This window comes from Halichoerus grypus, chromosome 12 (genome assembly GCF_964656455.1).
Source record: "Halichoerus grypus chromosome 12, mHalGry1.hap1.1, whole genome shotgun sequence".
Taxonomy (NCBI): domain Eukaryota; kingdom Metazoa; phylum Chordata; class Mammalia; order Carnivora; family Phocidae; genus Halichoerus; species Halichoerus grypus.
The window spans coordinates 8,594,004-8,666,092 of NC_135723.1; the positions used below are offsets into that span (position 1 = coordinate 8,594,004).

A 72,089-nucleotide genomic window follows, 5' to 3' on the forward strand; every position below is an offset into this window, starting at 1 on the left:
ACCTAGGAATAAACCTAACAAAAGAGGTAAGGATCTGTACTCAGAAAACTACAGAAACTACAGAACACTTATGGAAGAAATTGAGGAGGACACGAAGAAATGGAAAAACATTCCATGCTCATGGATTGAAGAACAAATATTGTGAAAATGTCTGTGATGCCCAGAGCAATCTACACATTCAATGCAATCTCTATCAAAATATCATCGACATTTTTCACAGAGCTGGAACAAACAATCCTAAAATTTGTATGGAACCAGAAAAGACCCCAAATCACCAGGGCAATGTTGAAAAAGAAAACCAAAGCTGAGGGCATCACAATGCTGGACTTCAAGCTATATTACAAAGCTGTGATCATCAAGACAGCATGGTACTGTAAAAAAAACAAACACATAGATCAATGGAACAGAATAGCGAGCCCAGAACTGGACCCTCAACTCTATGGTCAACTAATTGTTGACAAAGCAGGAAAGAATGTCCAATGGCAAAAAGACAGTCTCTTCAATAAATGGTGCTGGGAAAATTGGACAGCCACATGCAGAAGAATGAGACTGGACCATTCTCTTACACTGTACACAAAGATAAACTCAAAATGGATGAAAGACCTAAATGTGAGACAGGAATCCATCAAAATCCTAAAGAACACAGGCAACAACCTCTTCGACCTCGGCCACAGCAACTTCTTGCAAAACATGTCTCCAGAGGCGAGGGAAACAAAAGCAAAAATGAACTATTGGGACCTCATCAAGATAAAAAGCTTCTGCACAGCCAAGGAGACAGTCAACAAAACTAAAAGACAACCTATGGAATGGGAGAAGATATTTGCAAATGACATACAGATAAAGGGCTGGTATCCAAGATCTATAAAGAATTTATCAAACTGAACACCCAAAAACAGATAATCCAGTCAAGAAATGGGCATCAGACATGAACAGACACTTCTCCAAAGAAGACATACATAAATGGCCAACAAACACATGAAAAAATGCTCCACATCACTCACTTGTCATCAGGGAAATACAAATCAAAACCACAATGAGATACCACCTTACACCAGTCAGAGTGGCTATAATTAACAAGATAGGGAACAAGAAATGTTGGAGAGTTTGTGGAGAAAGGGGAACCCTCTTACACTGTTGGTGGGAATGCAAGCTGGCACAGCCACTCTGGAAAACAGTATGGAGCTTCCTCAAAAAGTTGATAAGAGAGCTACCCTATGACCCAGCAATTGCACTACTGGGTATTTGCCCCAAAGATACAGATGTAGTGAAAAGAAGGGGCACCTGCACCCCAATGTTCATAGCAGCAATGTCCACAATAGCCAAACTGTGGAAGGAGTCGAGATGTCCTTCAACAGATGAATGGATAAAGAAGATGTTGTTCATATATACAATGTAATATGACTCGCCATCAGAAAGGATGAGTACCTATCATTTACATCAACATGGATGGAACTGGAGGGTATTATGCTAAGTGAAACAAGTCAATCAGAGAAAGACAATTATCATATGGTTTCACTCATATATGGAATATAAGAAATAGTAATGTATGGTGATTAACGTAACATAAAAAAAAAAAAGAAATAGTGCAGCGGATGATAGAGGAAGGGAGGGAAAACTGAATGGGAAGAAATCAGAGAGGGAGCCAAACTGTGAGAGGCTCCTGACTCCAGGAAACAAACTGAGTGTTGTGGAAAGGGAGGTGGGTGGAAAGATGCTGTAACTGGGTGATGGGCATTAAGGAGGGCACGTGATGTGATGAATACTGATTGTTATACACAACTAATGAATTATTGAACACTACACCAAAAATGAATGATGTACTATATGATGGATAATTGAATATAAATTTAAAAAAAAAGAAAGAGAACAAACTGAGGGTTGCTGGAGGAGGTGGGTGGGGGGATGGGGTAACTGGGTGATGGGCATTAAGGAGGGCACTTGATGTAGTGAGCACTGGGTTTTATATGCAACTGATGAATCACTAAATTCTACCTTGAAATTAATAATATACTACATGTTAACTAACTTGAATTTAAATAAAACCAAAAACCAAAAACTAAACAAAAAACAAAAAATAATAACAAAACTCATCAACAAAGAATGTGAATTGCACTAGAAGTAAATTTCTTGGCAGCACTATATTATCAAAGGCAATTAATTATAAATATCTTCAAAGTTCTGAGGGAAAACATTTAAGTTGTTTAGAACCAAGTTTTTCATATGCAATAAAACTATCAATCAAGTGTGAGATTAGACTAAAGATATTTTGATCTCTTACACATTTTACTTAGGAAGTTTTTGGTGATAAATTACAGCAAAATAAAAGAACAAACCAAGCAAGTGAAAGATTTAGAATCTGGGAAACATTATCACTAATTCAGGGAAACCAAAGGAAGAAAGATGTCAGGACGATGCAGTGTGTCAGGTCAAGAAAATACTTTGTCTGTACTGGAGTGAAAGGACCAAGGGCTCCAGAGGGAGGTGGGAAGGCATGCAGAGAAGGGAAAATGCCATACATGTGATACTCCTTGAAACACAGTGATAAAGGCAGAAAATGTTAAGGAAAATCGAAATAAAAACATAAACACACAATATACAGAAAGCTGATCAAAAAAGAAACGTAACTGTAATACATTACTTGGCTGGGACCTTAGCAATATTTATTTTGTTACGGTAATGTAAACACCATTTATTAATTTTTTAAGTTTTAGAATCTACATATTTACAAAGCAAAAAATGACAAGAGTAAGTGCTATCAAGTCTGAAAATGTAGAAGTTCAAAGGGTGAGAGCTGAGAGGTGATGGAAAGCAGCCGCCAAATAAAGAGAGACAAGTCCACAAATATCCTCATCCTCAAGGTGGGGAGTTAAAAAAAAGATACTGCCCACATTGTTAGAACAAAAAATAGAGGTGTAAATATACTGTTCAAAGGCACAAAGGTAGTCAGGGCAATTAAGAATAGTTTATACTAGGAAGATGGAGAAGGAAATCAGCAGGCATGTAAGTGAGCTAAAGCATCATCTATCCTAACAGAGAAGCAATAGTATATCTAAGTAGGTGAACCTAGAAATAAGTCCTATGATTTTTGAGATTAAGAGAATTACCAGAAGAAACAGCTAAAATACAAGTTAGGCTTCTAGACAGTGGGACTGGCACGTCGAAGGGTTGAAGCTGAAGGTTGATACTATTTACAAGCCTCGGCACCACTTGACTAAAAACCTTGCTCCTTAATCAGTTTGATAAAATGTATGTGTGTGAAAGGTGCAAAGGTTTATAGCTACAGAATATGGCAGGTACAGACCACAAAACTAGGATATGAGAAATTCACATTGTCTTTTTTGACTAATAAAAGTCAAACTATTCCAAAGCCCCATCCTATAAGTTGTCAGAAATTCAACCTCAGCTGTTTACAAAGATTGCCCCACCAGGCCCTGAGTCATGCAAAGGCTCTGAGGGCTTATATAGTCTTGAACATTCAGAGAACCTCAGGTCTTCAGTCTATGGCTGGTTGTTAATGATGAGTTCATTATCTGACTCTTCTGTCCTTTTATTTATTTATTTATTTATTTATTTATTTATTTATTTATTTATTTTTATTATGTTATGTTAGTCAACATACATCATTAGTTTTTGATGTGGTGATCCACGATCCATTGTTTTCATATAACACCCAGTGTTCCATGCAGTACGTGCCCTCCTTAATACCCATCACCGGGCTAACCCATCCCCCCACCCCTCTCCCCTCTAAAACCCTGTTTATTTCTTAGAGTCCATAGTCTCATGGTTTGTCTCTCCCTCCGATTTCCCCCCCTTCATTTTTCCCTTCCTTCTCCTAATGTCCTCCATGCTATTCCTTATGTTCCACAAATAAGTGAAACCATATAATTGACTTTCTCTGCTTGACTTATTTCACTTAGCATAATCTCCTCCAGTCCCATCCATGTTGATGTAAAATTTGGGTATTCATCCTTTCTGATGGATGAGTAATATTCCATTGTATATATGGACCACATCTTCTTTATCCATTCATCTGTTGAAGGGCTCCTCTGTCCTTTAGAGGCTGAAAGCAGTAACCCTCTGCCCCTTCCACTTCATGAGTACAAGCCTTTTTTTTTTAATAAAATAGAATACAATTAATAGAAAATAAAAGAATGCACAGCATGTAGTTTGAGTAAGGCTAAGTATTATTACCTGAAACTTGTTTCACATATTATGTATTTTTGTTTTACACATTATGTATTTTTTATTGACCCTAAACATTACCCCTTATTGACATTTATTCTATATGTCTTACTGCTATAGAAAATTCAGATATTCAGTCTAGTTTACAAGTATAGTTTTGCAACTGCTGGTTCTGACTATGGCTTAGTCTAGGTCTGGTCATGTCAACATTAAGACCCATAATATTGCCAGAGGGCATTTAGAATAGGTGAAAAAACTTTGTACTCTTAATAACCTTATTTGTGCAGAAACTAATTCAGACAAGCCAGGTCAGGTAAAGGAAACAACTGAGCAAAACCCTGAAAAAGAAATACTTAGCAAGTGATGAGTGTTTGGTATTTATTACTTTTGTTTTTAATATAAGTTTTAATAATGACAAATTTGACAGAAATTAATTATAAACCATTAAAAAATGAGTCCATATTGATAATAGATTAGTAAGTTAAATAAGTAAATACATACATACATACATACATAGATGGAGAATGGAGTTCTACTTACGGTAGAATTCTGAAGGCCAATCATAAATGAGATGGGAGTGCTGGAATGTCCTCATTTGTAAAAGGAGAATAGATTTGAGGATCTTGTATGCTTCTTCAAATGCTAACACTTTTTTTCCAAGTTTAGCTGCTCAAGTTTGTCTGTGAAGACTCTTATATTACCATGTTATTACTGAACAATAATACATTGGGGAAAGACTAATATGTAATAAATATTGGGAATGGCCAGCATATATCTCTTTAAATATAGAGCATATAAATACACTTGTATATGTACACACACCCTCACACACTACACATTCATATATATATACTCTTGAATCCCCCCTCTTTTTTTCATTAAGGACCATAAGGACCATGTGGTATAATAAAAAAATATATATGTTTGGTTCTTGTTCCTGGTTCCTGGCACAGAGCTCCTAAAACTCTTGGAATTTCTTGTGATAGGGGTGTCTTTTGTTAATTATAAGGAGCCTCTTTTGACTACATTTGAATTTAGGCTAATGAGGTGACTCTTGGAAGGTCCCCAAGTGGCTTCAGGATGGGGGCTGATGACTGAAAGCCAACCAGAATTAGATAGAGGATTCCTCTGGGTCAAAAGAGGCTGGAAATTAAATCTAATCATCAATAGCTACGAATTTAATCAACTCTACCTACATAAATGATGCCTCAATAAAAACCCCTACATGATGGGGTTCAGGGAGTCTCCCTGTTGGTGAGCACATCAATGTGTTAGAAGAGTGACACATCCAGAGAGGACACAGAAACTCTGCATCCTCTTTCCCCTCTCCCCCACTCATATCTTGCCCTATACATCCTTTCCATTTAGCTGTTGCTGAGTTGTATCTTTTCTAATAAAGATAAAAGTAGAGCACTCTCCTGACTTGTGAGTCATTTCTAGGGAATTATCAAATCTGAAGGGGGTAGATTGTGAGAACCCCCACATTTGTGGTCAGCTGGGCAGTAGTGTGGGCTGTCTGGGGACCCCATTTGCAACTGGCATCTGAAGTGAGGGCATCTTGTGGGACTGAGTCCTTTAACTTGTTTGCGCTGATGCTAACTCTAGGGAGACAGTGTCAGAATTGAAATGAATAGTTGGATATTCAGATGGTTTCATAGAATTGGAGAATTGGTATGGAGACATGACACATACTTGGTGTCAGAAGAAAACACTGCAGACCCAGTGAGTGCTCTTGAACTGAAGGTCGGTTTTGGTGGGGTATGGACCTTTACAGATACCTTAGAGTCCTCTCTGAATAAACTAGATCACAGAAAAGCACTTTAGAAATCATCTTCCCCAATTTCTTCAGAGACTAAACAGGTAAAATGTGCAATTTTTATTTTTTATTTTTAAAATTATTCGTTATCTCTACACCCAACGTGGGGCTCAAACTTACAACCCCGAGATCAAGAGTCGCATGCTCTATTAAGCCAGCCACCCCCCCCCCCAAGTGCACCATTGAGATTGCGACTTCACAGCTTACTACAAGGACCGACCATGCCATTTTCTGTTGTCTGCAGCGCTTGTACTTCTTTCTACCCTACGATGACTAGGGAAGTGGTCAAAATAAATTGTTACCAACAGGACTTTTTGCACCCTCTTTACACGGCCAGGGTCGAGGTTACACACTTTCTTCTTGCTTCTTAAGAAAGCACACCTTCTGGGGCACCTGGATGGCTCAGTCGTTAAGCATCTGCCTTCAGGTCTTGTCACGATCCCAGGCTCCCTGCTCCATGGGGAGCCTGCTTCTCCCTCGCCCTTTGCCTCCCATTCCCCCTGCTTGTGCTCGCTCACTCTCTGTCAAATAAATAAATAAATAAAATCTTTTAAAAAGAAAGAAAGAGAGAGAGAAAAAAAAAGAAAGAAAAGAAAAAGAGAGAAAAAGAAAGAAAAAGAAAAGAGAAAGAAAGAAGAAAGAAAGAAAAAGAAAGAAAAGGAAAGAAGAAAGAAAGAAAGAAAGAAGAAAGAAAGAAAGAAAGAAAGAAAGAAAGAAAGAAAGAAAGAAAGAAAGAAAGAAAGAAAAGAAAGAAAGAAAGAAAAAGAAAGAGAAAAAAAAGAAAAGCAAGCAAGCCCACCTTCTTATTGTTAGTTCCTAGCCAACTTCTTAGCTTATAGTAGGGAATCAGTTCACTGAATTCAACCTAAATTCCCCCAGGCCTTTGGTAAATGTGAGTTCCTTGCACTTTGGGTTAGGAAACAGACCATGTGAGAAATTATTTTAACATCACTGTGGGCAAGCTGTCTGGACAAGGAACAATGCCATATGAAGATAATTTGAGCTCCAGCCTATACCAATTGGAGGAAGAAGGCCAGCTAACTACAGCTTCAGTGAACACTGCCTCTGAGGAGGTGGAAGGATCAGAGAAATAAAACAAGATTTAACATTAAAATACCTATGTTCTTGGCACTGTGCCCACTTTATTCACCCATATTTTCTGACCTAAGGGAATTCAACCCTGAAAGCTGGGCATTAATACCCCCATTCTGAAGATCAGGAGACTGCAGTTCAAAAAGGTTAGGGAAACTTAACCTAAGGTGACACGTTCTAGGGCTCTGCCCTAGGCAGTCGGTGCAACCAACTGCTGTTCTTCCCAGCGAGGACGATGACCTTGCTTTGTTACTGACTCAGTTTATTGTGACTTACTGTGACAAGTGGCCTGACATATTTTCACTTGGTTCTGCGTTCCTGACCTTCCAAAAACACATAATCTCTTTCATGTCTATACAGTTTAGCCTTCAAAGTCCTTTCACATCTATAGGGATAATATTCTTCTTACTATGGGGAAGGGCAGGGCCTTTTATGCCTGTTATGCTTAGAGAGAATAATGCCAGAAGAGTTTTTTAGGATCATCTGCTCCAAGTGTAAGTCCTTTCTTTCAAGGCTGGCTAGTCCACAGTCAAGACTGCAGGTGGCCCCCAGAATGTCAGGTGTGGCTCTGAAAGCAGGGGAACGAACCTTATAAATTGTACTGATACTAAAAGTAATCACATCTTTAAAAATAAAATAAAATAAAATAAATTACATTGCCATATGGAGATACAAGAGGGAATCCTAAATCATTAATGGAGAAGGAAATGATTTCCTATATAGGCCATTGGCAGGGAGGGGAAAGGAGGCACAGCAGGTTAAAAACCCAGAATTGCTACTGTTCCAAGTTGAAAAGCTAAGGAGTATGAAGTTTAAGACCACGGTGCAGGCCTATATAAAGAAAACTAATATACACACACATATATGTGTATGTGTTCTTATATCAAAAAACCAACAACGCACACATACACATATGTGTATATTAATTTTCTGATACTAGGTTGCTGGATCCAGAAAAGTTGAGGATTTGCTTTGGGCACTGTACTAGCCCAGTGATTTAAATTATCATGATCTATGTTGCCCTTTTACAAGCAAGAAATGATTAAATCTGCAATGTATACACTTGTTTCCTTCATTTAATAAGCAGTGGCTACTACATGCAGACATTGCCCTATGCACTTGGGATTTGGCAATAAATTAGACAAAATGTCTCTCTCCTGGAACTTCTATTTTAGTGGGGCAGACAACAAAGAAAAAATACCCAGGTGTGATGATGTGGTGGCAGTGGAGGGCTAAGAAGTAAATTGTATACATTATTTTGGAGAATACAGTATCAACATTGTCACAGGGCTATTGTGAGGATCAACTGAGAAGGAATAGTCTGAAAACTGTAAGGCCTTATATAAGTACTAATCCTATAAAGCATACGCTCCAACCTCTACTAGTCTGTCAACATGTGTGGTAATATTCATTTAGAAATTCAACAAGTGTTTGGTAGGAGGATGCAGATACATTTTGAATAATTTGTAATTAGTGAATCAACTGATGTCCTATTTCAATGAGCCATTTCATGATAGCAAGACATTCCAGGAGCCCACAAACCACACTATAAGCAAAGTTGATTAGGAGCTGAAAACGCATGAGACAAGCAAATACATGACTGTAAGAGTGGCTGTGGAGTGAGAAGGGGATAGGTTGAATAAGCATCAGAAAATGAGACAACTGCATCCAAAGAATCTTGAAATCTACCCAGAAAAGACCTTCTCTAGCAAAATTATGACCAGTGTGTAACTTAAGAGGTAGAATTCGGCTCATTTTAAACACTTTCAGCTCATTTAAACTTTGACATAAGGTGCTCCTTCAAGCACAAAACACAATGGTGCCTCCTGCACTCAGTTTAAATTAAATATCATTCATTCCAAGTAGAACCTTCCTAACAAGTGAGAGACAAATGGCCCAAGAACAGATTTGGGAGTAAAACACTGCTTTTAAGCAGTAACAAAGTAACTGGAATTGGAACCAGGCCTTATTTCCTACGCTTCTGTCAGGGCTCTGCCATGCTGTCTGGACTATTACTGTCTCCCTCCTTGATGTGTATTTTTCTGTTGACTTTTTGTGGTTATAGTCTAGTGGACTAGGTGGCCAAGCGCTTGCTTTAAGGCATAGGGGTTCATGGAAATGGCAGAACTACCATAAAAAGGGCATTCTTTTACTTTGGTATAGGTGTTTAAACAACACAAAACCATCAGCAGCTGTTGGGGGCACCTGGCTGGCTCAGTCGGTAGAGCATGTGACTCTTGATCTTGGGGTTATAAGCACAAGTCCCACATTGGGTGTACAGATTACTTAAAAATAAGATCTTTAAAAAAAAAAAGTATTAAGAACTTTAAAACCTTGCTACTCAAAGCGTGGTCCACATACCAGCAGCCATCAGCAGGGAAAAAGAAATGCATATTGTCAGACCCACCCAGACCTACTGAATCAATCTCTAGGGGTAGAACCCAAGGAGCCACATCCTAAAGAAACTCTCACAGATGATTCTTATACTTGCTAAAGTTTAAGAAGTACTGTTTTATAACACAAATGCACTAGCTCTTAGATACACTAGTATGGTTAATAAGAAAAATCTGTTTTATTTTTCCTACCTAAGATTCAACTGAGTGTGAAGGTTATTCTGTTCTATCACCAGTTATTGGTCAGCCTTCATTTTACATGTATAAATATAAAATATGTAATACCTTGTGTCAAGAACCAGCAAGTCAGCAAAATAAAAAATGAACAGCCAAAATACATGCTATCAATAGGGATTCATAATTACTTTTTATCAAAATACTATCCAATAAGAAGAGAAACACATTTGCCAGAGGCAAAGCACGTCTACATTTTAGAATAATTTCTAGCAAACTTTGTATGTGTATATTATGTGCATGTGTGTATGTACATATATACACGTTTGTGCATATATACACATATGCACGTACATGTGCGTGCACACGCACACATTTATATACACATATGCACGTACATGTGTGCACACACATTTATATACACATATGCACGTACATGTGCACACACATGCACATTTATATACACATATGCACGTACCCGTGTGCGCACACAAAATTTATATACACATATGCACGTACGTGTGCACACACGCACACACATTTATATACACATATGCACGTACATGTGTGCGCACAATTTATATACACATGCACGTACATGTGTGCGCACACACGCACATTTATATACACATATGTACGTACATGTGTGCGCACACACGCATTTATATACACATATGCACGTACATGTGTGCACACACACGATTTATATAACATGCACGTACATGTGTGCACACACAATTTATATAACATGCACGTACATGTGTGCACACACACAAATTTATATACACATGCACGTACATGTGTGCGCACACACAAATTTATATCCACATATGCACATACATGTGTGCGCACACACGCACGCACAATTTATATACACATGCACGTACATGTGTGCACAATTTACACATATGCACGTACATGTGTGCACACATTTATATACACATGCACGTACATGTGCACACACATTTATATACACATATGCACGTACATATGCAATTTATATACACATATGCACATACATGTGTGCACACCCACAATTTATATACACATATGCACGTACATGTGTGCACACACGCATTTATATACACATATGCACGTACATGTGCGCACACACGCACACAATTTATAAAAACACGCACGTACATGTGTGCACACACATTTATATACACATATGCACGTACATGTGTACACACACATTTATATACACATATGCACGTACGTGTGTGCACACACACGCACGCACACACACACATTCTGGCTTTAAGGAGCTTAGTATCTGTAAAATGTGGCCATATGGACTCCCTATGATTATAGATCCAAGGCTATTATTTTATTTCTTTGAAAGCAACCATTCTTTTAAAACTGAAGTACTTAGCATTTAAAAAATAGGCAGAAAATCAGTTACTATCACTGAGAACAGACTGCTCTCTGCACCATGGATTCCAAAACTGAGGAACACTGCCCAACCATACCAGTTAGACTCCTGCCTACCTTATTCATGAAGAATCAGAGGACATTCATCAATGTGCTACTAACCAATTAAAAAACATTTTTATTCAAGTATAATTAACATAGTTATATTAGTTTCAGATGTAGGATATACTAATTCAATAATTCTCAGTGCTGCTAACCAATTTATTATAAACATATTAGAACTTGGGAAATAAAGTTCGGTAATTAAACACTGAATAAACAGGCTAAAAAAACTGTTGTTTTTTTCTTCCAAAGGGGAATAAACTCTCTTACTACGTTTTTTTAAAAGGGGAAAGAAGCGCCTGGGTGGCTCAGTTGGTTAAAAGGGGAAAGAAGGCCATTTTTCATGACATTCAATTATCAGTTAATTCTTCACCTAATTCAGGACTCTAATGTTTATGACAGTGTGACTAGTTTGTCTGAAGAAGTTTTAACAGCTATTTTCAAGAAGCTATTTCAGGTAGCACCTAAACTTCTACAGGAGCTCCACCTGCTTGTGTTTTGACTGCTTACGGACAAAACTCCTACCCTACCCTCAAACTGTTTCATTACCTTTACCATCCTTTACTTGCTCTTTCTTCTTCCATGATAGGAAAATGTTTATCCAAGAGAGGTGCACTCAGAAAGTGCAGTATTTCATTTTAATTTCTCCTATAAAGTAAAATATGAAGGACAGAAGGAAGGAGAGTAAGAAGGGAAGGAGGGAAAATAACCCATTATTTCCTATCAAATTTGATAAATATCTATGATGAAAAAAAGATAAGTTTGTTTATTTTGAAATTGTTTTAATTTACAAATACAAAACACCTTGGAAGACAAAAAAATGAAAGAAAAACACAAAACATATAGGCAAATTTTTACTCCATGACCTTCTCAAATCCTCACTTATTCACCAATCCCCAAGATGAAAAACTCTTCTAAAAAGGTATTCAGCCGCCACTGTAAAAGAAAGAAAAATGGTCCATTTCAGTGTATAGAACATTTTAATAACAATAATTATTTGAATTGCAATACGCTACAATTTTATGGAACTAAAATCAGTTATTTGAGAACCCCAAGAGAGCATAAAGGAGAAGAAACTGTACTTTGAAATCTTGGAACGGAAAAGATCCTTAGAGATGATGTGGCTTCTGCACAGGCTTATTTTAAAAACTCACAATCCTCTTTTGGGAAATGTGTTTAACAGTCTGAGTCCTGTTTAAGTCTTGTCTTTCTGAACAAGACGGAAAATATGAATTACATACAGGACAGTTAGTTGGTTAAGTTTTTCAATTTGATATACAATCAGCCAGTTGAAAATAAAGAATAAAACTAGCTCAACCATTCCCAACTACAATCACTAAAAAACAGGGGTTTAATCATACTAAAAACAAAAATCACCTTTTCTACAAAAGAACTTCTAAATTTCAAAAGCCTAAACATTGTAACAGTATGTGCAGATATACATTTCAGTATTGTTTAATAATTTTTCTTAAGTAGGCTCCACACCCAATATGGGGCTTGAACTCACCACCCTTGAGATCAAGGGTGGCACGCTCTACCAACTGAGCCAGCCAGGCGCCCCTAGTATTGTTTAGTAATGTTAAAAAAAGAAAAGTAATTGTATTACTAGATGAAAGTAATACGCCTGAAAGAAATACTCCTGAATATATGCTTTAATGTTAAGTATTTTTAATGTTTATGTTATTAAATTGTATTGCTGTAACTAAAATATCCACAACCATGTAAGTCCTTTAAATTATCATACTACGGCCATTACTTTTGACTGCTGTAATTGTATAGAAGAGGAAAAACTTTTATCATGAGGAAAATAAAAAGTGGTAATGCAGCCTAATGAAAGAGAAGCTTGTGATTATATTTCATTTGCTATCATCCCAAAATAACTAGAACAGTGACTTATGCTCTTTTCAAGAGGGGAAAAAAAGATCTTTTGGTTTTACAGATGTCAAAGAATACCATGAGAAGAGTAAGTTTTGGTAGCTTTTCTCACAGAATGTCTTATTTGGTCTTCATGTTAATGTAAAAACTATCTGAAGGTAGATTTTTAACTCCTTAAACTCTGAAAGAATTTTGTTACTAGAAGACAAGTTTTCTAAGTAACTAGCTGTTGAACAATCTCTGACTGGTAAGATTGGTAAAAGATATTGTGTGTTTGCCACGGAAAGAATTAAGAGAAAGGAAACCAAATACTTGTTTCAAAACCCTCTTGGGAACAATCCGACTAATCTCAATCCAAAAGGGGGCGCTAAGAGTGCCTGTCCTAAACAGTAAGGCCACAATTTAGACAATGAAATAAAAGATTTTCTAGTACAAAACTAGGATAAATAACAATGTTGGATAGATTAAAAACTCCAAAGCCTTCCCTAAGGGAATCTAGGAAAAAGGAATTTAACAAGGATAATGTTCCATTCTTAAGCGCAGAGGGATAGGGAGAGAGAATCTCCAGCAGACTCCCCAAGAGGAGCCTGACGCGGGGCTCGATCTCACAACCCTGAGATCATGACCTGAGCCAAAATCAAGAGTCAGACACTTAACCAACTGAGCCACCCAGGTGCCCTTCAATTGGTATTCTATCCTCGACATTGTCTATTTCAAAAAGTTTACTTACACAATGATGTTATTAATAGGGATATGGATCAACTTCACAAAAAAGCCAATGAATCCCATTATAGCAAATCCTATTGCTGTTGCCATGGCAATCTTCTGGAATTCTGGATTTAAAAACACAAAATTTAGATTATTTTTTGCATTGTCATTCCAAGTATAGGAGAGAAAACTAACAGTGACATAAACAAACATACTAGTGTACATTTCTCCTCATAGTAAATATATAATTTTAAATTAAACAAAACATGATATTAAGAAATAAATTGCTTGACAGATTTTTAAATTTTCGAATTTTATTGATATTTAAGTACAAAGAAATAAAGTGGCTACCCATGCTAGTGAATCCACCAACAAGCAACAAAATATTCTACCTTCTTGGGGGGAAATCGGAGGGGTAGACGAACCATGAGAGATGATGGACTCTGAGAAACAAACTGAGGGTTCTAGAGGGGAGGGGGGTGGGGGGATGGGTTAGCCTGGTGATGGATATTGAGGAGGGCACGTTCTGCATGGAGCACTGGGTGTTACGCACAAACAATGAATCATGGAACACTACATCTAAAACTAATGATGTAATGTATGGGGATTAACATAACATAAAAAAATTTAAAAAAAAAAGAAAACCATAAAATGATCACCATAAAAAAAAAAAATTCTACCTTCTTAGCAAATGAACAGAATACCAAAAAGAAATGAAACATGAATAAAATATACAGAATATGTTTTAAAAGTTGTTATACTGTTAAAAGTATTAATTATAGAAACACAGAACATGACTTTTTTTTTATAAATAGGTCTGTTGTCTTTGGTATCACAATGAAGCCAGAAATAAAGCTTGAGAGATCAAACTGGGCTGGGCACAATCTTATGTAAATGCTTCCATTTAATGTCATTTCCTCAGGGCGCTCCCCCTGCCCTCCTGACTTGGTTAGTCCTATTACGTGCTGTCCAAACTCCTACTTCTCTTCTGTAGTAATTACCACAGCTGTAATTAAAGTGATAATTGCCATTCATGACTGTCTTCCCTGAAAGATTCTAAACTACCCCAGAGCAAGGACTATTCTCTATTACATGGTTTTATGTATTATACTACATATATACTACAATGTAATATATTCTCTATTACATTCCCAGCTCCTAACTTCGGGCAGCACTCAAATGAATAAAGGTAAACAAATTCTGGTGCACCTTTTAACAGATGAATTACGATAAGTAAGAATTTAACTTCCTCGGTTGGACACAACAATACTGTTGATTTCATGTTAAGGTTCTGCTCAGGGGAGGAAGGGGAGGGGGCAGCGGCGGAGCAGGGAGGACTCCAGAAGATTTCCCAGAGTGGACATGCGGAAGATACTAAAAACTCTGAAGTCATTAACTATGACTGAGGCAAACCTAACATGGAAAATAAGACTGTGATAATATTTCACCATTTGAAAATACATAAACAGAAAAATCTGTATAGTGTAGAAAAGTGTATAAAATTTAGGAAGAAGTGACAGGATTAAAAAGCAATAAAGCAAAATTAATCACTACAAATGTTGATGGAAATAACGCATGAGTTATTAAACAGGAAGATTTTAATCAAAGAAAAGACGTAGGAAAATGCAAAGATTTAACCTTCCCCCCCATTTTAAAGCTATTACCTTTTCTATCAGGTTTAGTGCATCTTTTAACCAGCCGAATTGAGTCCTTCACAAACTGCCGACTTGGCTCAACAAACTGCATTACCTGATCCATGATGCCTGTGGAGTAAAAGGATACTCACTGGTATTCCTCATCAGAAAGTACTGCTCAGGTATCAAAATGTAAAGGAGACCAGCCATGAATTCATGTCTGAGATGAGTCAATTCCATCTCATAAAATAAAACAAAAAAAAAAATACAGATTCCAAGCCTAAACTGACATTATTTTTATACACTCCAGTGAAACATCAGATCAAAGGCAATAAAAAAATCACAGGTCTTACCTCCGTTTTTACGCTCCTAACGTAACAGGCTAAGTAATTAACCCATCCTCTCCTTACCCACTCTGCGGTCTTCTCATTGTTCCTGCTAAGGAACCAGCAACGTTGGGATCCAACAAATATTTTCTATATTTTATCTCAGACGCTCAGAAACCGGTGTCAAGTGCAGTGAGGGCCAACGACGGTGCTGCAAGAGTCTAGACTAGGGCAACGTGGATCTCAATCTGATTGTTCTGAACTATGGCCACACAACACTTTTAGGAAAGAGTCTATTTGTGTGGAATACATCTATAAAATTTTCAGAAGATTAACTAAACCAAGATCCGGATTCTGAGCAGCTCTTACCTATACTCCAAACCTTTAGTCTGCACACACCTGTTAGGAAAACACCACTTATATTTCATCACATAGGTTCTTCTGAGACCTGCATCGCCCAAGAGAGAAACATCATCCAACCCCAGCTTTGAGAGCCACTGGTTATGAAAGACTGAGGCCAATTTACTCCCTGCATCCTACTTTCTCTCTCGTGTTTAGACGAGTGGCCGGGCACATGAACACTCAATAAATTTCTGTTAAATCAATGAATGAGTCCCACTCTAAGAGCAGCTGGCGGTTCAAATCCCGGTCTATGGAATATAAGCTCTCCGAGCTCCACTTTGCTCACCTAGGGCGGGCAGGCGGTTTAAAATTCTATAAACATTCTGAGCCAAGCACGTCGGGTCTGCCTGTTTTCCTAGGAGTTCACTTAACTTAGTTCTTCAAATCCAGTGGCTAAACCTTACAGACGTCCCGAAGAAAGCTAAGGGCTATTTCTTCGGGGTGGGGGGCAGCACAAGGCACAACACTGCACTCACTTCCAGCGGAGGGGATCCGGTAACACACCATGATCTCTCGATCCAGAATCTAGACCAATCCTCCCCCTATAGCCCACAGAAAGGGTGGCAGGGCCAGGGCTGAATACAGCTCTTCCGAGACAGGACGCTACCCACAAATCCCCAGAGCCAACCCCGAGGGGGCTCCGGCGGCCGGCCGCTAACTCTTGACTAGAGCACAGAACACACCAACAGCCCCCAACACAGTACGAGCTGCACACAGAGGAGGCCGAGGGCAAACAGCCAGAGAGCCGAAGCCTGGGCCAGGACTTTAAGCGCTGAAGGACCAGAGGCCATCAGAGCCACTCTCCTTCGGGATCTCGGGAGGCCGCGGCCCTGGGACTTTGCTTCCACAGAAGGCCGTGCGAGTAGGTGTGCGGGCAGCTGGAAGCGCCGGACCTCGGTCTCAGACCCTTCTTACCGCCCGCCCAGAGCCTCCCGGCAACACCCACCGGCTCGCCCACGCCCGCCGCCGACAGTCACAAAGGGTTCATCCCCAAGCCCACCACGACACAGAGCCTCACCTGCCAGCCAACGACTCAGACGCCAGCGACACGTAGCACAAGAACGAACTGACCTAGGGCCACCGGAACCGGAAACCGGTTATCTGGCCTCTAGCCCGCCCACCCTTTCGTTCATTGGTCCTTTACGCGGAGACATCAGTGCGCAGGCGCAGCTCGAAGTACGGCTCGGACACGCATCCCGGAAGAGGTCCGCTGCGGCGCTTGGCATAAATAGAGATCAATCAGAACTCTTATTGTTGGTAGGAGTGTAAGATGGTGCGATCTTTTTGGAAAAGGTTTGGCAGTTTGTTATAAAACTAAGCACACATCACCCTATTACCTCATAATTCCAATTTTAGGCATTTACTGAAGATACATGAAAATATATCCACCTAAAGACTTGTGCAAGAATATAGCACGTTTATTTGTAATAGTCAAAAAAAAGTGAAGTGATTCAGGGGTCCATCAAAAGAAGAATAGACAGGATGATGTATAGAAATGTTGAATTACTGTATTGTATAACTAACACTAACACTGTATGTTAACTGGAATTAAAAACTTTTTAAAAAGAACATATAAACAAAAAGGTACATTTCCACAATTAAATGCTATTACACAATTGAGAGAGAAAAAAAATGTATCTATGCAACAATACTGATGAATATCAAAAACCTGGTGAGTGAAATAGGTCTCTGAGAAAGAGTGCATACTTTGCAATTCTGTTTTTAAGGAGTTCTAGGCAAGGTAGAATTAATGTATGGTGAAAACAGTGTTTGGAAGTAACGATTGAGGATAAGGAAACGGGTGAAAATATGTAACTTGACAAGAGTTAGGGTTACACAGGTGTCTTAGTTCAGGCTGCATAACAAAATACCATAGACTGGATGACTTAACCCATAAATATTTATTTCTCACAGTTCTGGAGGACAGAAGTCCCAGATTAGGGTGCCCGCATGGTTGGGTTCTTGGTAGAGGACCTCTTCCTTGTTTACAGAGGACTGTCCTCTCTTTATATCCTCACGCAGCTGAGAGAGTGCTAGTCCTTCCCCTTATATGGTACTAATCCCTTCATTGGGCTCCACCCTCATTACCTAATTACCTCCGAAAGGCCCCACCTCCATCACAGTAGTACTTCAACAAAAGAATGTGTTTGGGGAGTTCAAATGTTCAGTCCATAGTAGCAGGTGTATGCATTTCTCACAGCTCATCAAATAGTACTCTTAAGGTCTCTGCATTCTACTATATGTAAAATTTGCCTCAAAAACTAAAGCACTATAAACAGATATTGAACCCTGGTTAAACAGGAGTGAAGTATACAATTATCTGCAGTTTACTTAGGTAAAAAGGTGGATTCATGGTTTGATAGAGGAATGGATAGGTAAGTGATAAAGCAAATATAGGAAAGTGTTAATTGCAGACTCTTAGGTGTGGTGGTGTAGGTATTCACTGAACAATTTTTATGTATGAAATCTTTTGTAATATGGGGGAAAGTATAGACAGATCACTAAGTCAAGTTTTTTTTAAATTTTGGTCTGACAAATAATGATGAATATAAATTGAAAGTACATGTGATAGAAATTTTAAATTGCCCCTTAATTTAAAAATATCAGTGAAATACTAATGGTGTCATTTGAGATAAGCTGAATTAATGCTCCATTTAGATTCCTGAATCTCTGCCTGAAGGAAAAAAAAGTTAAAAACCCTGTGTAGATAGAAAAAATTTTAAAACATCACATTTAAGTAATAAAGCCTCTGGTTAGATTAATGAATATTTTACTCAGAGTTTTCATCTTTTGTTCCTTAAAGTAGGAAAATATAACCTTTAATTGCAAATGGGATATATGATATTTTTTACATTTATTTTATTTGCAAGCAAGATCTCTTTGCTTCTTTGAAGGAGAGTTAAAAATTATAGCTCTACATCTTCCTTTTATAGACTTTCAAAGTGGGTATTGAAAACATATAACTAAAGTTTTCATTGCATAATTTAAGAAGTTCTATTTTTTCTTACAAAATAATATTGTATCATATGATGTGATAGATGTATGTATGTATATATGTCTATGTTTAGGAAAAGGCTAATTTAGATTTGCTAATGTTTAAATTTTATTACCATTGACAGTTCTTACCAGTTTACATTTTCAAACTTTAAAGTTCTTTTTTTTTTTCTTAAGGTAATAAGATATTTCATAAAGGGATAGTAAAACTCTACCATATCCTGGGTTTTAGGGACGTTCCTACCTTAGAACAAATCCCTGGGAAGCTATGCTTCAGTATCCAAGTGGTGAGAACAAACCCCTGCTGGTTTGGCCCCGCATACAGAAACAAATGCTAGTTACAGAGCTCACCATTTCGATGTTGATGTCACAACAGCTATCCTTGACTTGTGTCAGCTGTGATGTTCTCTTATTTGTTTACTTGCTTCAACTAGGCTTACGTATTTTTGTTCTCTTATCTTTTAATTCTTCTGTAACATCCTGCCCCTCCTTATTCTCCCAACTCTCTATTTCCTTTTACTAGGCTTCCTTTAAATCCCTCTTCTTGGGAATTTATATTTTATTTCCCCTCTAAGATAAATAGTACTTTTATAAGGTAAGAACCACACAACAAAAAGGTGGGGAGCAGGGAAGATCTGTGAAGAACCAAGGACCCCATAGCATCTATCTTTTTGTTGTATATTACCTAATCTAAGTATCAGAAACTGGGAAGAGCTACATTTTTTTAAAGGGAGAAGGTGATGCTCAGTAAGTATAATAGACCTACAGTTGGAGTAATACAAAATCATACAAGTGTTACTAGAGCTCCAGAAAAAAATTAACGATTGCCCATACAAACAAAGAGTCTTTGGGGCAAAAATATTTTGGAGTTAAATATGATCAAGTCAAATACAGTTTTTAAAGTACTTTAAAGAAGTTATTCTGTCTTAATTCCCCATAAACACAGTAACTAGAATAGGGCAATGAAAATGATTTGAGAGTTTTAGATGGCAAATACTTAATTACCAGCAACCCTACATTGTCAGTTCTAATAAACAATTCTTGTTAGTTCTCTACAGCATTTGACACCATCAGCTACTTCCTCTTGAAACTCTCTGCTACCTTTACTTTAGGATAACCAAAAACAAAAACAAAAAGGTACTTTCCCGACCATTTCTGAGTCTGCTTCAGAGACTTTATTTCCTGCACTGGTCCTGTAAGGTCAAGATAGGCTAACTGCTCTAACACGCAAACACAACATCTGGTTTAACACCATGTTTATTTCTTGCCCATACCCCATCTAAGGTGGACACAGTCATTTAGCATCTCAGGCTCCTTAAATTGTGTAGTCCTGCCAGTTTCTAGGGCCTTGGGGTCTTCTGGAGCCTCCTTTACATCCAGCCAGGAGATCAAGGAAGAGAAAGAATGTGGAGGCTTGAGTGAGACTTCAGAGGCCTGAAAACAGCATCCATCACTTTTCCCTGAATCTCATTGACCAGAATTCACCAGTATGGCTTCACTGAACTGTAGAAGTCGCAGGAAACAGTTTCATGGTGTGCCAGAGGAGGAAGGAGACATTAGTATGACTGAATAATCAGCCAGTCTTTAGCATTTTCTTAACTATTTATGTTCCTAAGAGTTCCATTCTCAACCTGTTCTTGCATTTTAGATTTTTCAGTTGATTCTTGGGATTTTGACTACTATGAGTAGATTACTGACAAGTCTATATCTCTGATCAAGGTTTTTTTAAAAAATTAATTAATTAATTAATTTTTTAAAGTAATCTCAACACCCAACGTGTGGCTCAAACTCACAACCCCGAGAGCAAGAGTTACATGTAACTCCACCAGATCTTGTTTAATGAAAAAAACAAGGTAGAGAAAAATGTGTACAGTATGTCACAACTCATCTGAGAAATTTTAATAATATCTCCACATATATAATGTTTTTCCAAAGATTTTTAAAATATATTAATTTAGAGAAGGAGAGAGAAAGTGCTTGGGTGCGCACGAGGGGGTGGGGGAGGGACAAGCAGACTCTGCACTGACCTGAGCCAAAACCAAAAGTCAGATGCTCAACTGACTGAACCACCTAGATGCCCCTATATTTAATTTTTTTAACGAGAAGATGAACTTTGAAAATTATATGACTACCTGTAGTGTAAAGAGAATAAGGATAGAAGCGAAACCTATTTAGTTTTGATTTTGGAACTGTGAATATTTTATTTGATTACTTTTAAAGTTAATCTTTTAAGAGAAACTTTTGCAATATAGCGCAACTGTTCTAAATTATTTTGGAACAGTAATCTGTGTGATAGAAGGATAAAATGAAAAGCATAGACTTAAAGAGTTTTTAGTTATATTTTTGGTAGGATTGATGGTATTGTTTTTGAGACTTATTTGTGTATTATGGGATAAAATAAGTGAGTAACTATGTTGATGTCATTGAAAACCAGAATTTTCAGAGTTCCTGAAAGGAAAAGCAGGTAAAAGACTGGCATGGTTAAATTAAAGCCCTGTCATCTTTAGTTTGAATTGGAAGTACCATGAATTTATGGAGTATTTTATCTGAAAGAAAATAAACAAGATTACCTGGTTCTGTGCTCTAAAAAGGCCTAGAAACAGTGTTCAGCCCAGTAGCAATGAGTTCCTAGCCCCAGATTATGGCCTCTCTATACTATTTTCTAGGAAAAGAAACCAGTGCTTTGTGGAAAAATGGAAGATTCAAGGCTGAGGCAGGAAATCTACAGGATGAGTCTGGACTATTATTATCCAAGAAGGCTACTAGAGTTCTGTCAGGACTCAGGAGCTCACCTGAAGAGCTTCCTTCTGGCTAAAGATGGGACAGTAAGGATGATAAATGCAGTGTGTTGAAACGCATTGAATATGTGTAAATCCATGTGTTTATAAGTATATCAAAAAACTTTTCAGTCATGTAATTAATTTGAAAACAGGCAAATAAAGGGTAAGAATCAGGCATTTATTCTAATTTTCCTGTACCATCTGACCAAACTCATTGATAAGGGGAAACTTCTTTTTATGAAATTATTGCAGGTACTAAACAGTGGCAACAAAATGATACATAGTGAGAATATTACATGTTGTACTAACAATAGATTAATGGACCTAGCTATAGATCAGATTAACAGACATTTCCAATAAAGGACCAGATAGTAAATATTTTAGTGTTGGAGGCCATAAAGTCTCTGTTGTAGCTTTACTGTTGTAGTGAAAGCTGCCATATGAAACATGTAAAAGAATGGATGTGACTGTGTTCCAATAAAACCTTATTTACAGTAATAGATAGAAGATCAGATGGTCCACAGGCCATAGTTTTCCAACCCACAATCTAGGTACTGCTTATCAATGCCTGATAACATCACAAAAGAGAGAAGATCAGACATATACCCCTGATGTAAGAACGACATAACATCACCTATGAAATAGCTTTGACAAAAGGTAAGAATAATTAAACCTAGTCTCTCATCAAAACTATAGATGTAATGATCGATTTACAAAAAATATAGGGACTGAAGAACATGTTAAACTTCACCACCAGTACGCAGCCAGGGGAAAAAAAAATGTACATTGGGAGAAATTACAGGACAGATGGCTGTTTTCTAAAAAAAAAAAAAAAAATTGCAAGGAAAAAAGAATCTATGAATTATATATATGTGTATATATATATGTGTGTGTGTATATATGTACACATATAAAGATATATCCATTTATTTGTTTTAGAGAGAGCCAGGCAAGGGGCAGAGGGAGAGGGAGAGAGAATCCACAAGCAGACTCCTCTCTGAGCACAGAGCCCATCGTGGGGCTCGATCCCAGGACCCTGAGATCATGACCTGAGCCAAAACCAAGAGTCAGCCACTCAACCGACAGCCACCCAGGTGCCACTATGAATCAAATATATTTAAAAAGTATGACAATTAATGACATATTTATCCTGAGTCAATAAGCTGATATTTTAAACACACATGAATTATATCTATAATATTAAAATTATTGTTAATAATTTAGGAGTGATCCTGTTATTGTCCTAACTTTTAAGATAGGTGAAAGAAGAGTTGCTAGTTGGGGAGTGGGGAGGGTAGTCCATCAGTTTAGCTGTTTTATAAACTGGATTCTGCATAATACTTAAGTCTGTGGTTGTACCGTTTTTTGGTTGATCTAGTATTTTAACTCCTCATCTAGGGGCAGACAGGGAAGGTTGTCAGTAATTTCTCCCTAACTCCCTGAGTTATATAGTACTGCTACAGAGAGTGAAACATGTGCAAACATAGTGTCAAAATTACCCATGTAGTGTATATTGAGGACAAATTCCATCCACATTTTGACATAGGTTATTATCTTAATTTTCTTGGTTGTTGAGTACATCTTAAAACATGACTATATTTTGAGATATTTTTAGCAAAAATAATACATGCTAATTATTTTAAAAATTCAGACAATACAGACAAGTAAAAAAAAAAATGTTGAAAATAACCACTATCCTTCACCTGGTAAAATGCTTTATTAACAGACAAATCTCATTCCAGTTCTCTCTATGCAGATATACAGATATCTAGGTGAATAACCAGAAAATAGATATATAAAAAAATATCATATTAAAAGTATGTATAAATACTTTGAGTTTAACAAGAAAAATGAACTGAAATCAAAATGAAAATTTCTTATTTCTGAATGTAAGATAAACATTTATTTACTGCATGTGGTATTGCTCCTTAGTTATAACTCTTAGGTTATTTTTTCTTAAAAAAAATGAGAAAAACATGAAGGTTGGAGTTATTGTAAGATATATATTCTTAAAATGTTTTAATTTTAGGCCATAAAATTGGTACCTTGCTGTGATGAGAAAATTAACACCCTTCCTCCTTACTCCCCTCCCAATTTCTGTTAGTGTTTTGGAATATTCCCTAAATGAGAGATGATTCTTTTGGTGAGGCCCAGTTTAATTCATTTAAAACAATAAAGTAAAAAATTGTAAGACCCCCCACACACACTCCTGTTCACCATCATACTAGAGTCCTAGATAATGACCTAAAACAAGAAAAAGGGTGGGAGGAAGGCATATAGATTTAAGAAAAAGAAAGAAAATTATCTTTCTTCACATATGACATGATTGACTGTAGAAAACCCCAAAGAATCAAAAAAATCTGGAACTAATAAGCAGTAAGATTACAGGATACAGAATTAATATACAAAAGTCAGTTGCTTTCCTAGATACCAGCAATGAAACATTGGAAATAAAAACTACAGCATCATTTTATTAGTACCGAAAAGAGAAGGAAGAAGGGAGGGAGGCAGGTCAACATAGATATAAATTTAAAACATGTATAAGATCTATGTTAGGCAAACTATAAAATTGATGAAGGAAATCAAAGAAGGTTTAAGTAAATGGAGAGAGATTCTGTGTTCATGGATAGGAAGACGCAATATTTCAAGATGTCTATTCTTCCCAACTTGGTATTCAACACAATTCCTTTCAAGACCCCAGCAAATTATTTTGGATATCAACAAACTGATTCTAAAATTTATGGAAAAACAAAAGACTAGCCAACACGATATTGAAGAAAGATAGAAAATTGGCAGTACTAGGCTTTAAGACTTACTGTAAATCTAAAGGAATTCAGACAGTATGGTATTGGTGAAAGAATAAACAAACAGATCAATTGAACAGAACAGACAACCCAGAGATAGGCCCACACAAATATAGTCAACTGATGTTTGACAAAAGAGCAAAAGCGTATAGTGGAGTGCAGATAGTCTTTTCAACAAAACTACTAGACCAGCTGGAAATCCACATGCAAAAAGTGAAACTAGACACAGACCTTACACTTTTCACAAAAATTAATTCAAAATGGATCATAGACCTAAGCATAAAATGCAAAACTGTAAAAAGTCTAGAAGATAACGTAAGAGAAAACCCAGGTGACTTTGAGTTTGGTAATCGGGTTTTAGATACAACGTCAAAGGACAATGCATGAAAGAAAAAAATAAGTGTGACTTAATTAAGGTCAAAACTTCTGCTCTACAAAAGACACTGTTAAGAGAATGAAAAGACAAGCCACAGACTGGGAGAACATATTTGCAAAACATATCTAATAAAGGACTGTTACTCAAAATATACAAAGAACTCTGAAAACTCAGCAGTTTGAAAAAAAATAGGCAAGAGATCTGAACAGACACTTCCGCAAAGATAGACAGATGGCAAATGAGCATATGAAAAGGTTCAGTACCACATGTCATCAGGGAATTGCAAATTAAAACAATAATGAGATACTACTACTACCTGTTAGAGTGGTTAAAATCCAAAATACTGAGAACACCAAGTGCTGATAAGGATGTGGAGCAATAGAACTTTCATTCATTTCTAGTAGGAATGCAATCACTGGAAGACAGGCAGTTTCTTACAAAGCTAAACATAATCTTACAATACCATCCTGCAGTCATGCTCCTTGGAGTTGAAAACTTATGTCCACACAAAAACCTGCACGCAGATGTTTATAACAGCTTTACTTATAATTGTCAATAGTGGAGGCAACCAAGATGTCTTTCAGTAGATTAATGGATAAATGAACTGATACATCTATACAATAGAATATTATTTAGTGATAAAAGGAACTATCAAGCCATGAAAAGGCATGGAAGATGCTTAAAAGCATATTGCTAAGTGAAAGAAGCCAGTCTGAAAAAGCTGCATACTATGTGATTCCAACCATATGATATTCTGCAAAAGGCAAAACTGTAGACAGTTAAAAAATTAATGCTTGCCAGGGCATTGAGGAGCAGCAGGAAAAGGAGGAATAAGTGAAGGACAAGGCATCTTTAGTGCACTGAAACTATTCTGTATGACACTGTAACGGTGGATACCAGGAAGTATACTTTTGTCAAAACCCACGGACATGCAAAACACAAAGAGTGAACCCTCGTGTAAACTATGGACTATACCATCATTGATGGTAACAAATGTATGTTAGTATAAGATGTTAATAGGGGAAACTGCAGAGGAGGTCAGGGGAGGGTATGGTAGTTTTCTGTACTTTCTATTCAATTTTTTCTGTGAACACTACTCAAAGTCTATCAGTAAAAATTAAAAATGAATTATAAGACTCAGAGATGGAGAGAAACTAGAGTCATTCCATTGTTTTCCTTATGCTGTTTCTAAAACAAATTGAAGCAGCATTGAGACTCCTCCACTCTTTCCCTCTATCAGTTAGTCTTTGTTTTTTCTTTTGTTTTGTTCTCAAGATTCTGAGAAATTCAGCATCTCTCCTAAGACAGAGTGGACAGAGATAAGTTTGACCACATACCTAGTTATAACCAACTGACTTTTTAATTTTTTTATTATTTTTAAATTTTTATTTAAATTCAATTAGCCAACATATAGTACATCATTAGTTTCAGATGTAGAGTTCAGTAATTCATCAGTTGCATATAACACCCAGTGCTCGTCACATCACGTGCCCTCCTTAATGCCCATCGCCCAGTTACCCCATACCCGACCCACCTCCCCTCCAGTAACCCTCAGCTTATTTCCTATACTTAAGAGTCTCTCATAGTTTGGTTTGTCTCGCTCTCTGATTTCTTCCCATTCCATTTTTCCCTCCCTTCCCCTATGATCCTCTGCAGTATTCCTTATATTCCACAAATGAGTGAAACCATTCTTCCTCTGATTGACTTATTTCACTCAGCATAATACCCTCCAGTTCCATAGATGTCAATATAAATGGTAAGATTTCATCCTTTCTGATGGCTGAGTAATATTCCATTATATATATACCACATCTTCTTTATCCATTCCTCTGTCGATAGACACCTGGGCTCTTTCCATATTTTGGCTATTGTGGACATTGCTACTGTAAGTATTGGGGTAGATACAGGTGCCCCTTCAGATCACTGCATTTGTATCTTTGGGGTAAGTACCTAGTAGTGCAATTGCTGGGTCATAGGGTAGCTCTCTTATCAACTTTTTGAGGAAGCTCCATACTGTTTTCCAGAGTGACTGTACCAGCTTGCATTCCCACCAACAGTGTAAGAGGGTTCCCCTTTCTCCACATCGTCACCAACATTTGTTGTTTACTGACTTGTTAATTTTAGCCATTCTGACTGGTGTGGGGTGGTATCTCATTGTGGTTTTGATTTGTATTTCCCTGATGACAAGTGATGTGGAGCATTTTTTCATGTGTATGATGTCCATTTGTATGTCTTCTTTGGATAAATGTCTGTTCATGTCTTCTGCCCATTTCTTGACTGGATTATCTGTTTTTTAGGTGTTGAGTTTGATAAGTTCTTTATAGATCATGGATACTAGCCCTTAAACTGATGTGTCATTTGCATATAACTTCTCCCATTCCATACGTTGCCTTTTAGTTTTGTTGACTGTTTCCTTGGCTGTGCAGAAGCTTTTTATCTTGATGAGGTCTCAATAGTTCATTTTTGCTTTTGTTTCCCTTGCCTCTGGAGACATGTTTTGCAAGAAGTTGCTGTGGCCGAGGTCAAAGAGGTGGTTGCCTGTGTTCTCTAGGATTTTGATGGATTCCTGTCTCACATTTAGGTCTTTCATCCATTTTGAGTTTATCTTTGTGTACAGTGTAAGAGAATGGTCCAGTCTCATTCTTCTGCATGTGGCTGTCCAATTTTCCCAGCACCATTTATTGAAGAGACTGTCTTTTTGCCATTGGACATTCTTTCCTGCTTTGTCAACAATTAGTTGACCATAGAGTTGAGGGTCCAGTTCTGGGCTCGCTATTCTGTTCCATTGATCTATGTGTTTGTTTTTTTTACAGTACCATGCTGTCTTGATGATCACAGCTTTGTAATATAGCTTGAAGTCCAGCATTGTGATGCCCTCAGCTTTGGTTTTCTTTTTCAACATTGCCCTGGTGATTTGGGGTCTTTTCTGGTTCCATACAAATTTTAGGATTGTTTGTTCCAGCTCTGTGAAAAATGTCGATGATATTTTGATAGAGATTGCATTGAATGTGTAGATTGCTCTGGGCATCACAGACATTTTCACAATATTTATTCTTCAATCCATGAGCATGGAATGTTTTTCCATTTCTTCGTGTCCTCCTCAATTTCTTTCATAAGTGTTCTGTAGTTTCTGTAGTTTTCTGAGTACAGATCCTTACCTCTTTTGTTAGGTTTATTCCTAGGTATCTTATAGTTTTTGGTGCAATTGTAAATGGAATCGATTCCTTAATTTCTCTTTCTTCAGTCACATTGTTAGTGTATAGAAATGCAACTGATTTCTGTGCATTGATTTTATATCCTGCCATGTTGCTAAATTGCTATATGAGTTCTAGCAATTGTGGGGTGCAGTATTTTGGGTTTTCCACATAAAGTATCATGTCATCTGTGAAGACTGAGAGTTTAACTTCTTCTTTGCCAATTTGAATGCCTTTTGTTTCTTTTTGTTGCTGATAGCTGAGGCTAGGACTTCTAGTACTATGTTGAACAACAGTGGTGAGAGTGGGCGTCCCTGTTGTGTTCCTGCGCTTAGGGGAAAAGCTCTGAGTTTTTCCCTATTGAGAATGATATTCTCTGTGAGCTTTTCATAGATGGCTTTTATGACATTGAGGTATGTTCCTTTTATCCCTACACTATGAAGAGTTTAATCAAGAAAGGATGCTGTATTTTGTCAAATGCTTTTTCTACATCAATTGAGAGGATCATGTGGTTCTTGTTTTTGTTTTGTTTTGTTTTGTTTAATTAATGCGATCTATCACGTTGATTGATTTGCAAATGTTGAACCACCCTTGCATCCCAGGAATAAATTTCACCTGGTCGTGGTGAATTTTAATGTACTGTTGGATCCTATTGGCTAGTATCTTGCTGAGGATTTTGGCATCCATGTTCATCAAGGATATTGGTCTGTAATTCTCCTCTTTTGGTGGGGTCTTTGGTTTTGGGATCAAGGTACTGCTGCCTCATAGAACAAGTTTGGAAGTTTTCCTTCTATTTCTGTTTTTTGAAACAGCTTCAGAGGAATAGGTATTAGTTCTTCTTTAAATGTTTGGTAGAATTCCCCTGGGAACCCATCCAGCCCTGGATTCTTACTTTTGGGAGATTTTTGATTACTGCTTCAATTTCCTTGCTGGCTATGGGTCTGCTGAGGTTTTCTATTTCTTCCTGCTTTGGTTTTGGTAGTTTATAAGTTTCCAGGAATGCACCCATTTCTTCCAGAATGCCTAATTTGTTGGCATATAGTTGCTCATAATATGGTCTTAAAATTGTCTGTATTCCCTTGGTGTTGGTCATGATCTCTCCCCTTTCATTCATGATTTTATTAATTTGGGTCCTTTCTCTTTTCTTTTTGATAAGTCTGGTTAGGGGTTTATCGATCTTATTAATTCTTTCAAAGAACCAGCTTCTAGTTTCGTTAATATGTTCTACTGTTCTTCTGGTTTCTATTTCTTTGATTTCTGCTCTAATCTTTATTATTTCTCTTCTCCTGTTTGGTTTAGGCTTTATTTGCTGTTCTTTCTTCAGCTCCTTTAGGTGAAAGTTTAGCTTGTTTATTTGGGATTTGTCTAATTTTTTGAGAGAGGCTTGTATTGCTAGGTACTTCCCTCTTAGGACCATCTTTGCTGTATCCCAGAGGTTTTGAACTGATGTGTTTTCATTCTTATTAGTTTCCATGAATTTTTTAAGTTTATCTTTAATTTCCTGGTTGACCCATTCATTCTTTAGCAGGATGCCCTTTAACCTCCAAGTATTTGAGTTCCTTCCAAACTTCCTCTTGTGATTGAGCTCAGGTTTTAAAGCATTGTGGTCTGAAAATATGCAGGGAATAATTTCATTCTTTTGGTCCTGGTTGAGACCTGATTTGTGACCCAGTATGTGTTCTCTTCTGGAGAACGTTCCATGTGCACTCGAGAAGAATGTTTATTCCGTTGTTTTAGAATGGAATGTTCTGTATATATCTGTGAAGTCCATCTGGTCCAGTGTGTCATTCAAAGCCCTTGTTTCTTTGTTGATCTTCTGCTTAAGTGATCTGTCCATTGCTATGGGTGGGGTGTTAAAGTCCCTTACTATTATTGTATTATTATCAATGTGTTTCTTTAATTTTGTTATTTATTCGTTTATGTAATTGGCTGCTCCCAAGTTAGGAGCATAAATATTTACAATTGTTAGATCTTCTTGTTCGATAGATGCTTTAAGTATGATATAGTGTCCCTCTTCATCTCTTATTACAATCTTTGGTTTAAAATCTAATAAGTCTGATAGGAGGATTGCTACCCCAGCATTCTTTTGAGGTCCATTAGCATGATAAATGGTCCTCCACCCCCCCTTCAATATGGGGTGGCCTTAAATCTAAAATGAGTCTCTTGTAGACAGCATATGGGTGGGTCTTGTTTTTTTTTTTTAATCCAATCTGATACCTTGTGTCTTTTGATTGGAGCATTTAGCCAATTTGCGTTCAGAGTAAGTATTGAAAGATACAAATTTAGTGCTATTGTGTTACCTGTAAAGTCACTGTTTCTGTATATTGTCTCTGTTCCTTTCTGGTCTATGTTACTTTTTTGGCTCTCTCTTTGTTTAAAGGATCCCCTTTAATATTAATTTCTTGCAGGGCTGGTTTATTGATCACAAATTCTTTTAGTTTCTGTTTGTCCTGGAAGCTCTTTATGTCTCCTTCTATTCTGAATGACAGCCTTGCTGGATAAAGTATTCTTGGCTGCCTATTTTTCTCAATAATTACCCTAAATATATCATGTCAGTCCTTTCTGGCCTGCCAGGTCGCTGTGGATAGGTTTGCTGCCAGCCTTATGTTTCTACCTCTGTAGGTTAAGGACCTCATGACTCAAGCTGCTTTCAGGATTTTTCTCTTTGTCTCTGAAATTTGCAAGCTTCACTATTATATGTCAAGGTGTTTACTTATTTTTATTGATTTGGGGGGGGTGGTTTCTCTGCTGGACACAAATGCTTGTTTCTTTCACCAGATTAGGGAAGTTCTCCACTATAATTTGCTCCAACATACCTTCTGCCCACCTCTCTCTCTCTCTTTCCTCTTTTTCTGGGACCCCAATTATTCTAATATTGTTTTGCTTTATGGTATCTTGATCTCTCGAATCCTCCCCTCATGATCCAGTAGTTACTTATCTCTCTTTTATTCTCCATCATTTTATCTTCTATGTCACTGATTCTGTCTTCTGCATCAATTATCCTAGCAGTTAGCGCCTCCATTTTTGTTTGCTTCACAGTAATACCCTTTTTAATTTCAGCCTGATTAGATTTTACTCCAGAAAGGGATTCTTTGGTGTCTTCTTTGCTTTTTCCAAGCCCAGCTAGTATCTTTATAATTGTTCTTCTGAATTCTAGCTCCCACATTTTACTAAAGTCTCTGGCAGTACTGCTTCTTGTTCTTTTTTTCTGGGATGAATTTTTCTGTCTTGTCATTTTGTCCAGAGAAGAATAGATGAATGAGAGAATAAAATACAAAAATATCAACCCCATTGTAATATGCAGTAGACAAATCAGAAGAGAAAGAAAGAAAGAAAGAAAAAGAGAGAGTATAATCAAACAGGTGGACAGAACAGGGTGATACCCTAGGTCCTAGGTGTATTTTGGTCTGTTTATTAGAAGACACTAGATCCCAAAATTGTAAAGAAAAACTTAATTCTATACAAAAAATGAAATTGATTACAGTGAAAGGAAGCCAAAAGTGAAGAATATATATATATAGTGAATGTAGAAATGAAAATAAAAAATAAACTTAAAAAACGGTTCATAAAATAAGGAACTAGTTGAAAAGGAAAAAAGAAAAGGAAATTTTAAACTGAAAGACTAAAGAATCATGAGAAAAACTCTATATACTATTTTCCCCTAGTGCTGGAGTTTTCAGTTCTGTGTGATCAGTAAACTTGGTATTTGCTGGATGTTCCTGCTGGTCTTCTGGGGGAGGGGCCTGTTGTGCTGATTCTCAGGTGTCTTTGGCTGAGCGGAGTTGTACCGCCCTTGCCAGAGGGCTGGGCTCCGGATTGCTCTTTGTGGCTTTCATTCCCTGAAGACTTTCCATGCTGCTTTAGAGGATGAAAATAAAAATGGTGGCACCCGGATCTCCAGTCTCAGAGCTGAATGATCTCAGCCCCCACTCTTCAGTGCACCCTCAGGAAAAGCAATCACTTATTTCTCCCTGGTTTCTTTCTGCACTCTGTGTTCACCCAGCCTGTGACCACGTTTTTATCTCAGGCACGTGACCCCATTTCGAGTCTCCAAACTTTGCAGACTCCCACAGTGTGCACCCTGCAGCTCAAGAGTCTTCAAACCCTGCAGATTCTTGTGGCATGCATCCACATCCGCACTGATCCCCCCTGGGAAAGGAGGAGGGCTTTGCTGTGGTTCTGCTGCTTGCTGGGCCCCGGCTCGTAGAACCGTCACTGGATCATGCTGTGGTTCGCAATCTGTAGCAAAACTGAGCTGAAAGCCTACTCCTGGGCTCACTGATTGCAGCTAGCTTCCCTGCTCCAATGCTTGGGAACTCTGCTGTGCTCAGGAACCCCCATTCTTTCTGTGACCCTGGGCATCCTGAGACCACAGTGTCCCACCTAGGATTGTGCCCCACTTCACCACCTGAGCACCTTTCAGGCAGGGAATTCCCTCACTGGAGGAGGCTTCTAAAAGTTCTGATTTTGTGCTCCAGTGCCGTATCACTTTCCGGTAGGCAGCTTATGGAGGCTCCCTCCCCCTATGGTTTATCTTCCAGTATATCATCTCAGATTCACTTCTCCACACCTCCTACCTTGCAAAAAGTGGTTGCTTTTCTATTTGTAGAATGGCAGCAATTCTTTTCTATTATCTCAGGTTGAGTTCACAGGTGCTTGGAATGATTTGATAGCTATCTAGCTGAATTCAAGGAACCAGATGAAACTAGGGTCCCCTACTCCTCCACCATCTTCCTTCCAAACTCCCCAACTTACATTTTTAAAGAAGGCAAGGAGTTCTGACCCCTTTATTAAATAATGGAGCAGAATGACATCTGATCACACTTCCTTTACATTGAGGCATGGAGAATATTATGGGCTGGATTGTGTCCCCACCAAATTCACATATTGAAGTTCCTACCCCCAATACCTCAGAATGTGATTGTATTTGGAGATAAGGTCTTTAAAGAATTAATTACATTAAAGGAGGTCATTAGGGTGGGCCCTGTTTCAAAATGACTGGTGTTCTTATAAGAAAAGGAAATTTGGACACAGACAAGTGCAAAAGTAAGATTATATGGAGGTATAGAAAGAAGACTGACATCTACAAGTTAGGGAGAGAGGTCAGAAGAAACCAACCTTGCTGACATCTTGATCTCTGACTTCTAGCCTCCAGAATTGTGAGAAAATTAATCTCTCTTTAAGTCATCCAGTGTGTGGTACTTGGTTATGGCAGCCCTAGCAAACTAATACAGAAGGCAAGGTTTTATTGCCTTTTTTCTCTTCCTGTTTCCTAAAAGAAATACAAGTTCAAGTGAGCAAATTTTTGGATACACAGTAATCTCATAGGAATATTAAAATCATGAGATGTTGTTTTCCTTTGTTGCAATGAAGACATACAGAGCTTTGTGAAAGTGTGTATCAGAGAAAAGAATCAGATTGTCTTTTTTTTTTAATTGAAGTATAGTTGACATACAGTGTATTAATTCCAGGTGTACACATAGTGATTTGACAGTTATACATTATGAAATGCTTACCATGATAAGTTAAGGGATCACAGTTTTTAAACTGTGTTTTAAAAATTATTTCTTAATCAGTTAATTTCATTGTCAAGTAGCTTTTTTAAAAGGTTCTTATGGACACTGTATTTCCTGTGTTCATGATGTTTAAATAACCTGTCTTTATATTTCAGTGGCTTGAGTGGGTATAAAATTGGGTGCCACCTAACTTTTCTTGAAAATTTGACTGAAATTAATTATTCCATTATATCCTAGCACTAAGTGTTAGTAAGGAGAAATTTGAAAACTTGAAATTTGTCCTTATTTTGTTTCCGCTATGTGATTAAAGAATTCTTTCTCTATTCCTGAAATCAGTCAGAACAAGAGCTGCTTCAATGAAAACTGATATTTTGTATAGTTTTTTTACATAGACTAATTCTTCAGAGAAATTTTGGTTTCTTACTTCTTGTAAAAGTTTTCTGTTCAATCTGCTGGTGTATCTGTTTAAGGAGATTGCCCTTTGATTACTTTTCCTTTGTTCTTTATATATTATATTTTCTTAATTGTATTACCTTGCTTATTTCTCTATTCAACATGATTGACTCAAGCCTTTTTATGCTTTACTAATTCAATTTTTAACTCGCTTCTGTTTCATGCTGTTTCTAATTCATTCTCTGATATTATTTTGGTTCTCAATTTTTTTAACAGTACAGTTTTCTTTTTTTATTTCATTCTATTTTTTAAATTATTTCACTGATAAGAAATCATTTTCTGCAGTTCATGTCCTTATTAAGTTGTTTTTTGTTTGTTTTGTCACAGAAAGTAGTTGTGGAGAGTTTCCTTCTGTTTCTTTTAGATTTCTATTCTTTTTTTTTTTTTAAAGATTTTATTTATTTATTTGACAGAGAGAGACACAGCGAGAGAGGGAACACAAGCAGGGGGAGTGGGAGAGGGAGAAGCAGGCTTCCCGCTGATCAGGGAGCCCGATGCAGGGCTTGATCCCAGGACCCTGGGATCATGACCTGAGCCGAAGGCAGACGCTTAATGACTGAGCCACCCAGGCGCCCCTAGATTTCTATTCTTAGGCCTTATCTGACTTCTGTATGCTGTTGTCATCTCTCTGTGATTTAATTTTTTAGTAGTATGTCTGTATAATTTAAGCAATCCTTTTTAAAAAATATTTTTATAGAAATTTTAAAACATACAAAAATAGGAATAGGATAATTCTCATTTCTAGGCAGAACATGAGCTACTCTGCTTAACTTTCACTTTGTTCTCCATCCTGCAGCATCCCTCATACTTTGCAGAGTCCTGTTTATCTCCTTAGAACCGTAGCTTAGAAGCTGTGTTTTGCTTCTCTTCTCTTCCCTTCTCTGTAGCCTGAGGATATAGGAAAATGGCATAGGCCTAGTTCCATCTGTGTTTCCTTTGTTTAAGAATGTGGGTTTTCTCCTCTGAATTATGACCCAGTATCCTAGTCTAATATTCACTTGGTTCAGAGTGCACCCCATTATTGTGGGGGAAAACCAGTGGTCTGAGTTCCAATTCCACACAGGTCTGATACCTCTCCTGTCTCTGCTCAGTGTCTTGCTTTAGAGGCTTCTACTCTTAAAGATTTCTTTTTGAATTTTGCCTGACTTTCCTATTAAACCCCTCAGACTACTTTTCTTCAAAGTAAGAAATATTTATGGAAATTCTCAATATTTCATTCACTCTTTTTCTGGAGCTTAGGGTAAAGGTTAGGGAGGTGTGCCAAGCCACACCAAAGTGTTTTTTATTTTTTCTTTTTCCACTACTCATTGAAGTTATGGCATGAATTTGTGTGCTTTTTCTTATTTGTTCTTGTTCTTTAAATTTTTGCTGCCACTAGTAATTACTATTCATTACACTAGATGTTGGAGGAGATGAGTTCTGGGCTCCTGTTTTACTTGACAGTGCTGTTTTAATAAGAAGATGGGAGATTAAAATAGGCCCTGCTATGTTGTGATCCTTTTAACCCAGAACTCTTTAATTGGAAATTGAGAGATCTCTACACTGTTACAAAAAGCTCTTTGATGTGTCCTGTTTTTATCTTCCACTCACTTTCTTTGAATTGCTCTTAGCACCTACGCTCTGCTAATTGATGTCATAGGAGTAATTTAACCCTTAAGAAGATAATTGTTTCAGCCTACTGATATTATACCAATAAACATGGGATAATGCCAAGAATAACAGAAAACAGAACAGTAGTACAAATGGCCAAACCAGGGGGCGCCTGGGTGGCTCAGTCGTTAAGCGTCTGCCTTCGGCTCAGGTCATGATCCCAGGGTCCTGGGATCGAGCCCCGCATCAGGCTCCCTGCTCGGCAGGAACCCTGCTTCTCCCTCTCCCGCTCCCCCTGCTTGTGTTCCCTCTCTTGCTGTGTCTCTTTCTGTCAAATAAATAAAATCTTTAAAAAAAAAAAAAAAATGGCCAAACCAGAATTACTGTTCAGGTCAGTGAGTTTTGTACCTGTTTTTACAGACAGAAATGGAAGCAAGTGAGGAAAATAAGTATAAAGTCCTGGCATTTGAACCAAGCTTCCCAACTCTCAGATTTGAATTATTTTTCCATTTTATCTCTTTGTTTCTCTACCATCCCAAAGTGACTCACCAAATGGCTACTTTCCAGCTCTTTAATAAATGGGAAATTTAATACCTAGCCTTCAGTTTAGTTCATTCTAGCCTAAGAATTAAGTACCAAGGAAGGATATAATTTATTCACTATGCAAGAGACCATCTATCTGCAATATCCAGTCCCCTCAGTTATAGCTAGAGCTGATTCAGTGGATTTTAATATCTTCTCCCTTTCTATTGTTCATAATGCATCCCACTTAAGACAAGCAGTGCTGTAAAGTGCTCTTGTCAAAGGGGTTGGAATATCCTAGATGAAGGAAGATCAGTGGTTTGGCCAAGAGTGTTTAAGGACTTCAGCTTCCTACCATGATGGAAAAACTGGGAAAAGACTTGCCCTCCCAATGTGAGAAAATGACAAAAGTGGACAAAATACATGAAAAAACTGTTTTCAGAGACTGGAAAACAGGAAGTGCAAAGCTGATCATAAGGAGAGGATAAAAGAAAGTGAGTCTTAAAGTCACCCCAGCATTCTGCCTGAAGGGCACTTTGCAAAGCCAAGCCACAAGATAGGGAGAAGGATCCCATGCAGAGAGTGGTGGTCTTGAGTTCAGGAGGTAATTATTAGAGATCAAGGAATCCAAGATGGCTGGAATTCTTTGAGCAGATTAGCATTGGGGGTGGGGGGGCTAGGTGGAGAAAGAAATCTGCAGAGACTAAAAATCTGCAGAGTTCTTCTGGAGTCTGTTGATGAAAACTAAGCTGTGCTAATGTAAGCCAGACACCACGAGGCTGAGCTAACAATGATCAGAAGCACTAAGATGATTAATTCCTGGAGGACACATGATCTGGAACACATACAAGTTCACTATCAATCCTGAGACATTCAAAGGATAGAAAAAGTACAAATTTATGTCATTAAGTTTGATAACTTAGAAGCAATGGAAAAATTCTTTGCAAGACAAAGTTATTGATGGAAAATCTGAAAAGTCATATATGTATATGTATATATGGATATATATTAAAGAAATTGAGTTCATAATTAAAAACCTTCCAACAAGGAAATCTCCTGGCCCAAATGTCCTCCGTAATGAATTTTACCAAACATTTTAAACAACAACAATAATAATAATAAGCACAAACTCATACAGAAGAGAGAACCCTTACCAGGTCAATTTTTGAAGCTAATATCACTAATAACCAAAACCAGACAATTACTCAAAAGAAAACTGCGTTATCAATGTTTCATGGCATTGATGCCAAAATTATTAACAAACTATTAAACAATTGAATCTAGCTATGTATAATAAGCATAATATATCATGACCAAGTAGAATTTTTCTTAGGAGTGCCAGGTTGGCTTAACATTTGAAAAATCAATCCAATTCAATGTTAGGAGAATACAGGAGGAAGAAAACATGTTTTCCTCCTTCAGGAGAAGAAGAAAAGATGCATTTGACAAAATTTAGTTTACATTTATTACAAAAAACTTTCATTGTAATAGGAGTAAAGGGGAACTGTTAAAGAACGTTTTAAAAAATGTAGAACTAACAACGTCATTTACGGCAAAAGATGGAATTCATTTTCCCTAAGGTCAGGAACAAGGCTCCATTCCCATCACCTTTCCTCAGCATTGAACAGAAGTCCTTGCCACTCTAGTCAGTAGAAAAAAGCAAGACAGAAGGGAAAGGCACCTTTTGTGTTGGGAACAAAAAGGTCAATTTGCTTTATTTGCAGATGGCATTACTATGTTTATAGAAATTCCTAAGGAGTCTGCAAAAATTATGTTGGAGTTAATGAGTGAATTTAAAAGGCTACAGCATGCAAAATTAATATACAAAATCACTTGTATTCTATATATTAGCAATGAAAAATTAGAAAATGAAAATTTTAAAATAGCATATTTATATATTAGCATCAAAATCATGAAATAATTAAGATAAATTTAAAGAAATGTATGCAAAACCTATACACTGAAAACTACAAAAACAAAACAAAACACAAAGACAAATACGTTTGTGGATTGGGAAACTCAATATTGTTAAGATGTTAATTCTTCCCAAATTAGTAGATGCTGTGTCAGTCCCAATCAAAATCCCAGCTAGCCATTTTGCAGAATTTGACAAGCTGATCTTAAAGTTTATAAGGAAATGAGAGGGCCTAGAGTAGCCAAAATAATTTAAAACAAGCACAAATCTCAAGGATTTCAAGTCTTAATATAGAGCAACAACAAGCAAGAAAATGTAGTGTTGTTCTCAGGTTTGATAAATAGATAAATGGAACAAAATAGGGACTCCAGAAATAAGCCCACACAAATATGGTTAATTGATTTTCAAAAAAAAAAAAAAAATGCCAAAGTAATTCAATGGGGGAAAGTATAGGCTTTTAACAAATGGTGCTGGTACAACTAAATACATGGGGGAAAAAATAAACCTCCAAAAAAAAATCAAAATCAATAAAAATCAAAAGTATAAAACTTCTAAAAAACAAAATTTTGTAATCTCAGTATAGGCAAAAATTTTAGGTATAACTATAAAATATTAATGAATTAGGCTTTGTCAAAATTAAAAATGTTTACTCTTTAAAGAATATTCAGAATATAAAAAGGAAAGCCACAGATTAGGGAAATATACTAACAATACAAAAGACTTGTACAGAGCATATATAAAAAAACTTAAAACTCAATAATTAGAAGATAACCCAGTTTTATATAGGGAGGGAAACAAATTAATTAAACATTTAACAAAATAATATATATGAATGACCAATAAGCACATGAAGAGTTACTCGCCATTATCGATAATTAAAATTATCATGAGCAACAACTACATACCCACCAGAATAGATTTTTAAAAAAGTAACAGCATCAAATATTAACAAAGATATGACTCAGCTGGAACTCTCTAGGAATATAAAATGGTATGACCATTTTAGAAAATACTTTAGTTGTTTTTTATAAAATTAAACATTTATTTACCCTAAGACCCAACTGTCTACTGTATTTAGTGTAAGCCATGTCTCAATATGGCGTTTTTTAAAAAATTCTTGTTTTCCTAGATATTTGCAAATGATGTATCTGATAAAGGGTTAGTATCCAAAATATATAGAGAACTTATACAAATCAACACCCTAAAAGCAAATAATCCAGTCGAGAAATGGGCAGAAGACATGAACAGACATTTCTCCAAAGAAGACATCCAGATGGCCAACAGACACATGAAAAAGTGCTCCACAGCGCTCATCATCAGAGAAATGCAAATCAAAACTACAATGAGATACCACCTCACACTTGTCAGAATGACTAAAACAGAAAATGCAAGAAACAGCAAGTGTTGGCAAGGATGTACAGAAAAAGGAACCCTCTTGCACTACTGATGGCAATGCAAACTGGTGCAGCCACTGTGGAAAACAGCATGGAGGTTCCTCAAAAAATTAAAAATAGAACTACCATATGACCCAGTAATCTTACTGCTGGGTGTTTACCCAAAGAATACAAAACCACTAATTCAAAGGGTATAGGCACCCCTATGTTTATTGTAGCATTATCCACAATAGCCAAGATAGGAAGCAGCCCAAGTGTTCATCAATAGATGAATGGATAACGGAGATGTTATACACACACACACACACACACACACACACACACACACACTGGAATACTATTCAGCCATAAAAAGAATGAATTCTTGCCATTTGCAACAACATGGGTGGATCTAGAGAGTATAATTCTAAGCAAATGAGCCAGTCAGAGAAAGACAAATACCATATGATTTCACCCATGTGATAATTTAAGAAACAAAGCAGTTGAACAAAGGGAAAAAAAGAGACAAAAAACAGACTCTTAACTATAGAGAACAAACAAATGCTTACCAGAAGGGAGGTTGATGGGGGCATGGGCGAAATAAGTGAAGGGGATTAAGCGTATACTGACCTTAATGAGCACTGAGTAATATATGGAATTGTTGAATCACTACATTGTACACCTGAAACTAATATAACACTGTATATTAACTACACTGGAATTAAAATAAAATTAAAACAAATTCCTGTTCTCTTGTTTGAACCTTGAAACAAGTTTTCAAATTTATTTTATTAGAGAACATTTTTTTTAAACAAAGGTTTGCATATTTTTATCAGAAGTATCTCAGACAGACACAAGGTGGCGATGTTACTCCAAGAAAGTGTATGTGCAGTCTCTAAATCAGGGGCTAGTTTCCCCTGACCGGTCTTCAGTCCTTCAGAAGTTACTGCCTCAGTACTTTATTTTCCAGGTGCTTATCTAATATACTTATTATTAATTAAATATCTACTTAAATATTGTCTACATTCAGTAACTATGCCACAGATCTTTTAAACATCTGGAGGGATTTTTAAGAGATTTATTTTGTTTTTCTACTGCTGTTAATAATAGTCAAAGTGGTAAATAGTTCACAGTGAGTAAGATATTTTGTTATCAGGGAGACACATGTCCACTACAAGTTGTTACTCATGGAGTGAACCTTTTGAGGAGTTTGCCTTACCTCTAGAAAGAGTGCTTTACATTTCTTAACAGTACTTCTGACTTGTAGTTCAGAAATTCAGCCACTAGAGGGAAGTGCTGAAGCATAATTATGATCGTTCATGACTGTGATGTGGGAAAAGCCAATGGAATTCTTTGCTGGTTGGTCTGGGAGAACTGTTTTTACTATAGCAGCCAAGTCGATCTTCTACAAAAGGAGACTATAACCAAAAATAATTAGTAAGCACCAATAAACATTCATTCTATCAAAAGTAAAGGGTGTAAAGAAAATGAATACATTTCTAGAAACCGTCTATTTGATTCAGAATGTTTTTGTTTAAAACATTATTTCTCAGTAATAAAGTAGTTCCTATCAATGAACCCTCCTGAGGATAACTATAATCTCTGGACTCAATATATAAAACAACGATGTGAAGACACAGGAGGAAAAAGAAAACGGGCAGATTCTGGAGGAGAAGGGATACTCAGGAGAAGGGAAGGCACTCAGTGAGTTTCCCATTTTTTGACTTCTACACTGAGTACAGACCCCAGTCCATGCATGTGGCTGGCGGAAGCTCAGATCATCGTAAATCTCATTTTACTGGCTGGAAGAAGCGGAGGACAGAAGTACCAGGGTAACCGGAAAATGAGGAGGAGGGCAGCCAGAGAAAGTCTAGCTTCTAGCTAACCCCTCAACCACGCTTACACAAGGCAACTTCAAGCAGCTAATGCTGAACACTGGTGCATCCCCATGTGTCCCTACCACTTAGTGCCCCTCTGTGCCTGGAGAGTCGAGAGCCCTGGGCCAGCCTGATTCTATCCTGACTACTGTCTATGATGCCTTGAGCTTGTTTATAAACCTCTCTGAGCTTTAGTTCTTCCAGATAATAAAGGAAACTGCCTTCTCACAGGGTTATTTTTAAGGATGAACAGAGATAATTTGTGTAAAATGCCTGGTACGTAGGAGTTGAATAAGTGGTTAGTTTGCTTCCCAATTCTCTTTGTGGTTTACATAGAGTCTTGTGACTGATTCTCTGTTTCTGAGGTAAATTCTAGTGGCAAACCTCCATGTCAGCTTGAGACTCTGGTCCTGAACATTTCTAAAAGGCTGAGGCCACTTCCCACAAGTTTTATCTGTCCCCCTTATTACATGCAGATTTGAAGAATAATATGTCACATTTTTGGAGTGAACACTGGCTTGCTGGGCTCCCCAGAAGAAGCCCCAGGGGTCTGCAGCCCGTAACAAACTGAGTTATCAACTTCCCAAGAATATTTCAGATTTACTTGCCCATCTCCAACATTCGCCTTTCTGACACTAGACATCTAGTCTTCATTAATTCTCATTTCCCACCGCCTCCTGTTTTTTTCTCCATGGTTACATTTATATAATTTTGGGTGACCATGTGCACCAGTTATGAAAAGGCCTACAATCTCTGTCATGGAGTCATCCATGATTCTTTCCTAACTCTGCTGTCCGGTCAGTGCTCATGTGCAAGTCCTGTAGACTAACCAGTCTTTGCTCATCTGCCTTTACCCCTCACCTGGATCATGCTAGTCTTCTACCTGATTTCCTTGCTTCCATTCATTTGCCCTGTATGCCGTTCTCCTCCAAACCCAAGAGTTAAACTTTTAAATATGTTTATCAATTTATATTATAATCCTTCACTTTAATTTCTCCTATAGCTTCTTATTGTAGTTGGAAAAAAAATCTGATCTGCTTACAGGCCCTCTGATTACTTGTCTGATGTCACCGCTAATAGTCATTGCTTCAGTCCCTGTGGTCCTGGCTTGCTTTCGGTCCTACAAACATTTCAAGCTTATCCTTCATCCAATCTGTTATGCTTATCATTTCCTGTGCTTGAATGTTCTTTCTTTGCTTGTCTGCCTGCCTTTTATTACTCCTGCTTTGATTCTATTACTGTCTCCTCAAAAAGGACCCCTTCCCACTGTCCTAAGTAGTCCTGACCCAGACTCAGACCCCCCGTCCCATTGCACTGTTCTGTTTCCTTCAAAGCATTATCACCATCAGAAATGGTCTTTAAAAAAAAGTGATCTTTATCTCTTTATCTGTTGCAATGCCATTCAGATCAGATATAGAGTTTATTGGAGAAAAACAGAGAAGCAGTAGAACATATACAATCTCTCTAATGCTTGTTACTTGTTACAGTTTTTGTCAGATGTAGGTGGTCTGCATGTCCCATGGCCAAGGTTCCAATAAAGAAGGACAGTCCCCCAGGATGTTCTGGATATTATGGTGTGCATTTTGGGAAGAGGGGTAAGGTCAAAAAACATCCAGGAGACGACACAAGTTCCCTGGTTGGGGAAATAAACTTAGAAAGGAGGATACTCTAGAACATGGCAACTTATAATTAGCCTGGTAAAGTAGTAATTAGCCTGTTAAACTAGCTCAGATCTTCTTTCCAAGCTCTCTGCTATGCTGCCAGAAGTGGGGAGGACATAAACGTCCAGGGCCATCAGTTTTATCTCCTCACTAAAATATAACCATCATAGAGGCAGTTGTCTGTCTCGTTTGCCACTAAAATAGTACCGGGCACACAGAAAGGTAATCAGGATGTTTGTTGGACAAATGAAAGAAAAATGACATGAGTCACAATGAAGTAAATGACTGAAAGGAACTGAAATATAAAAGGAAAGGCCGTACTTCAAATTGTGTCTTGGTGGTGGATGGGGAACTGCTGCGTAGAGGGGTGTCTAAATTTATTGCAGCATAAGGGACAGGAGAAGCTACAGGTAAAACGACTCCAGCTGTTAGGAGATAGGGGTTTTTCCATTGCTTTTAAATGCACACCCATGACGACTTCACTTATAGAGTTCTAACTATCAACCTGACATGTGCTGTCTCTTAAATCAGTGGTGCACTCTTTGGTATTGGAACCAAAATTTCATGATTTGTTTTTTTAAGAGTATCAGATGAGGATTCTCTGGAAGACTTGTTCCAACTGTCTTTTTTTCATTCTCATATTGTTTTGTTCCTCTCAAACCAAGATCATAATCTGTCCTGGATTGTGTTTGGCAGCAAGAGTGATAATGAGGTCATTTCCACTATTACAGGGTCAATGTTAGTAATGCTTACTGCATCCTAATCAATTTTTGGAATGCTTCTAAATTACCAAAATAAGAAAAAAAATTTAATAAAGGAAAAGTATATGATGAGCTAAATCCTGAGAAGTATGACTAATACTACAATGTAAAATACTCACCAAGCACTCAATCAAATTCATCTCTTGAGGATTTCTCATCATAAGAAACTTCCTTGGGTTTAAGTCAGCATTCTAGTTTTATTTATTTCATAAAAATAAATCCTTGGGATAGATATCATTGATTGTAAAATTAATAAGATTTATTTTTGTAATGTCAATAAAAACTATGATGTAGGCAAAACAAAATTTTTAGCAGGCTCTACCATGACCCATAGTTGGAATCATTTTTCTCTACCAATGCAGTATCTGTTTTTCAAGGCTCTTAGGGACTAAAGAATGACACATAATGGAGAAATTACACAAATTATTTCACTCTGTATTTCTACAAGTCAAGTAATCTGTTGCAATAATTTTAAGGCAATTTTCTCTGATGATTAGTTTAAGACAATCTTAAACTCTGAAATTTTATACTCTTGGCTACTTTTTTCCTAAATATTCTCTTCAACATTTCCCCCCCCTTTCATTCTACTTTCTTCCTGTTTCTTCTTGGGCTATTATTTCTTCCTCCCTTTGATCACCTCTTAACCATTAGTGAAACTCCACTGTCAACCCTCTCATGCTTTGCACTTTGTTTCAACCTTGTCTAATCACATAGCTTCAGCTTTCACTTAACCATAGACTTCAAGCCAAATTTGAGATAACCTTTGTTAATTGCCACATGTAAAACTGGACATGTCCATTTAACTGCCCTACAAATTCCTCACACTCCGTTCTGTTCCCACCACCAAGCCCTTTGTTTTCTTGATTTCATTGTATGAAGAACATCATCCACCTTCCGATCTATAAGCAGAGGAGTCTTCATTTACCACCACTTTCCATTTCCAGTCACTGAGCCTAGTATTATATATTTCCTTAAAGTCTTCCCTATCTTCTCATTCCTCTGCATCTTCATTCTGACCAGAATAACTATAACCTCATGTGTGGTCTCTCGAAAGCTCATCAGTCACCCCGCATTCACAGCAGCTGGGAACCTGCAATCCTGATCCGTCAGGTCTCTTTAGGATTTACGTCAAGGCCACTCTGGGCCTCTTGTATGAAATGTGACCTCTTCACTATTAATAAGGCTCTAAGTTGATTATACTGAAATTATAGGGAGTATATTAGGAAGAACTCAAATGATGCTAATATTTCTTATAAATAAAGAATGTATTAGAATTTGGGAATAAAAACCACAGAAATGAAAGGTAGGAACCTGACCTTCAGAAGGACAGGTAGAAAAGCAAGGCTGGAGTGCCCTAGGTTCAGATTTCAGCTCCACCCTCGGTTTAACTGTGGGCAAGATACTTACATGATTTTAGCTTCAGTTTCCTTATCTGTAAAGTGAAGATAATATCTCATTCATCTCTCAAAGGGGCACTTCGACAGTTAAATAATGTTGTATATAAAGTTTCCATTTGGAAATTGGCACACGATACATTCTCATCAAATCAAATTAAATACCTTTAATACTTACGAGTGTATGACTAACATGCTTTAAATAACAGTTTAAGGAAATAATAATAGAAATATCATATAGAAATACACAGTGTCTGCCAAAGAATACTGCTGACAGGCATTCTTGAAGGCCCCAGGATATCTAGAATGGAGACAGATTATAGGCAGGTAACCTTTAGACAAAGCAGGATCACATACAAAATATTGTCTGACCCCTCAACTTCTGAAAAAAGATTTTGCTGCACGGAGCAAGAAAAGAAGGTTTGTAGATTTTTATGGTCTCTAAATAAAATCAGGCCAGACTCACTTTTCGCTTCTGCCTGCGACTTCCAGATTTGAAAGCATTTTCCAGCCACTATGAAATTGGGGAAAATATAGATGAATAAATCTTCTCTCCAGGTGCCAACAGACTTACCTAGGTGTGGGCTAGGTGACGAGGGTGAAGATGATTGGAAACTGCCATTTGTGTCTGCTACTCATGACAACAAGAAAGACTAACTTGGTTTGGGGTTGTCGCGATCAGTTAGTGCAGCGTTCCATTTGCTGAAGAGGAAACCCAAGCCGAGAAGGGCTGAGTTGGGCAGTCACACAGCGACCAAGTGGCAGAACCAGGCCTGGAGCCCAGATCTGCGTCCAAAACTCTTTTTCTGCCGCCCCACAGCTGCTGCTTTAAAGTATTGAGGTTTTGGAATTTTACTCATTCAAATGCAAATGTTTTGTGTGCTTCTTTAATAGGACCTTTTTTTTTTTTTGTCTTAATTTACTAACTAGGGTGTGCTGTATTGAGCAAATGAGTGTAGATATGGAGGTGTTAAAATCATCCACCTCCTCTAAAGCCTTATTATTTTTCCTTTGTTTCTCTTTCTGGTGTGGAACACTGGCTTCTTTCTTTCCTTACAGCCTGAACTGGAAGCAGCAGTACATATAACTTGACTTACTTGTTCTACCGGATGATACAAGTAGTGAGGATGAGATTAATGAAATCAGTGTAGCCCACAGGAAAGTCCTGCCCATCCCCACTCCAACCCCTCCTGTGGGAATTCTTCCAGGGGACTTGCCGAGGGAATGCGTTGCTTTGAAAACAGTGCTGCAGCTGGGCTCTGTGGGGGGTCCGGGTGGTCTCGTGAAAGCTGGCAATATCTGCACTTTGAGAAGGTTAGAGACGTTATGTGCCATCCAACATTACACCACTGGCATCAGTCATGACCGACATATTCTTTAAAAAAAGTCTCTCATTCATTCATCCATTATTTATTGAAACCGTACTATATTGCAGATATCCTGCTAGGTTCTGGGGATATACTCTCCTTACCCCTGAGGGACTCACACCTTGCTAGAGCGGGCAAAGAAAGAACACCAAAGGCTGCCTCTACCAAGGGCAAGAGAAAAGAGAGGAAGAAGGACACAGGCTGACGATCAGTAAGTACCATTATGGCCGAACAGACAAGAGAACAAGTAACTGTAATGCACTGTGATGGGTGCCACGGGAGGGGTAAGATGAAGTTCAGGTGTTAACACGCCAGAATGGCATCGAACCCCATCCTCCAAGGTCAGTGAAGGGTTTTTGGAAGATACGATACTTAAGCACAGGCCTAAACAATAAAAGAGGTTGTACAGGGGAAGAAGTAGAACAGAAGATGTTCTTGGAAGAGGGAATTGTTGTGTAAAAGGCCCTGAGGCATCACGGAGCCTGTGGAGCACCGGCAGGTACAGGTGAGCGGTAGGTCTGGAGCACGAGTGAACAAGGGTAGGTCCAGGGAAGGAGAAGGTGGGAGGAGATGGAGTAGCAGTTTGAAGGACCTTGAAGGCCAGGCAGTGGCTCTTCCAGTCTTTGCCCCAGGACTTGGAACGTGATAAATGCACCTCTGGGAAAGCAGTGTTCCACCACTTATCCCCGTAAGCCTGGGCGAATCTCTGGGGGTTTGTGGGATGGAAACAATATAAAAAGAATAGTACAGGTGAGGTCAGAGGATGGGGTACGTACATGGCCCCTCAGAAGGAAGTTGTTGAGTGGGGGAGCCTAGTTTGCTGATTGAGTCTTACCCTGCATCATAGAGCTAGAGCAAGATGGTAACAGAGGTAGGACTAGCTCCAGCTAATAGAAATAGATTCGAAATAACAGTAGGGGAAGCACGATAGAAGTGTATTTTCCTTTCGTGTGAAAGTAGTCTAGGGCTGGCGTGGCAGCTCTGCCATGTCCTCCTCATCCCACCTCCTTTGTTTCCGAAGCGTCACTCTCTGTGTGGTTTCCATACTGTGGCTACCGAAGCTGGAGCCATCACATCTGCTTGTGGGAAGTTGAGCTGAGCAGCTAGCAGGCCTTTTCATAAGGGTTCATGCTTTTTCCTGTTTGTCCCCAGGTCAGTCACGCTCTTTGACTTTGGAGCACAAAGTTTCGGTGTGCTTCTTGCTGGATTTCTCAGCCCTGCTCCCCGGCACTGTACCTGATGGAAATTTCTACCACCACCTTCATTAAGTAACTGTTGTGTGCTTAGCAGTTGCTTACTGTTATTTCCAGTGCTATCATAAATTTTGGTCTTTTAAAAAATTATTTTTTAACTTTTTATTTTTAAGTAATTTAGACTTCAAAAAAGTTGTAAAAATACTACAAGGAGTTCCCATATACTCTTCTCCCAGCTTCCCCAAATGTCAGTGTCATGCATAACCATAGGATAATGATCAAAATCAAGAACTTAAATAGGCAGAATATTATTACTATTTCTATACACCATATTCAAATTTCAGAGTCCCACTAATGTTCTTTTTTTAATTTTTTAAAGATTTTTATTTATTTGAAAGGGAGAGAGAGAAAGCACAAGCAAGGGGATGGGCAGAAGGAGAAGTAGGCTCCCTGCTCAGCAGGGAGCCCGATGTGGGACTTGATCCCAAGACCCCAGCTGGGATCATGACCTGAGCAGAAGGCAGATGTTCAACCAACTGAGCCACTCAGGCACCCCCGCACCCCCCCTGCCCCCCCGCCAACTAATGTTCTTCTTGGTTCAAGATCCAGCCCAGACTGCAAATTGCATTTAGTTGTCATGCTCCCTCAGTCTCCAACATCACTTTTGTGCTTTCTAACTACATTGCATCAGAAGACATATGGTAATCTATACTCCCCCATACCAGTGATTTTAACTTTGATCTTTTGGTTGGGTAGTGTCTGCCAGATTTCTCCACTGTAAAGTCATGATTTTCCCTCTGCAATTATTATCTTCTGGGGAGATAAACTGAACTATGCAAATATCTTGTTTCTCATCATACTCACCTCCCCCACTGATTTTAGCCCTTATTGATGACTTTGGCCTAAAGCAATTACCACTGTGTATCTGTGAAATGGTGATTTTTGTTTTTAACTTTCCAAGAGCCATATGGGTACACAATCTACAGTGGGACTTGAGCATATCTGGGAGTTAACTCTCCTCAAACCATTAAACCATCAGATGGACCCCGATGCTTTATCCACTACAGACCGTTCCCTGGCTGTCTTATGAAAGTAAGTTACTTGGAATAATACCTGATCGTCTGTTTTTTCTCCTCTTTCTCTTTTGAATCTAGATTCTCGCCTTTATCTCTGGAGTAAGTCTGCATCTGAAGTTCCAGGCTTTGCATCTTTCCAGCTCAGTACTCCATTGTCTCTCTTTGGTTTATTAAACTTGACCTCCTTCTTGACTTTCAAATCTTCAGTCCTCTGGATTTGGAGTCCATCACAGCCTTCAGCATGTATTCCCTCTTCTAGGTCCAGCTCTGCAAATCCCCACACATTTGCTGAGGCGTTCCCTAATGCTTTCCCTCCGGAGGAGTAAGAGCCAACGTTGAACAGATTATTTAACTACTTGGGAATTTTGCGGACATGTCGAATTGGATAAGCAATAATTTTGTCATTAAAAAACTATGCTATAGTTCATTGATTATCATCAAGAAGAGCAATAGGGAATTAGGGAAAAGGGTAATAGAGGCAAGTCCTATTAAGGAGTGTATCAAAATCTCCTTGGAAAGCTGGACAAAATATTTTTTTATGTTTATCAAAAGAGTGCATGAATCAAAAAAAAAAATGTTGAGAAGCAGCATCTTAGCACAAACTAAGCTATTTTCCAAAATTTAGACATGAGTAAAAACAAGAAACAGGATTGGAGTGAGGGAGTCAAGCTAGTCTCAGCAACTGCATAGAGGAAAAGAAGGAAACTGACAATAACGGTACTTTTAAACATTGAGTCCTTACTATGCTCCAGGCACCATGCTGGGTTCTTAGCAAATACCAACTCCTTTAATTTCCACAACAGTCCTGTAAATTATCAACATTTTATGTCCTCATTTTTAGATTGTTGATTTAGAGTGGTGAAGTAACCAAGAGACACTCAGGCAGTAAGTGGGAGAGCCGATACACCACCCCAGACCTTCTGTTCAGAGCCCACATCTAGATCATTACCAACCACTCCAGGCCAGGTGTGAAATCAAAGAGAGGTTTTCCTTGACACTTGGGCTCACTGCCTCGCGTGTACCATGTTGAGAAATGTAAGAGATGGGCTTCCTTTGTCAGTATTGGTGGGCTGGAATTGAAGACCCACTGTTGGCGACCCAGGCAGGCAGTGGTTATAACGGTGTTCATACTGATGACCTGCACTCGTACACCTGTAGTAAAAATGCTTCTCCGTGTTAACACCACTCTGCCACCGTGGGTACTCTCTGCTTCCTACCCATGACCCACCTTGGCTTCCATGGCAATGGATGTATCACAAGGATGCTACTTGGCCTCATTCTCATCTAATAAGAGGATCTGTTATTACCTGTAGGATCCCGGTCACACACATAAATTCACTCAGGGCATGAAGCAAATTGAGTAACTTATGAACAGAGTGAGAGGGAATCACACCCAGCTAGAGAGGACAAAAAAAAAAGAACAAAAAAAGGCTGAAGCTACCAAGGGGAAGAGAGAAGAGGAAGGACCAAGGCTGATAATTAGTAAGTACAAATATGGACATACTTTTTGTTTAAAATATTGAAATATTTCCAACTGGTTGATGAATGGTCACTGCTCCAAGCCCACCCTCTTCACAAAGCCTTGTCAATCCAGCCACTTTTTTCTTCCTTCCAGCAAAAGAAATTTACTGTCTGTCTAGTTTTATTGATTGATGACTATACCTTAGGCAGTTGATGAATATCTTATGTATTAGCCCTTAAGAGAAGTAATAGTGAAAATGTGGCAGGAATACAGATCTACCTTTCATTGTTTTACTCGAGAGAGGAATTTCAATGTGGCACTATCTGTCTTTATATGGAAATACTGTTTTGATTTGCCTCTTTTATCATTTAGCTCTGATACTGATGATTTTGCTTTCACTTTCCTTCCTAGGCACAAACACCCAAAAGAGAAAACTTTGAACTCAAATTCCCCTTAGCCATTCAACAGGGCCTTCTCTTTAGGAACTTCATCCTCTCAGGATGAGAAGCACTAAATAGCCCCAGGCCTCCTTCTCTGGAGTGGCATCAGAATGTTCCAGTATGTATCCACTCCCTCCTCAGGAGAGGCTCATAAATTCTCAGGCCCTGTGTGGCTCCTTTTCTGAAATTAACAGTTTGCACACAAAAACACAAAACTAATTAAAAAGGCATTCCAGTCAGTACATGCATCTTGCAAAGGACATTAAATGATAGGTTCAAAACTCAGACCAATACTTCTCTAAAGTCCCTTCTTCCAATCCCCAATTTCTTTGTGCCCTGGAGCTGCTCTCCTGTGACAAACTCCAGCAGCCCCTGAAGCCTCCTCAAATCCCCCCACTTCCTCTTCTTATTCCAGTGCTTTATTTCATAGAACAATAGCCTCTCACAGTTCCTGCTTCCTCTCAGGTCTACTTTCTCCTCATTTCTCCCTTTTTTGGTGATTCATTCTTAAAAAAGATATACAAATTGTGTGGTAGAGGAACAATATTAAAATGAAGAACACACATATGCACAGAAATCTTGCTCTGTCTGGTCTCACAGAAAAGGATGTACCCATAGTGTTGGTCTTTATGGGTCCATTTTGCTTTGAAAAGATTCAGGAATTTTTTAAAAAGCCAAAACTCTAAAAGTGTCGGTTTTTATGCATTTAAGAAGCTTAGAGTTGACTGTCCTAAATTATTATTGCCTCAGAAATGTCGGTGGCGTGTACTTACTAGGAGGGGCCATGCATAAGGGAGGAGGCACATCTGGTGTAATTAAGTAAGTCATCTAAGCAAACCTACTTCCTGTGAGTAACACAAATTAACTCTAGTGTTGGTTAGGGAATTAAGGTGATAAGGAAATGGTCCTGGGGCCTCAGACCCAACCTAGAACTTTTGTAGTCTGTGCCTTTAGCTGGGGTGACTTACCATTCTGGTTTCAGCAAGACCTTGATCCTTCCTCATGTTCCCTTTCTTGTATGTGTCTTCGGTTTGAATTACCCATACAATAGTTTAAACTCTTAAATGAAATTTTAAAAAGAAAATCACCCATAATCCTTGCTCACTAAGAGAATTGTGTTAACTTTCTCTTAACTTTCTCTTTCTGTGTTTGTCCATAGCCATATAAAGAATGTAACCAGAGCCTTCAAAAAGTATCTCAAAAATCGGTTTTGTGGTATTACATTGTACTTCAAATTACCATTTTAATAGCTAAATATGTCATTGAGCTATGTCCTAATTTCCTTCACCATTTCCTTTTTGTTAGGTATTTGCTTTGTTTTTATTATTTTATAGTTGTAGATAGTCTTGCAATTAATACTTACATGGATCTAGCTTTTTTTTCCCCCTTTTTACTATTTCCTACGGATAAATTTCTAGACATAGAATACTGGTCCAAATTATATGACTATTTTCATAGCCATTTAACTTTCCATTAGGTACCAATTTATACTACTTGCTTTATACATGCATTCTACTTGTATATGTTACCAAATCCTCTATCGCATTTTTATTTTAACCTGACTTTGCTTACAAAGATTTTACATTTTTATTTAATTGAATCTTTTTATTTAAATTCAATTAGCCAACATATAGTACATCATTAGTTTTTGATATAATGTTCTATGATTCATTAGTTGTGTATGAGAATCTGGGTTTTTTTTCTATCTTATATTGTTTCAATTCTTAGAATGTTATTATCACTTCAAGTTCTAATAAATTCTGCCTTCTTACTAACTCATCTATGTTTTCCCTAATATTTAGTTCTTTGATGTATTTGGAGATTATTTGAATATGGCTGTATATATTTTTTTCAAACACTATCTAATTTTAGCCCAATATCATTAAGTTTTTGCTGTTTCCCACTCATTGACCAGCAATTTTCAGTAATTCCACACTAACCCAGCTCAGTTTCTGGGCTCTCTGTGCTTTTCCACTTATATGTTTTCCTTTCCTCATCTATATTTCTTTGTGTTAAATATGAAAAGTTATAGTATGTTTTGATATCTGGCATAGATACTTATTTCTTGTTGTAATTTTTCTCAAAGTATTCTTCTCTTATACCCTGCCAATCTTCACTCCCATGCCATGTAGGCAATTTCTTCTCTTTGTCACACCCTGAGCCAAGCCAGCACTGTGATTATCCCACCTCTAAACACAAATCCCACTGAGCCTGGCATTCTTTCTCTTTACCCTCTATTTTATTCCAAGTAACACTGATCTTTGTATCATTGGGAGCATTATCCTAGCTTCTCAATCAGCTTGGCTGTGCAAAATGATCGATCATTTTATAATAGTACCATCAACATTTCACTTTTCTCACTTTATTGTCTTTCCACCAAAGCTGTGTTGCCAGTCCCCAAATCTAAAGGAGCACATCTCTCCGCAGTTTCTCCTTCTCCGCTGCCTAGGTTGAAATCAAGTGATTGCTGATTGACATTATGACAAATCGCTATTATTGAGTGTTTAGGATTTGTGTGGGTGATAGAAGATTGGAGTTGGCAGATACAGGTGAAGCTTTGACTAAAGAAAATATGGTGCCTTCTTAAATCTACAACTTTCTTTTAGTCAATGTTAAAAATCCTAGATCCAATTATTATAGGCGTGTCAGTCATCAACCAGGAGATTTCATAGGTACACTGGGAACGAGGCATGTAAGAATGAATTTCCTTTTTTGAAAGTGGTATTAGTTAACATAGGAAACTACAGAAGGAAAAATAGAGAGGGGGAGGGAGAGACAATGGGACAAAGACAGAGAGACTTGAGGATACTTATGTCCAAAAAAAAAAAAAAAAACCAATCTGCTGGAGGTTTTACAGTCTGTTTTTCAAGCTTGACAAAAATCCTTCACAGAAGTAATGACCTCAACTTGCAGAAGAGGGAGCTAAAGCTCAGAGAAGTTGAGTAAACTCAAGAAAATTTTACTAGTGGTGGAAGCAGGATCCCAACTCAGATCTGTGTCTGGAAACCCTGTTCTTCAACTGCTCTCACATGCCTTTCTGATATTTTTGCAAGCGTGTAGGAAAAACCGACTAGAACTATTACTCCAGCTGTGGAAATTCATTTCTTGTTGAATGAATGTTTGCTGCTGCCACTTCATGTCTGATCTCCAAATCCGTGAGTCCCCCCACCTACCTACCACCTACCAGCCTGTGGACGTCATGGAGGCCCCTCAGACTCTCTAAACTTGCCCCAGACTGCTCCTCCTGGCCCGGGGTTTGCTATCTCAGGGAACGTTCCACAGTCGACCTAACTGTTAGGAGTCAGAGAGCAGGAAGTCAGTTCTTCCTCCCAGAGCCCCGCTGCCACCATCATGGTCCTCTGGACTCTTACCGTCCTCCTGTCAGTTCTCTTCAAAAGGCTCATTTTATCCGTTGCTTAAAACAATGGAATGGTTTCTACTTGGCCGGGGAAAGGATGGCATACAATTCAAAATCCTTCCTCACCCTACACAGCCCGGCGTGATCTGGCCCCTCCCTTCCCCTGCAGCCCCATCTCTCACACTCCCAGCTCTGTGCATGTCCATCACCGCAGCCCTTTTTTTTACTCTGCCTCAAGTCTGCCATATTCCTTCCAGGGTCAGGTTCAGGACATTTGAATAATTAATGATCCCCCACCCGATTTTGTTTTTCCCCGTAGTGCTTGGTGTCTTCGAACCTATTTTATAACTCATTTATGATATTATTGCTTATTGTCCGTCTCCCTGCACTAAAACATAAGTTCCCCCTGAGACAGAGGCTATCCTCCATTTCATTCACTGGAACCCAGAGCAATGCCTGAGTCATACCACTTACCAAACAGCTGTTGAATAAATTGTTTCATTCACTTTTATTTATGTCATTTGGATGAATAAAGAACCCAGCCACCAGATTTCTCGGTAGTCTGTATCCATGTACCTACAAGAGAATAGGGCAGATGTTGGGTGATAGAACTGAGGTCAGCAGCTATCAGACTCATAAGCAGTGCAGCTTAGTAGGGACTAAATAAAAAGCCTGCCTTTGGGGCGCCTGGGTGGCTCAGTATGTTAAGCGGCTGCCTTCGGCTCAGGTCATGATCCTGGGGTCCTGGGATCGAGCCCCACGTCCGGCTCCCTGCTCAGCGGAGAGCCTGCTTCTCCCTCTCCCTCTGCCTGCCACTCTGCCTGCTTGTGCTCTCTATCTCTCTGTCAAATAAATAAATAAAATCTTTAAAAAAAAAAAAAAAAGCCTGCCTTTGGGTCCAAAAGGTAATAGAAAAACAGGATTGTGGTATGAAATGACATGATAGGAGGGATTATGAAAAGTACTTTAGGGGGCGCCTGGGTGGCTCAGTCATTAAGCATCTACCTTCGACTCAGGTCATGATCCCAGGGTCCTGGGATCGAGCCCCACATCGGGCTCCCTGCTCCACGGGAAGCCTGCTTCTCCCTCTCCCACTCCCCCTGCTTGTGTTCCCTCTCTCGCTGTGTCTCTCTCTGTCAAATAAATAAAATCTTAAAAAAAAAAAAAGAGTATTTTAGGTTTTGTTTGATGGTTGTTGTTTTTCCTATTTTGTTTTTGTGAACATCTAGCACCGGTGTGGTGCCCCTGTTACAGTCAATGAATCCGTGTTGATACGTCATTATTAACTGACATCCATAGATTACATCAGGGCTCATTCTCTGTGTTGTACAGTTCTATGGGTTTTGACAGTGCATATTAATGTCATGTATCCACCACCATAGTATCATACAGAATAGTTTGACTGCCCTAAAAACTCCTTGTGCTTCACCGATTCCACTCTCTCCCCCCAGCTCCCAACTGCTGACAGCCACTGATCTTTTTAGTGTTTCTCTAGAACGTCTTTTCTAGAATGTCACGTAGTTGGAATCACATAGTATGGAGTCTTTTCAGATTGGCAGCCAAATATTTCTTTTTTTTTTTTTAAGATTTTATTTATTTATTTGACAGAGAGAGAAAGACACAGCAAGAGAGGGAACACAAGCAGAGGGAGTGGGAGAGGGAGAAGCAGGCTTCCCGCTGAGCAGGGAGCCCGATGCAGGGCTCGATCCCAGGACCCTGGGATCATGACCTGAGTCGAAGGCAGATGCTTAACAACCGAGCCACCCAGGCGCCCCGGCAGCCCAATACTTCTTGATAAACTAATGCCGTTCAGGGAAAAAGCAGTGAAGACAATTGAAGGATTCAAAATCCTTTGAGGAAATACTGAAGGTACGAAGGATATTTTGACTGAAGAAAAGAGAACTCAGATACTCTGACAAGCATCTTCAGTGATGCCAAAGGCAGTCATAGGGAAGAGGGGGTAATTTTGTTCTGTAGGACCAAGAGAAATAGACCTAAGAGCAATGGGTAAAAGTAGCATTGGATTCCAGGGTTTGAGAGGGTGGTGAGTATTCCCACCCATTTTATTGTAGAAATTTCCCTAACTCTTCGCATCAAGGAGCAGGAGAGTGGCCATCTGACAATCTAGTCTCAAAATATCCCATCCCTGATAAATCCTTAAATATACCCCAAATGAACTTTATTCCAAAACTAGTCAATCAAGAAATCGGAGTAGAAACTTTCTGAAACCATCTTAAAATCGAGTCCAATAATAACCTGTATATTCTATATCCCAAATGTTACAAGATACCCTTGAAGTGATTGAAGTTGATTTTTTTTTTTTTAAGCTGATGTTCTAAAACCCTTCAACAAGAGCATCCACTATCACATGGGTTGCGATCTTCCCTGTGAAAAGGCAGACATTGCTTTTCTCTGGTGCTTATGTGTTTTGGTGTTCAGTGCATTGTCTGTGTCCTCTCAACCTCAGTTCAAACTTCTTCCCGTGGCTTTCATCTGAAGCACCACCCTTGGGTGGCCCCCAATGCTCGTTACTAAGTGATAGGAGAACCCAGGCACTTTTCCTTTGGAGGCCAGAGGTGCCCCTCGTGCCCATGCTGTCTCACACAGCCGCGTCCTCACGGCCAAGTGAGTCACTTCTTCAGTTGACTTTGGTGCCAAGTTGACTCTTGGCCCAGGGCCCAGTGGTTACAACTCCCGACAAAGATTGTCGGTTCTTTTTTGAGACTAAGTTGCTCAGGGCCTTAATTTTAGGCCAGTTTTATGAATCTTTCTTGATTTTTGGAGACCCAACTTATCTGGTATTTTCCCTAACTGATATTCTTAAACTCGTCTTAGCGTATTGCCCCTCTCTCTCTTTCTCTATTATTATGTTTATAGAAACAGACATCCAAGCGCTAAAAAAATAAAAAATAAAAAAGACCCTACAGTCCTGTGGATGAATGTTCTGATTCGAAGATGCAAGTGCCCATTCTTCATTTTCTAATGCCCAGTATAATCTCATTGTGAACAAAGTTGGGCTCTGGATAAGAAAACAGTTTTCCACATTTGAGAGCAGTGCACCCGGGACACGCCTCAACTTTATGAACTCTGCCTGGGCTCCTCATATGAGAGTCATAAAGGCAATTTTGACTCAAACTGGTATTTCTTTTGGCTTCAAGGGAGAACTATATAAACTTTAATTTGGCTGTGCAGGTCAGGAAAGTAAATGTCATTGCAAGCCCCCATTTTAGATCAGACTCCACACTTGACACCTTCTGGCAGAGTAAAATACATAGAAATAAGAAGCCATACTTATAATGTGATCAGTTTAATTAGATTCTACATACTAATAAAATATCAAACATTGGCAGCCACCATCTTCTGACTTGCATCCCGTTAACATGAATGCATTACAGTGTTACTCTCTGGTTTAATGTTAAAACATTATTGCATCATTCCATATTCCAGAATCCTTTATTTGTTCAGTCTGCTGCCAAAATAATCAAGACAGAGGAGCAGACTGTAAAGACAGCGCTGGCCTTTGTGTTAAAATGGGATTATTGGCCGTTTTAATCCACCACCATTCCTGTATTTTCTTGAAATTACTCTAAGTGGTAGATTAGGGAGCCTGAGAAGTTCTGGTGTAAGGAACTGGAAGAGACAGGGAATTCTAGAATTTGTCCTAAATGTGACAAGTCAAATCAGACATCGGGGTGCTTTGTGTACGGAAGAAGTGAGGGAAGAGGAGAGGTGTTAGATCAATTCAGTTGTATAAGTATTCTTTGGCCACAATTCCAGAAGTGATGCCGAATGCTGGGACACAGTGAGGAGCAAGAGGCTGGGCCTGCCGGGGAGCTTAAGAACTCATTCCGGACCCCAGCACACAGGAATCCCACCACAACACGCGTAAATGCCATGACACCCACAGGGCAAAGAATTGCTCTGTGAGGAGAGGGGAGGGAGCTCTTTGTTTGTCTGGTGGTGCAGGGGTACATTTCCTGGGAAAAGTCACACTGGAGGGCTCTAGGAGATCCTTCCAACCTCAGCAAAGACCTAGATTTAAGAGGCTATGATGTTTGGGGGGGCTATCAAACCCCTAGAACACTGTTTGTGACAATACCCCTTGAGGGACTGGCTTTAGGGTCATCTTTGAGACTGATCCTCTCTCCTGAAAATGTGCACATACAAAGGCATTACCTTTTGTAAACTATTTCCGGATTTCAAGATCTTTGAAAAGACCCTGTCTTAAGCAACTAAGTTTGTATTTATAGGTCACCTGTTGGGCACCTATTGGTACAATGTCCCCGGTTTCAAGGAACCAGAGTTGGTGCTTTGCAGATTAAGATACTTACTATGTGAGTGCTTGTTCACAGCTTGGGGAGGTGTTTGTCACCACTGAATGCAACATTAATACAAATCCAATTAGAAAATGCTTGAGAGCATTTTAATACCAAAGGAACCTGAAGAGACGAACTCCTTTGGCCTCTTTTCTTCCTCAGTCCGATTCCCCTTCTCTCCAAATCATGACGGATAGATGTGCATTTTCTTCTTGAAGATTTTGTAAACCAGGAAGGCCACACGCTCATATTTTTCTTAAATGAAACGTTTTCTGTTGCCCCTTGTTCTTCCTCAGTTCTCTCTAAACACTGAGGAATACTGATGAGGACGTCCCTGAGAAATGTATTTGTCCATTTTTTCTGTGGACTTTCATGTGTGTTTTGTGGGTAAAGACTAGAGTAACAACAATAATAATTTTGTCAACACTCTGTCATGTGGGTAAATCATGTTCCCCAACAGCCAGTGCACACAGTCCGGGCGTGACGGACTCTGGCCTGCATACCTTTTCTTCTTTAGATTTGTTTAGCCAAGCCAACTCTACCTTGTCTTGCTATTTCTGAGATTTTTACTGTAAAGTGCATTTCCTTGCCTTTTACAATGTTACAGTGTATTTTCTAATACTTTTATTATAATTTTCCACAGTCATGGAAACACTGATTTATGTCCTTAAAGCAGTAGTAAACCTAATTTTTGGATGTTTCTTTTTAAAATATAAGTGAGTTTTGTTAATCAACCTGCAAATGTTTTGGGAGATTCTGCTATGTATAAGGCTTCATGTTTTTGAAATAACAAAATATTGAAAAATGTTAAATGGAACATGAAAATTCACTGTTTGGGTCAATGCTTACGTAATCTGAGTATGACATAGTTAAAGAATAATGCCCAGGGCTACTTCTGTGGCTCTTTACTAGAGACAGGAAGTTACCTACCAGTAAAATCTAACGGGAAAGCGGAGGGTCTGTTTTCAGTCCTGTCTCCAAACAGAAAATTACTTGTTGTATCAGTATTGGATTAACTAGTTTGCAGTGCCATCCCTTTGGGTCACTAAACCATTAGTGAGAAATAATACTCATTAGAAAGCTGGCAAAGTTCCTGTTTAGTGTGATTATCAGAAACCTTTTAGAGTAGTTCTTATGTAGTTGGAAGAAATACTTTGGTAGGCCATTGGAGTGGAATCTCAAAGAGGAACAAACTCAAGTAACAACAGGTCACTAATGTGTCTCTGGGGAGGCAGGTCTGGTCCCCCCGCCCCCGGTTGGGGGGTGGGAGGGAATGGGGTTCCACCCTTTCACGTTCTTTCCCAAGCAGCACTTAGCCTTCTCCCCTAGGAAAGCACTGCACAAAGACAAATCTCATTTCAAGGAATACCAAATTATCACCCTACCCCATAATAGACCCATGCTGAGCACAAAGTCTTTTTCATTGTCAGTGGTGTCTGGGTGAGGTGTTCCCGAGTATCCAGAGAGGGCAGAATCAAGGAAGCCACGTCCCTTGCAGGGTTCTCTGTGAGCCAGACTTTGACACCTTACCTTTACATGTCTGGAGAAGTCCTGCATTTGAATTAAATTTTCCCACAGAGGTAGTGCTGTAATATTAGGATATTTATTTGGCCAGTGGCATCATAGCAAATAATTTTGGTAGACTTGCAAATATAATTACATTTATTCGCTCGAGGCTTTAGGCCATATCTCAAATACTCTTCATAAATAAGGTTGTGTTATTAAGGAAACTTGCCAGAGCACTGTTTCAGAAAGTTTTTGTTTTCCAGAATTACGCAAGCCAGAGTGGCATTCCAAAACCTTTATTTTTCACCACTGATTATATATATATAATTATATGTATATATAATTATATATATATAATTAAAGCTGCAATTGTACTCCCCATCCCCAACAGAGGCAGAGTCTTACCATTTCTACCCAGTATCTTGAGCACCAAGGAAGTGGAGTTTACAACAGTGTTGAACTATGTAGATTCCCTCCTTTCTACTAACTTCCTTGCCTCAGTCACTGCACTGACACCCCCCCACCCCCGCAAGCATCTGTGCTGGAGCATCAGGAAAGATATCAGCTGCCTCTTCCAGAATTATCAGACTGCATTCTCAAATTAAGATATGGATTGATTGCCACAACAATCCAACGATCCTTGCCTCCTAAAAGACTGATACCTCCCAAGGCAGGACCATTGTCTGTATACCTCCTTGTCCCCCAGACTTAGCATGGTGCTTGGCACAACACCAGTGTTCAGTGAATGTTTTCCAAATGAATGAATGAATGAATGAATGATTTGCCAGGAGAGGATCTAGATAATTTAGCTCATCTAGGTCTGTGTGTCCTTGCCAGGGTGACCAGGACAAGCACCTTACTTCAGGGAATAGCCAATCCAAAGCCAGCTAACAGAAAAAACAGCCAGCCCTGGATGGACCTCGTGGTGGCAAGGCAGAACATGTTTCTGCACCTGATCCAGGTTCATACTAACGCTGAAATCTGAGTCCAGACGCAAGAAGTACTAGGCCAAAAGCTGCCTAAGGTTGCCCAAGTAGCATGGGAAGTATTAAGAATACAGAAGCATTAAGGGCAGTGTTGCAATATTTTACATTTTTGCCTAGGGTCCTACTGCCAGTAGGATAAAGGCTGATGTGCAGAGTTCCTTATCCCATGCGAAGTCAGGGACTCACAGGAGAGAGTTTGAGAATATTCACAAGCCAGGCAGGCCTTGAGGCTGGTGGGCACTAACACATTCAATGTCATTTTAGCTTCTGACAATTCAGTTTTGTTCTCTCTAGGTCCAAAATCACTTAAAAAAAAAACAAACTAGGTCATTAGACTCTACCAACAGAAAAATTATAAACTCCCACATTAATTTACACATGTTTTGTGACGTGTGCCAACTGGGTCCTGAAGGAGGCATTGCAAATTATAGAAAATTGTTTCTACAGCACCCTCCCCCAGCCCTTTGCACCCTCCTCCCACTTCCCCATCACTTCCCTGACCCTTGGGAGCCTTCATGGTGCTTCTCAGGGACCTCAGTCCCCTTCAGCCATGTCTGTTCTCTTGGTGTGCCACAGAGAAAGGCTACTTATCTGCCTGGTATCACATCCTCTCTGAGCTCATGGATCAACCACTTGTTAGGAAGAAAGAAAGCTCCTATTTCTAACTGATTCATTCACATTGAGGTAGAAATAACTGGCAGGTTTAACCTTACTGGCAAGATACTCAAATTTTTAAAAATATCTACCCTTCAGGGTGCCTGGGTGGCTCAGTCGGTTAAGCATCTGACTCTTGATTTTGACTCAGGTCATGATCTCAGGGTCATGAGATCCAGCCCCTGCATCGGGCTCTGTGCTCAGCTCAGTAGGGAGTCTGCTTGAGATTCTCTTTCTCCCTCTCCCTCTGCCCCTCCTCCTGCTCTCAATCTCTCTCTGTCAAATAAATAAATCTTGAAAAAAAAAAAATCTACCCTTCAATGAATTCCTGAATTAGTGTGAGGTGTTGAGGGGATATATTCAGGGGAGAACATTTCCAGGCCTGTGCCTTTTGTCACATGCAAAGGCAGAGGTCAGCACCTTAGGATGGGAATATGAAAAACCGTTTGTTTGCTGATGAAAACTTCTATTTTGTCTTTTTTTAAATTTTATTTAAATTCCAGTTAGTTATACAGTGCAATATTAGTTTCAGGTGTACAATATGGTGACTCAACGCTTCCATACAACACCCAGTGCTCATCACAACCAGTGCACTCCTTAATCCCCATCCCCGCACCCCCCTCCCCTCTGGTGACCATCAATTTCCTCTCTATAGTTAAGAGTCTGTTTCTTGGTTTGCTTCTCTCTCTCTCTTTCCCCCCGCCCCTTTTGAAAAGTTGTTTATTTATGTCTGGAATCTGAAACCTCTAGAAACCAGAATATTTTCTCAGTCACTCTTTGAACTCTGAACTTGCTTTACTCCCTTCCCTCATGACTGCTATTCCGAACTTTCCCCAGATTTTGATTTAAGAATGAAAAGCAAGAGCAATTGCTGCCGTCAAAGAAAATTTCTTAAATTTCTTTCATAGGTGGAGGTAAGCCAAGTAGACTGTTATATGTTGTGTAATCATAGCTCATACAACATGAAATGGCTTGAATTGTGATAATATAGGATAAATTATGTTCTGTCAGGTTGAACAGTTCGTCACTTCTTCAGAACATTTTTGGTGGGTAAGATAGAGTGGAATCGTTTTTATGTATCAGGCAACTGAATGTTTGGGAGACAACCCACATAAAAGAAAAGCAATCATAGATAAAAGTAGTGAAATAAGTATTAGCAACTTTTTAAGCTATGAATCAACTAGGAAAAAATGCATAAGTTGGAGAGGTTGAAGGCAACTATGAAGGAAGGAAATACTTCCAGTAAACTCAGCCCAATGTTTCCAATAAACTCGGTATTAAAAAGAATACCAACAAGGAGGCGAGAGCCTCTTGATTCTAATCCTTAACACGCCATATCGTGCCTCTGCCTAGTTCTACCTAATACATAAACACTGTCAACCGAATAGTTCAAGCAATTGAAGGTATAAGGTAGATGTTAACACTCAAACTTAGTTTGTTTTTGTACTGATTTTTAAACAATTTTGTTTCCATACATTGTTTTCCATTATTCTAAGGGACAATTTTTATTTAGAACCCCTTGACTAATTTCAAAGAACCAGCTTCTGCCCTGGATTTTGCCATTTTCTTAATTTCCTATGAAATAACTACTCTGATTTAATCGTCTATCTGTTCACCCTGTATGACCATGACCCTTTTCTGACAGTAGTGGTGGAATTCTTCACCACCAAGGTGAGCACTTGGCTGAATCACTTTACCTACTTCTTATCTACTTCTTTGGTCTTTTCTGAACCAATTGCTGACAAGAACTTTTGTGCCTGGACACCTGTTTCCTAATCAGTACCCTCATTTTTTCTTGGGTCATGGTCACTTACTGTCTCTCTGCCCTAAACCCAGCAGAGTTTATCATTTAGGCACCTAAAAAGTACCTGTGTTGCCCTTTCTCCATCTATCTTGCCACATCCTAGTTTAAGTGCAACTCTCTGACTCTCCTACCCAGAACACTTCATTCCCTGACAACTGTGGCCACAGCTCTCACATTCAAATGGAAGCCCGACGCTCTAGTACCACCAATCACAGTCAAACTACTCTGCCTTCCCTCGTATATTCCTCCTGGAAAAGGAGCAGCACAGGCATCATGCTGCCTGGCCTCAGGTTCAGACATGCCATCTGACTCTTGAGTAATTGGCATAATGCCTGCTCATGCTTGAAGCTGGACAACTACTTCTGGGGGCTCTTCAAGGCAAGGAGAATCACAAGTTTCAGGGGGCTTGTCTAACTCTAGTAGACTTCCTCCTTTCCTGCAATACATTTTCATTGCAGTGTCAATGATCAGGGGAGTAGACTATTGTATTCTGGAGGTTGTGGACTCTATCAATGTCAGGCCAGACCTAGAACCCAATCTACTGGAAAAGAATGGTCTGAGGACCAGTAGTCCTAGTTCTACTTGACCTATGTCTGAGCTTGCCCAGTAACTCTCTCCTTTTCCATGGGCATAGCCATAGATGGCCATAGACCTGTGTAAAAGGGGTGCTGGTCAAGAGAAGCTCTCCTGGGTCCCCAAACCACTGATTCCAATTTTGCTCTCCTTTACTTAAAATTCCTTTTTCAGTCTGTCTTCCGTTGGATGTGATGCCCTACGTTGTGTTTGTAGATTCTCGGCCTCCCTTTGTCTGGGAGGTGGTCTGTGATTCACCTTTGTTCCAGGCCCCTATTTATGCAGGCTAGCCCTTTTCCACCGTGACTGTTGAACAGCTGAAGCTGGAGCCCTGGGATTCTTCCTGCTTGCAAGGAAAGCTGGGTACCTTCAGCCTCCAAGAGCTCCTGCTTGTGCCTCAGCACCTGTAGAGAACTCCTTCCGTGGACCTCCCCCTTACTCACACCAAAGGCGTTCTAAATCAATTCTGTTTAAAATGTTGAGTCCAATTAGTCCCTACCACACTTCACATTTCTGATCTCCTTGTTAATGTAAGTCTATATTCATCTCTTCTACCCTGTACTCACTTAATGTTTTTTTGTTCATAGATTCATTCATCCAATCCTGCAGATACTCATTCAGGGCCTACTATGTGTCTGCACTCTTTACAGCGTGGAATACAAAAAAATCCATGCCTTCTACTCTCAAGAATATAAAGTTGGAGAGAAAGTGTGTTAAACAGGCAATTAGAAATTTTCAGTGTTCCTTCTGGAACCACAATTTTGGTAAACAAACTCCTCTGCATCATGAAACACTTTGTGGAACTGACGCACTCTGGCCTTAATTGAAACCTGCCTCTGTCCCGAAGATGACGAGTCCCTAGCAGCCATTTTCAGTAGAGTCCACCCATTCTGCCATACTCAGAGCTAAAAGATGAGGTCAACATTCTCTGTTATCCCCAGTGTCACCCTAAGGTCACTTATTGACCATTCTTATGGACATTTATGCTCCTTTGAGTATCCTGACCATCAAAAGCAACTTCTTTGCTTCTCATTTTTTTACCATTTATCAAATTCCTAGTAATTCTGCTGCATTTATAGGATATTTGGTATCCGGCTCAAAGCCTTTTTTTCTTCCGTCATTCTGGGTGTCAGGATCCACCACTACTCAGATGGTCACTATCCGAATCCTAGCCTCAAGGTGCCTTGACCTCCGTATTGACATTCCAGGAAGACAAAACATTTATCCCTTCTCTGCAGTGGTTTCTAAACAATAGGTATCCAAAATATCTTGGCTCCATTACTAATAGGCTGGATGAGAGGGCACAGTTTGAGACTAAAGTTATATTTTGGCTTCTGATTTCCAACACAAGTGAAGACCTTAGAACAGTATGATCCTGACTTAGTCACCCAAACACAGGCCCTCTCACGTGTGATGCGAGTGCAGGTACCATGAGAGAGCAAGAGGCAGAGAAGATGGGCCAGTGTTGCCCGCTTTTCAAGGCAGCAAGGCTACCACTGGAAATAGGGACCAATGAACTTGGCTTCCTTGGATCTCAGAGATCAAATAAGACCCTCCTCCTCCCAAAGAAAAGAGCAAGTGAGGAAAAAGAGGAAAGCAACCAAAATGTTCATCTTAGTCCTATTCCCTACTGGGGAGTAAAGTAAAAGTCCTCTCCCTTCTCAAGTGAGCAAAAGGATGAAGAAAATAAGCATTTTCTCTTAAACAATCCTCAATTCCAACAACCGTTATCTCCTTTTTTCTTTACTTTTATGGCCACATGCTTGAACTTATCACCCAGAACTAGTCAACTTCTAAAATACTAGGTTTTATCTTTTCAATTTCCAGGGCTTCAGCTTCACAGAAATGTCTTGTGCCTTAAATCTCTATTTTCCAAGAGTCTATTAAGCCTGGTCTCTCTTTCTTCTTTTTCACACTGGACCCAACAGCACTCTTGGTTTCCTGTAACTCTTGTCTTTCTTTGACACCTGCCCAGTAGAATCCAACCATGTATCCATTCTCAAATCTGCTATTTCTATTTCAAATCTAAGTAGTTGAGTACTGATGTGGGAAAAAATAATTACATAGCATTGTAGAACAGTACCACTAAAAATCCACATTCTCAAAATCCAGCTGGCCTCACATTTTATTCAATTCTTCTAATTGTCTTTGGGCAGAACTCTTTTTTTATTCTTCTCAAGCCTGCTGCTCAACACCCCTCATCATTTTTAGCAGGTTACCTTGCATCCTACTTCTTAAAGGAAATTGACAACATCCAGCATACCTGCCCCTGACTTTAAGTGGATCTACATGTGTGCATATTTTCATATTTAAGATCAGTAAAGCCTGTGCCCTTAGCTATTTCCCTTCCCACATTTTCTAGGACCTTATTTCACAGTCAACTCCTCATCCTGTGGTTTAGTCTCTCTTCTGGATCTTCTCTACCCTTGTTTCTCTGGTTTCAAGATGGGTTTTTGCTGTGTCTAGGACTGCACACTTAATTGATGTTATGAACATGTCTTGGATTCAATACCACCTATTTATGAAGACTCTCAAATCTTCATCTCTATTCTACCTCTCCCCAAGCTTCAGAGATAAATACCTATTGTGTCCTGGACATCATCACTGCATGTTTATTTGATGTCAAAAATGAAATCATCTTCTACCTCTTTAACCCATGCCACTTCTGTATTCTATGAAGCTGGTGCAGGGGGGTGGACAGTGCTACCTACCACCAATTATCAGAGCTCAAAACCAAGAAGCTCTATCTTTCCCATCTCCTTTTGTAGCCACATCAGGTCACTATAAGTCCTGCAATTTTACTGTATAAATATTTCTCCAATCTGCTCCTTATTTCCATACCTACTTCCACTATGCTGATCCAGACCATTTATTAAATGTTACCTAGACAGTTCAACAGTCTCCCAAATAATCTCTAGGTCTTAAGTCTTGTCCCTTTTAAGTCTGCCCTTCATATTGGTGTCTGAGCATTAACCTTAAAATGAAAATTTCACAGACTTAGAACTTTTTATGCCTGCAGAAGAAAATCCAAACATCACAAGAGCATCCAGGGCTCTCGAGGCTGCCCCTCTCCAGCCTGTCACAGCCCCCACTGCCCTGCATTTTGTGATGCAGCAAAACAGAACTGTTTGATCCCCAACTTGCCACGCCACTTCTAACCACTTTACACTTTTTTATCTTGTCCCTCTGACTATTGCCCTTCACTTCTCTGCCCTACTTTAAGACTTAACAAAAATATCACTTCCTGGGGAGCCTGCGTGGCTCAGTTGGTTAAGTATCTGACACTCAATTTCAGCTTAGGTCATGGAGCTCAGGGTCCTGGGATCCAGCCCCACTGTAGGGTTCCCCACTCAGTGGGGAATCTGCTTCCCATTTCCCTCTCCCTCTCCCTGTGCCACTCACGCACTCTCTGTCTCTCTGTCTCTGTCTCTGTCTCTCTCTCTAAAATAAATTAATTAATTTAAAAAATATTACTTCCTCCAGGACACTCTCCCCAATCCTACAGACTGTGTGGGGTTCCCCTCCATATTCCAATGATGCTTTTTGTATATAAATTTCTTAAAGCCCCTCCTCCTATTCTTTTCTTTTCCTTTTAAATCTATATAGCTATAGTAACTAAATAATTAATTTTCTCCATGTCTAATTACTTGACTAGTAGACGACTCTACAGTTGACTAAAATACCTTTCCCGTATGTGAAAACCATGTATGTTTGTTAATGTGCCTTGCCCACCTTATCATTGCACTCACTAAGCTGTATTGTAATAATACATATTATAATAATCCTTTTAAGTATCTCCCTCTGCAGTATCTAATCCTTTGTGAAGAATAAATATGTTTCTTTTGTTTATGTAACTCTAGCATCTGGCAGAGCGTCACAAAACAGGTGCCCCATAATAATTTGCTGAGTTAACACTTTCTTCTCCATCTCAGGGTGATATCCTGCTGCCTTTTTGATAGAGATTGCAAATTTTGATCTTTTCGCCCAGATGTTTGGCAGTCAAGACATAGAACATCAATAACATTAGTGAAACCACCTTGTCCCTTCAATCTCCTGTATGTAAACCCAGCAACTTGAGAGGTCTTCCCCTGGATGAGGACTCAGTTCCAATTTGTGTGCTGTCATGCTGTGTGCTGAATACATGCCCAAGCCCTTTAGAAGCAGGCATTATATCTTAACATTTAAAATTTATGGTGGACTTCCTGGAAGTACTTTAGGGCAGGAAATGGCATCTTATTTGTTCTGACTTTCCCTTTAAAATATCCAAGAAAACGTGAAGAGCACGGTGATAAAAGCCACAGCCACTCTAGCATGAGCTCTCTCATAGGCCAGAATCTGGGAGTAGTTTACACTAATTACAAAACCCTCGAGATCAAAGTAAGACCCTTTATCAGCCAGCAGAGCCCAGTAACGACACAGCTGATGGTGGACACAGGGCAGTGTGCCCAAGGCAAAGTCTTTCATGACCATCTCTCCTACATCTGTGTTTCTTCTTGTTTGCTCCAGTCCCTTACTGCATCTTTCCCTTGCTACCTAAGCAAAGCTCCTTTTTCTTTTTTTCCAGGATAAATTCGAACCATCCTCTCTCAGGTGTTACTTAGTATGTAAAGATTTCCACCAGGAATAAAATGACCTGAATAATTAACCTAAATTTTCTTGCAATTGCCTTTGGACTATAACTCGATGCTCCTATGCCCTTCACTCAGCCTAAGATGTGTGCCTTTCTTGTTTGGATAATTATTCTACATCTTCATGTGGGTCTTCAGGTCTAGGGTCCTTCTTGATGTTATAAAGTCTGTAAATCCATTTTATTCACTCATGTGGGCTGCAACTTTCCCCTGAGTCTTGGCTTTTTGAAATTTAGGTCTATCTGACCAAGATAATTTGTGAGCTAAGTGGGGAAACTCCTATCTGTGCTCTCATGTCCAAATTTTCTCTCCGTGTTAAGCCCATCATTAACACATAGCAGTGTGGGATGTTATGGCCTTAGCACACTGCAGGTGAGTCAGAAGGAGCGTATTTCTGTCTTTCACTGACTCACATCTCAGCTGGGAAGTTACTAACTGGTGTTCTTTCCGTAATTACCTAAGCTGGCCTTCCGGTATATTCGGTCAGTGCCCTCCTGCTCCTTGCTGAGCCTGAGCTGGTAGGAAGGTGACTAGCACTTCCTGCAGGATTGCTGACAGACTTTGTCTAATACAAATCAGCAGTTTTCTGGCCTGCTGCTTTTCTCCTCCTCTGTGAGATGTACGTTGAAAGCACATTAAGGAGGCAGGGAAAGTTTTTCTGAAATAATAGGAAACCAAAGGTTGGCTGGCTAATCCTTATGCTGATATTATTACCGTAATTTTGAAATAATACTCTATAAAAATATGCAGAATGTGGATTTTTCATAATCCAATTTATAATCCAAATTAATAATCCAGTTTCAACTGTTAGATTTGAATCCTCACATCCATAAACTTGGAAATGTTACTAGGCACCTTTTCAAAAATCCTCATGGTATTTTGTTGAGCTGGATAGACTGAGGGTAACAAGCTTGATGTATTTCCTTTCTCTTGGCCCCCTGAGAATTGTGATCATCCCGTACAGTTCTCTCACTTGCATTTCTTCTCCTGAAGTTTGGTGCAGTAGTATAAATGGGTTTTTATTTATTTATTTTTCTTATAAGTGGTTCAGAATCATTAAATGAAAATACAATATTTTAAATATGGTGATTGATAGATCTGTTTCATCGTAAAGTATTGTGGAAATAAAGACTAGTAGAATAAATCTAGTCTTACATAGTAAATTTAAAAAAAAAAAAAAAAACCAAACCGTGTAGTTTCAGGTCTTGAAGCAACAAGATGAAAGGCAAGCTGTCTCTTCCGTATCAAATTGTTTCCAATTGTTTGCTTGAATTCATTACAGTTCATTTCTTTCTAAGGGAGAAAGATCATGCAGTCACTGCTAAGGTATTTGTTCATGTGAAAACATGAGGTTTTTGAATTAAAAACAACAACAACTCTGATTTGTAGCATTTGCTGATTTCTGTGGTGTGAATATTCCAACCACGGCTGACTTTAAGCTATAAGCAGTTTAACTACTGGCTCACAAAATTCCTGCATATTTAACGACTGATGCTTGCCCAAGCCTGTATGAGCTGGCTTCAGCATAACCCTGGGTGTGGTGTTGACCCCAGATGTCCATTATCTCTCTGTTAACTGTACCCAGATAAGGGTTCCCCAGTGTACATGGTTATTCTAGAGCCAACCCAGTATCCGCAGTGAGCATTTCTAATAAACTCCTTTCTATGATTTGAATATCACAGCATATCCCAACATAAATAGGCTTTCTCCTTTATGCAATAGACTTTATGTTTCCTGTATTTTTTTTTTCACATTCTTAAAATTGGTGCAAGGAACACACCTTCCACAAACTTCCACAATAAAGAGCTGTTTTGTTTTCTCAACGCCTTTCATTTTGATGTTGCATGGAGCATTCCACTGTAATTAAAATGCACGGTGCTTGGCACTGTGCTATGATGTACAGCACGCTCAGGCTAAATAACTTTGTAAAGACGGTATCCTTAAAGGGGTGCTGATCATCTAACACTGCCTGCTCAGATCTCCCAAGCTGTAGTTCCAAGAGGGGAGAATCCCACCGGTCCAGACAGATATGTAACCTGGGAGGTCGGTTTTTTTCAATGCTTGACTTATTGAGGAAAACTGAAAAAATGTGTAAATATTTGTAGAAAGTCCTTAATCTTTGCATATGTACTTCCTCAAATATCCATTTAGAGTAGCATTTGTTAGTGATATTACCGGGAAGCTTTGTGTTCTATAAAATTCATCTCTCTGTTTTCCTCACTAGCTGGGTGGGTCTGCGTTTTGCTGTAGTGAGCTCTGTGTCTGTAATCTAGGGCATTTCTTTCATGGATCTTCTCCACCATAATGTCAGGGTGTGTGTGTCTGGAGGAGGGGTGGGGATTTTAATCTCCTTTGAGTAAACCTGATTTTGAAATAGATTTCTCAAAACAAGGTTATCATAATACTTCCTGGATAGTGACATTAAATTCTCCCCAACTGACAGCAGTAATTTGGAGGTAATACTGCTTAATAGTTTCACTCTCAATTCCCTTTGAACCAAATACCTTCATATATAAAGTGTTTGTGTAGGAGAGATATTAAAGTAATAAAGCCACCTCTTTCCCCTCAACCCAACTCTGGATTTCAGGAGAGAGATGTAGCAGTTCATAAATTCGGAGCAATGCGCCTTCCTAAAATAAGCCAATAAAATAAGGTGGACATAGAAGGTGGGTGGATCCCAATTTGGAGGTTGGGCATGGAAAGAAAATGGGTGCCTGAGTAGAAGAATGTTCTGAGCAGAACTCCTGGAGGGAGTGAACTTGAATGTTCTGTCTGTGTGCCTGGTGCCCTCCTGTTTCCTGTAGGGGGCCTCTCGCAGGAGCTGCTCCCTGGGATGGATGGTTGGGACCCAGTGAGAGCTGGACAGAACCCAGTCCCAGACACTGACAAGTTTGCCTGGAGGTTATTGATTGGTGTGGAACTTGAGGTGTTCACACCACACAGGGTAGGGTTCTCGGTACACACATATACACACCCTCCAAAAATTAGGAGCACAAATCTATCATCCCAAAACCAAATCCCTGGACTCTTACCTTCATATGAGAGAATGCTAAGGTTCTTCAGTTATTTTGAGAAAAGACATACATAGTGACAATCTTGAAATAGTGATAAGAAATAAAAGCATAAACGTAAGTCTGAAAAGGCCAGATGTAAATATAAGAAGAATAAAATAAGAATGTATAACTTTCACGGGTAGCAGAGAAATTTTGATCTATTCAAAGAAGATTTGAAAGAAGGCAAAAATAGAAATAGAGTATAGCAAACTGAATGTACTAAATGAGAGAAGCAAACCTCTACATTATGAATATAATGCAGGGAAGACCATGCAGTCGGCCTGCATTCCCAGACACTGGTGGTGACGTCACAGCCATTTGGATGAAGTGTGGGTGGAGCTTGAACGCGTCACTATGTGTGCACAAGGAGCCAGGGTGGGAAGGG

The 72,089-nt window shown here is 38.9% G+C and overlaps 1 protein-coding gene and 1 long non-coding RNA gene across 2 annotated transcripts; one reads left to right on the top strand and one right to left on the bottom strand.

The window, feature by feature from the left end:
* Positions 1 to 11,874: 11,874 nt before the first annotated feature.
* On the bottom strand, positions 11,875 to 17,231 carry SEC61G (SEC61 translocon subunit gamma). Its single transcript, XM_036101311.2, has 4 exons — positions 17,097 to 17,231; positions 15,381 to 15,479; positions 13,739 to 13,841; positions 11,875 to 12,069 (listed from the first exon to the last, which is right to left on the bottom strand). The coding sequence occupies exons 2-4, from the start codon at positions 15,472 to 15,474 to the stop codon at positions 12,060 to 12,062; spliced, it is 207 nt and encodes a 68-aa protein (XP_035957204.1). The 5' UTR covers positions 15,475 to 15,479; positions 17,097 to 17,231; the 3' UTR covers positions 11,875 to 12,059.
* A 10-nt stretch (positions 17,232 to 17,241) lies between these two features.
* On the top strand, positions 17,242 to 49,116 carry LOC144379711 (uncharacterized). Its single transcript, XR_013443053.1, has 3 exons — positions 17,242 to 17,283; positions 46,724 to 46,866; positions 49,003 to 49,116. It is a non-coding gene; the product is annotated as an uncharacterized LOC144379711 (long non-coding RNA).
* Positions 49,117 to 72,089: the final 22,973 nt, after the last annotated feature.

Coding starts and splice junctions, on each gene's coding strand:
- SEC61G (XM_036101311.2), bottom strand. CDS start 15,474: ATGGATCAGGTAATGCAGTTTGTTGAGCCAAGTCGGCAGTTTGTGAAG. Junction 13,842..15,380: donor CACTAAACCTGATAGAAAAG/GTAATAGCTTTA, acceptor TTTTAAATCCAG/AATTCCAGAAGATTGCCATG.